The sequence below is a fragment of the Eptesicus fuscus genome, chromosome 1, assembly GCF_027574615.1.
Source record: "Eptesicus fuscus isolate TK198812 chromosome 1, DD_ASM_mEF_20220401, whole genome shotgun sequence".
Classification (NCBI taxonomy): domain Eukaryota; kingdom Metazoa; phylum Chordata; class Mammalia; order Chiroptera; family Vespertilionidae; genus Eptesicus; species Eptesicus fuscus.
In genome coordinates this window covers 89,016,243-89,088,331 of record NC_072473.1, presented here as the reverse complement: position 1 = coordinate 89,088,331, position 72,089 = coordinate 89,016,243, and the positions used below count along the sequence as shown (strand labels likewise).

At 40.6% G+C, this 72,089-nt stretch overlaps 1 protein-coding gene and 1 pseudogene across 1 annotated transcript; one reads left to right on the top strand and one right to left on the bottom strand.

Annotated features, from left to right (window-relative positions):
- Positions 1 to 20,997: 20,997 nt before the first annotated feature.
- Positions 20,998 to 49,144, bottom strand: LOC103299988 (nascent polypeptide-associated complex subunit alpha-like; annotated as a pseudogene).
- A 19,692-nt stretch (positions 49,145 to 68,836) lies between these two features.
- On the top strand, positions 68,837 to 69,915 carry LOC129147067 (peroxisomal biogenesis factor 19-like). The gene has a single exon (XM_054717220.1). The coding sequence runs from the start codon at positions 68,843 to 68,845 to the stop codon at positions 69,740 to 69,742; it is 900 nt and encodes a 299-aa protein (XP_054573195.1). The 5' UTR covers positions 68,837 to 68,842; the 3' UTR covers positions 69,743 to 69,915.
- The last annotated feature ends 2,174 nt before the right edge of the window (positions 69,916 to 72,089 follow it).

Sequence of the window (72,089 nt, the reverse complement as noted above, 5' to 3'; positions counted from 1 at the left end):
CCCAAGGGAACCCCCACCTGATCAGGGACACCCTTCAGGGCAAACCAGCTGGCCCCCACCCCTGTACCAGGTCTCTATCCTATCTAATAAAAGAGTACTATGCAGATTGATCATCACTGCAATACACAATATAGCTGCCCCCATGTGGTCAAAGATCCTGCCCCCATGTGGACACAAGATGGCCAGCAGGAGAGGGCAGTTGGGAGGCACCCGGCCTGCAAGGGAGGGCAGTTGAGAAGGACCAGGCCTGAAAGGGAGGGCAGTTGCAGGTGATCAACCCTGCAGGAGAGGGCAGTTAAGGGTAACCAGGCCGGCAGAGGAGGGAAGTTGGGGGCAAACAGGCTGGCAGCATAGTGGTTAGGGGGTGATCAGGCTGGCAGGCAGAAACGGTTAGGGGCAATCAGGAAGGCAGGCAGGCAAGCAGTTGGTAGCCAGCAGTCCTGGATTGTGAGAGGGATGTCCGACTGCCCGTTTAGGCCCGATCCCAGGGATCGGGCCTAAACGGGCAGTCGGACATCCCTTGAGGGGTCCCAAATTGAAGAGGGTACAGGCTGGGCTGAGGGACAACCCCCCTCCGTGCACGAATTTCGTGCACCGGGCCTCCTCTAGTATATATATATATATATATATATATATATATATATATTTAAAATATAACATAAAATAATTTTAAAGTATACCAATTATAACTATTATAATAATATAAAACTATCTTAATAAAAGTCCAACCCAATTAAAAACTAGGCAAAGGACTTGAATAGACATTTTCCCAAAGAAGACATGCAATGGTCAACATCACTAATCAAAGAAATGCAATAAAAACCACAATGAAATATCACCTCATGCCTATTAAAATGGCTGTCAGTTAAAATTACTTTTGTTCGAAGTCAGGAAGATGGCAGTTGGCAGGACAGAGGTAAGGGAGAGGACGTGAGGATGAAAGGAGAGTGTGTGGATGTGTGTGGCGTGTGTGTGAGTGAGTAAGGGACAGTTAAATCCGGCAGGAGCAGCAGGGGCTGGCAGACCAGGCTCTCTTGGACAAGGAGAGACTACCACCACTGTGGGCACTCCCCAGACTGCGAGACTCTGGCATGGAGCCCAAGCCATCTTGAAGGGGAGAGTGGCCTTTTCTAGGAACTCATCAGCACCACCACCCAGACAGGCCTTTGACACTGCCCGCGACCCAGCAGTCACTACAGCCAAAATCCTGCTGCCGCCCCCCGCAGACCCATGGACCCTGGGACCTCCACCTCCAAAGGTGCACCATTCCCACAGCAGTAAGTGCAACTTCCCCCCTCCCCAGTGGCAGAACTCCAGACACCACATTCGCGTGTTTCCAGCATGTAGGCATCCAGGGCACACCACTCTGTAGGCAGCCACTGGAAGCCCCTGCTGGGTGTGATTCTGTACAGACAGGGGCGCGCTGCCCTGCAGTAGAAATTCTGAATTTCCTCTTCCTGAGTAACTGCCCACGGACACCCCAGCTGCATAAAATAAGCACCAGGGCTTTTCAGAGTGCATCAGAGCTCTGCCCCAGTAAACACAACACCACAGTCGCGCATTTCCAATGGGTAGGCACCCTGAGCCCATCTATCCACAGGGTGCTTGTGGAGCTGCTGTGAGTCCTCACTGGGTGTGATCTTGGACAAACAGGGACACATTCCCTCCAGCAGTAGAAATTCTGAATTCACTTATCCTGGATACCTGCCCACAGACACCCCACCTGCGTAACTTCAGTGCTAGGGCCCCTCAGAGTGTATCAGAGCTCTGCACTGGCAAACGCACCACCATAGTCATGCATTTCCAATGGGCAGGCACCCTCAGCCCATGTATCCAGAGGGCACTTGTGGGAGCTGCTGTGAGTCCTTGCTGTGTGTGATCTTGGAAAAACAGGGATGCACTCCCCCTGGCAGTAGAAATTCTCAATTCATTCATCCTGGATACCTTCCCACAGATGCCTCAATTACATGGCTTCAGTGCCAGGGCCCTTCAGAGTGCTTCAGGGCCCCTCGCTGGCAAATGCACAGTGGGTGCCCCTGTAAGCTGCCACTGGGAACATGTGCCTATCCACCACAGGTACAGCAGCAAAAGCTGAGTCTGCCAACCCCACAACTACAGAACTCTGGACACCACAGTCAAGCCTTTCCGAGCGCAGACCTCCTGAGCCCCATCACACCAACAAAGGATTCCTGGGTGCCACTGTGAGTCCCTGCTGGGCAGACGTGATTTCAATCAAGGGTGCAAGACAGCAAAAATTGGGACACCCCCTCCATGGCTGCTGACTTCTTGATACCGCAGTTGTACCTATCCAGCTTGCAGGCCTACATCAAGAGAACACAAATAGGTCAAGTAAGGAACTACACTAGATTACCAAGCCCAGGAAACCTGAGTGATCACATCAGTAGCACCATTCCCAAAAGAACCTGGGTAGCAAAGCAATCGGACTTACAATTTACAAGTTACAGCAAAACATGGGAAGACAAAAAAGCAATCCCCAAAGGAAAGAAAAAGAGGAATCACCAGAAAGGGAGTTGAATGAAATTGAGGCTATCAGCTTATCAGATAAAGAATTCATAGTAATGGTTATAAGGATGTTTAAATGGCTGGATGACAAATACACACAACTCAATGAGAATTATAGGGAGCTGAATGAGAATGTCACCAACATAAAAAAGGACCAAGAGGAGATGAAGAATGACATAGCTGCAATAAAGAACACAATGGAAGGCTTAAACAGTAGACTAGAAGAGGCTGAGGACCACCTCAGTGAATTAGAAGACAAGGTAGGAAAAAACACACAAACACAGCAGCAACTGGAAAGAAGACTTAAAAAGCAAGAGGAGAGCCTAAGGGAGCTTTGGGACAACAAAAAATGAAACAACATACGCATAATAGGGGTACCAGAAAGAGAGGAAGAGAAGCAAGGAATAGAAAACCTGTTTGAAGAAATATTTACAGAAAACTTCCCTGATATTGGCAAGAAAAAAACTATGCAATTCCAAGAAGTACATGGAGTCCCAAACAAGATGAATCCCAAAAGACCGACACCAAGACACATCATAATTAAATGGACAAATACCAATGACAAAGTAAGAATCTTAAAGACTACCAGAGTGAGATAGAAAGTTACCTACAAGGGATCTCCTATTAGAATATCAACTGATTTCTCAGCAGGAACACACCAGGCCAGAAGGAAATGTAATGAACTATACAAAGTGATGCAAAGCAAGGGACTGAATCCAAGAATTCTATTCCCAGCAAGGCTATCATTCAAAATTGAAGGTGGAATCAGGAGTTTCACAGACAAAAAAGGGCTAAGAGAGTTTGTTACTACCAAGCCAGCAATACAGGAAATGCTAAAGGGACTTCTATAAAAAGAAGAAACAGAAAGGCAAGAAGAAACACAAACAGTAAGAACAAAAATGACAACAAACAAGTACTCATCAATAATAACATTAAATGTAAATGGATTAAATGCACCAATTAAAATACACAGGATAGCTGATTGGATAAGAAAACATGACCCATATATTTGCTGTCTGCAAGAGACCCACCTCACAACAAAGGATTCACACAGACTGAGAGTGAAGGGATAGAAAAACATTTTACAGACAAATGAAAATGAGAAAAAAGCTGGGGTTGCGATACTTATATCTGATAAAATAGACCTCAAAGTAAAGGCCATAGCAAGAGATAATGAAAGCCACTACATAATACTAAAGGGAGCAATTCAACAAGAAGATATAACTCTGGTAAACATATATACACCGAATACAGAAGCACCCAAATACATAAAACAACATCTGGAAGATATCAAGGGAGAGATCTATAGCAATATAGTCATAGGAGGGGACTTTAATACCCCACTGACACCACTGGATAAATCCTCTAAATAAAAAATCACCAAAGAAACAGCAATCCTAAATGACTCAGTAGATCAGATGGACTTAATGGACATCTTCAGAACATTTCACCCCAAAGCTACAGAATATACATTCTTCTCCAGTGCACATGGAACATTTTCAAAGATAGACCACATATTAGGACCCAGGCACAGTCCCTTCAAATTCAAGAAGACAGAAATCATAAGAAGCATCTTCTCAGACCATAATGTCATAAAAGTAGAAATCAACTATAATAAAAACAATGAAAAAAATCAAACACTTGGAGGCTTAATAGCACGCTATTAAACAATTATTGGGTTACAAAAAGATCAAAGAAGAAATTAAAAGCATCCTGGAAACAAATGACAATGACAACACAATAATCCAAAAATCTATGGAACACAATGAAAGCAGTCCTGAGAGGGAAGTTCATAGCTCTACAGGCCTACCTCAAAAAAACAACAATAAGAAAATGGTAATAAACTATCTAACATTGCAACTTAAAGAACTAGAAAGAGAGAAATAAGAAAAGCCCAGAGTAACCAGAAGGAAGGAGATAAAGATCAGAGCAGAAATCAATGAGTCCAAATGACATAGAGACCAAAAAACAATATATAAGATCAATGAAACCAAGAGCTGGTTCTCTGAAAGGATAAACAAGATTGATGAACCTATAGGCAGGCTCACCAAGAAACAAAGAGAGAGGGCCCAAATAAACAAAATCAGAAATGAAAGAGGTGATGTAACAATTGACCCCACAGATACGCAAAGGATTGTAAAAAAATACTATGAACATCTCTACTCTAAAAAATTGAACAACCTCGACAAAATGGAAACATTCCTAGAAAAATACAAGCTTCCAAAACTCAGTCAGAAAGATTCAAAAAACCTAAATAGGCCAATAACTACTAATGAAATTGAAACCGTAATCAAAAAGCATCAAGCAAACAAAAGCCCTGTCCCAGATGTCTTCACATGGGAGTTTGACTGAACATTCAAAGAAGAACTAAAACCAATCCTCCTCAGACTATTCCAAAAATTTCAAGAGGAAGAAACACTTCCAAACTCTTTCTATGAAGACAGCATTACCCTAATCCCAAGACCAGATAAAGATACCACAAAGAAAGAGAATTACAGGCCAATATCCCTCATGAACATCGATGCTAAATTCCTCAACAAAATTCTAGCAAACCAGATCCAGCATTACATTAGAAAGATCATATACCATGACCAAGTTGGATTTATTCCAGGAATTCAAGGCTGGTACAATATCCACAAATCAATAAATGTGATACATCACATAAACAAAGTGAGAGATAAAAATCACATAATCATATCAATTGATGCAGGAAAGGCATTTGACAAAATCCAACACCCTTTTCTATTAAAAACGCTCAGCAAAGTGGAAATAGAGGGATCATACCTAAACATAATAAAAGCCTTATATGACAAACCTACAGCCAACATCATTCTCAATGGGCAAAAACTAAAATCATTTCCACTAAGAACAGGACCAAGACAGGGATGCCTGCTTTCACCACTCCTGTTCAACATAGTACTGGAGGTACTAGCCACAGCAATCAGACAAGAAGAATAAATAAAGGGCATCCAAATTGAAAAAGAAGTAAAATTGTCATGATTCACAGATGACATGATACTGTACATAGAAAATCCTAAAGACTCCATCAAAAAATTATTAGACTTAATAAATGAATTTGGCAATGTAGCAGGATACAAAATTAACACAAAGAAATCTATGGCATTTCTATACACCAACAGTGAACTTACAGAAAGAGATACTAAGAAAACAATCCCATTTACCATTGCAACAAAAAAATTAAGATACCTAGGAATAAACTTAACTAAGGAGGTAACAGACCTTTACTCAGAAAACTACAGAACATTGAAAAAAGAGATAGAGGAAGACATAAATAGATGGAAGAGCATACTGTGTTCATGGATTGGTAGAATCAACATTATTATAATGTCCATACTACCCAAAGCAATCTATAGATTCAATGCACTCCCCATTAAAATACCAATGGCATATTTCATAGAACTAGAAAAAACTCTCCAATAATTCATCTGGAATAATAACAAAAAAAAGACCTCGAATAGCTGCAGCAATCCTGAGAAAGAATAACAAAGTAGAAGGGATCTCAATACCAGATATCAAGTTGTATTACAAAGCCAGTGTTCTCAAAACTGCCTGGTACTGGCATAAGAACAGACATATAGGCCAATGGAATAGAATAGAGAACACAGAAATCGACCCAAAAAACTATGCTCAATTAATATTTGACAAAGAAGGCAAAAGCATTCAATGGAGCCATGACAGTCCCTTCAATAAATGGTGTTGGGAAAATTGGACAGATACATGCAAACAAATGAAACTGGAACACCAACTTACACCATACACAAAAATAAACTCAAAATCGGTAAAGGACTGAAATGTAAGATGGGAAACCATAAAAATATTAGAGGAATCCACAGGCAGAGAAATCTCAGACATATGCTGAAACAATTTCTTCACTGATACCACTCCTAGGGCAATGGAAACTAAAGAGAAAATAAACAAATGGGACTACATCAATATAAAAAGCTTTTGCACAGCAAAAGAAACCATCAACAAAACAACAAGAATGCCCACTGCATGGGAGAACATATTTGCTAATGTTATCTCTGATAAGGGTTTAATCTCCAACATTTACAGGGAATTCATACAACTCAACGAAAGGAAGATAAACAACCCAATAAACAAATGGGCAACGGGCCTAAATAGATACTTTTCGAAAGAGGACATAAGGAAGGCCAAGAGACATATGAAAACATGCTCAAAGTCACTAATCATCAGAGACATGCAAATCAAAATGACAATGAGGTATCATCTCACACCTGTCAGAAGGTCTATCATCAACAAATAAACAAAGGACAAGTGCTGGTGAGGATGCGGAGAAAAAGGAACCCTTGTGCACTGCTGGTGGGAATGCAGACTGGTGCAGCCACTGTGGAGAACAGTATGGAGTTTCCTCAAAAAACTAAAAATGGAACTCCCATTTGACCCAGTGATTCCACTTCTAGGAATACCATATTTTCCGGCTTATAAGACAACTTTTTAACCCAGGAAAATCTTCTATACGCCCAGTTGTCTTATACGCCAGAAAATACAGTATATCCCAAGAAACTAGAAACACCAATCAGAAAGGATATATGCACCCCTAGGTTCATAGCAGCACAATTTACAATAGCTAAGAGTTGTAAACAGCATAAGTGCCATCAGCAAATGAGTGGATTAGAAAACTATGGTACATCTACACAATGGAATACTATGCTGCTTTAAAAAAGAAGGAATTCTTACCATTTGCAGCAGCATGGATAGACCTGGAGAGCTTTATGCTAAGCGAAATAAGCCAGTCAGTGAAAGAGATATACCACATGATCTCACTTATTTATAAATAATAAAGAACATTATAACCTGATGAACAAAAAGATTGATACTCTGGTTACAACTTCTAGCTCAAAAATATTTAAATAAAAGTGAAAAATACATATTTGCAGGTTATTAGCCAGACTGCACTATATTAACTAATCAGTGTGTGCCACAAATGAAAATCTTCCTTTTAAATAGTTGGTTCAAATATTTATCCCTAAAATTTATCCATAGTTGATTCCCAGTGAATGCTTCTTTTTTCAATAAAATGATATTTTGATTTGTGACAAGTACATATTTGCTCATTCAGATGACTAAAATATATTTTTTACACATATATTGTCTTGTTCACAATTCCTGGCTCATATCTCCCAGAACTCTTGCAACTTCCTAAATGTTGAGGGGATGGTCTCTTTTGTTTTATTAATGAGGAGACTTTTGGAAAGCACCTAAAAAAAATGGGGGCTGGTTGCTAAGAACCAACCATATGATTAGTGGGTAGGAACTTTCAGTCCTCCCCGCATCTCCAGGGATGGGAGAGAGGGTGGAGGTTGAATCAATAACTAATGACCAATGATTTAATCAATCATGCCTATATAATTAAGTCTCCATAAAAAACCCAAGAGGACAAAGTTCTTAAATTTTCTGATTTGGTAAACACCTAGAGATGTAGGGAGAAAGGCATGCCTGAAAAGGGCATGGAAGCTCTGTACCCTTTCCCACATATCATGCCCTATTCATCTCCTTCATCTGCCATCACCTGAATTATATCCTTTTTCAACAAACCAGTAATCTAGTAAGTAAGATGTTTCTCTGAGTTCTGTGAGCCAATCTAGCAAATTAATCGAACCAAGATGGGGGTTATGGGAACCTCTTATTTATGGCTAGTTTGTCGAACAGGTAATGACCTGGACTTGTCATTGGAATTTTGAGTTGAAGGGGGTCATTGCGACCTTCAATATATAGTCAGTTGGTCAGAATAATAGGTAAGAGCCTGGGCTTTTGGCTCATGTTGGAAATGTATGTGGGGGTGTGGGGGTGTTGGCAGTAGGAGGGCAATTTTGTAAAATTGAGTCCTTAACCTGTGGAATCTTAATGCTATCTCTGGTTGGCAGTGTCAGAATTTAGTTGAATTCTTGAACACCCCCTTGGCATCTGAGGTTTGTTGGTAGGGAGGAACACTCCCTTGTTTGAATTGAGTCTGGGAACCACAATTATTTGGTGTCAGAAGTGAGATTTGCTAAAATGACCCTGGCTCATGGAAAAGTGTTTTGGGTCTTGCAACCTCTGAGGTACAAAATGCTAATAAGAACTGTTCTGTCTACCAGCAAAAGAGACAGAAACTGTAGGTGGCCCTGTGGCAGATTCCCTGGTGGGAAGGCTCCAAGCATAGCTGGCAAGAGAGATGGGTGCTGGTGGCCCTAGGGGGCTACAAATGGATCTTGACAGGAATGGGCACTGACTCTGGACTGGGCTTTGGTTATCCAGTTATAGTTGCAAATGCTCAGAGTATTATGAAAAAGCCTGAACACAAGGTATAACACCCATTTGGATGGCTGAGCATTATTCTTCAGACTAAAGAATACACTTTACAGCTCATAATATCTACCCATGGGACGAGAGATAAAACATTCTGAATACTAGTTTGATAGAGAATTTGGATGGGCAATGAAAACATTGGTTGTCTAAAATGGGGGGAGATAAGGCATGGTCTGACTTACAGGCCTTCATGAGTGTGTGCTCACACTCAACACGAACATAAGTAGGGCCAAAAGAATGTTCCCACTAGATAGATATCTCTGTTTTTCTGGTGAATCTGGGGATATGGGGGTGGAGGAGAATGTGTTGGTATACTTTCTTTCCCACATCACTTCATTTTTTCCCCCTTTACTTCATGCATTGGTCCAGAACCAGGGCTGAAACTGCAAGGGTTGTAAACAAGGATGATTCTTAAGCAAGAAACTGTAACTATGTTTTTAACCTTTATGCCACAATTCCTAAGGGCCTGATTGGACAGAATGTGCCTTCAACCTATCTGACAAATTTGAGGCTAACAGTGAATGCAGCTCTATTGCTTGGTGGTAAAGATAGCCCACTAATTCTGCATCTGTGTAATCTTACCCCATGTGAACAGAAATGAATTAAGAGGGAGGTATTTGCTGAACTAGTATTGCTGCCTGCAGTCTAGATCAGCACAGTGGTGAACCCAAAGACCCTTTCAAAGATGGAAAAGTTTGGGTATAAATAGAAAGAAGGAAAAAGAGTAACCATGGGTAAACGGATGAATAATCCTATCTGATAAAGAGGGAATATGCTAGTTGACCCTCACGCCATTGCAAAGATTGCAGTGCTCACAGCCAATAAGGAGGGAATATGCTAATTGACTGTACCACCCTCAAATATGGTGGCTCCCACAGCCAATAAGAAGAGAATATGCTAATTGATGTCATGCCCTTAAAGATGGCGGTACCCAGTCCCCTCAGCCCCGCCAGGGCAGCAGGTGCACAGCAAGGCCTGGCCCTCCCCCAGGCAGGCCTAGCCGCTCCGCGTGCCTGCCTCCAGAGTCCCCCAGTCCTCTCAGCTCCACAACCGCCCAGGGCTGCCTGAGGCTCAGGTAACCAGGGCTGGCCGAGGCTTGAGCTGCTGGCAGTGGCAGCAGCAGAGGTGTGATGGGGCATCACTTTCCCCTGATCACCAGGTCACCTCCCACCCCTGAGGGCCCCTGGACTATGAGAGGGGGCAGGTCAGGCTGAGGGACTCACCCCCCTCCAGTGCATGAATTTTCATGCACCAGGCCTCTAATGAGTTATATAATAAGGGAAATTCAAGATTACACTAACACCTTAAAAAGAGGTTAAGAACAATAGATGATATTGTCTCATAGCTCCATTATACCAGATGCCTGAAAGGATGAAACCATGTATTGCTGAGACCATTCCTGCTTTTGGTACCTTAGAAGATCAAGTGTAAGACTCAATCTTGAGTGGCATCACCCTGGGACACATTTTCATGTGGTAAGATGATGGGCTGGGTAATTAGTGACTGATATTCTAGTAATGTGTCAGTACCTTTTGAATTTTATGATTGTTTTGCTATAAGGAATCTGTGTTCAAAGACCACAGTTATTATGATTTATTATGATTTATAAGAAATATATATTTGGTCATTTAGGTGACCAAATTTCTTATATATATTTGGTCTTCATACACAATACCTAAATTCTTGAAATTTCCTACTTGTTGAGAGTGAAAAATGTGTCTTTTGTTTCGTGAATGAGATAACCTTTTTAAAGTACCTAAGGATGGATGCTGGTTACCCCTGACCTCCAGGGAGGGGAGAGGGGATGGAGGTTGATTCAATAACCAATGGCCAATGATTTAATCAATCATGTCTATGTAATGAAGTCTCCATTAAAAACTCAAGAGGACATGGTTCTTAGAGCTTCTGGGTTGGTGAACATGTGGAGATGTAGGCAGAGTGTCATGCCTGGGGAGGGTATGAAAACTCTACACCTCTTCCCCACATCTCTTGCCCTATGCATCTTCTCCATCTGGCATCTTCTGAGTTATATTCTTCTGCAGTAAACCAGTGATCTAGTAAGTAATATTTTTCTCTGAGTTCTGTGAGCCATGCTAGCAAATTAATGGAACTCAAGGAGTGGGTTGTACAGAATCTGATTTATAGCCCGTTAGTCAGAACTACAGGTTTGGTCTGGTGCCCCTGCTCACCTGCTCCACCATCCCTCCATGGCCAATGCCTTCCATGTTCCGCACACGCCCCCTGGTGGTCAGCGCACGTCATAGCGACCGATTGTTTGGTTGTTCCACTGACCCGTCTATTAGCATATTAGCCTTTTATTATATAGGATAGAGAGTTTTGACTCAGGCCAATTAAATAGTTTTTTTTTTTTTTTGAAAACCCATCATAGATGACATTAATTGAAATTCATCCACAATCATCTATTAGGTTCTCTTCCTTTTTTTTTTTTTAAGATTTTTTAAAATTGATTTTTAGAGAGAGAGGAAGGGAGAGAAAGAAACATCATTGTGAGAGATAAACATCTATAGGCTGCCTCCTGCGTGCCCCCTACTGGGGATTGAGCTGAAAACCGCAAACTGGGCATGTACCCTGATCAGGAATGGAACCAGTAACCTTTTGGTATGCTGGATGATGCTGAACCGAGCCACACTAGCCAGGTTCTCTTATTTTTTTGACTGAGATAAAAATATTTATCAATAGAAAGACTTCTGATATGCATCACTTGGCATTTGAAATATATTTAGCATGAAGGGGAAAACCCATTTTGGGTTATCTTGTGTGTTTTCTATGTTTGTTTCATTGCATTAAATAAAAGAATAAGAGAAACCAAGATGGTGGCATAGGAAAACACCTAATTGTTGCCTACCACAACAATTTTAAAACTACAACTGAAAAACAGAGTGGACACCGTCCAGAACCACTGGAAAGCTGGCTAAGTGGAAAATCTACAACTAGAAAAAAAGAGAGGGGAACTCTGAGCCTCAGGAGCTGTGGAGATGTGGAAATCTGTGAGCGCGGAAAGGGCGGGCGGCTGAATATGCGGCTGGCTTGTTTGTGGAGCATGGAGAGGGAGGGCAGCAGACACGTGGCTAGCTTTCTCGTTAGGGAGGAAAACAAAACCTCCCGACTGCACTGATATCCAGCTCCCGCCCGGGAGAAACTGGTCTGTCTGGCAGCAGGCGAGTCTTGAGAGCAGCCTTCTCTCAGAGGTGCGCAGCCATTGTTTTGGGACACAGAGATACTGGCCCTCTTAGGGCGGGGCTGATGGGAAACCAAAGTTTGTCTGTGCCACCCTGAGACTCTGCCCCATCCAAGCTGAGCACAGCCCTCCCAGTGGCTAGATTTCTCGTTCGGGAGAAAAACAAAACCTCCCAACTGCACTGATATCCAGCTCACGCCTGGGAGAAACTGGTCTGTCTGGCAGCGGGCGAGGCTTGAAAACAGCCTTCGCTCAGAGGTGCGCAGCCATTGTTTCAGGACACGGAGAAACCGGCCCTCTTAGGGCGGGGCTGACGGGAAACCAAAGCTTGTCTGCACCGCTCTGAGACTCCACCCCATCCAAGCTGAGCACAGAAACTCTCCCAGCAGAGACACTGCTGATCCTCACAGCCAACTGGCTTGGAGATCAACTCCCCCCAGTGATACCAACAACAAGCACGGCTTAACTACAATAAGACTGCACATACAGGCCACAAAGGGGTGCAACAAGAGGGTCCAACACAGAGAACTGGGGAGGCTGAGCTACTGGGCCCTGCTAGGACACCTAACACATAAAGCAACTCCATCAACTCAGGGAAGCAGCTGAAATGTGGAGACAAAGAGGCAGGCCACAATCGAAAGAAATGGAGGAAACCAAAAGACTGGACATAGAGTTCAAAACCACAGTTATAAGGTTTTTCAAGAATTTCCTAGAAAAGGCTGATAAATTAAAAGAGAACCTCGAGGATATGAAAAGGGATCAACTAGAAATTAAGCATACACTGACTGAAATAAAAAAATATTATACAGAGACCTAAAAGCAGACTAGAGGATCGCAAGAATCAAGTCAAAGATTTGGAATACCAAGAAGCAAAAAACACTCCTCTGGAAAAGAAAAAAGCAAAATGAATCCAAAAAGTTGAAGACAGTGTAAGAAGCCTCTGTGACAACGTCAAGCATATCAACATCAGAATTATGGGGGTCCCAGAAGAAGAGAGGGAGCAAGATACCAAAAACCTATTTGAAGAAATAGTGACAGAAAACTTCCCCCACTTGGTGAAAGAAATAGACCTACAAGTCCAGGAAGCACACAGAACCCCAAACAAAAGGAACCCAAAGAGGACCACACTAAGACACATCATAATTAAAATTCCAAGAGCAAAAGACAAAGAGAGAATATTAAAAGCAGCAAGAGAAAAACAGTTAATTACCTACAAGGGAGCATCCATATGATTGTCAGCTGATTTCTGAACAGAAACTATGCAGGCCAGACGGGAATGGCAAGAAATATTCAAAGTGATGAATAGCAAGAACCTACAACCAAGACTACTCTACCCAGCAAAGCTATCATTCAGAATTGAAGGGCAGATAAAGAGCTTCACAGATAAGAAAAAGCTAAAGGAGTTCATCACCGCCAAACCAGAATTATATGAAATGCTGAAAGGTATTCTTTAAGAAGAGTAAGAAAAATAAAAAGATAAAAACTATGAACAACTAATACGTAACTATCAACAAGTGAATCTAAAAACCAAGGAAATAAAAAATCTGATTAACAGTATTAACTGGTGAATATAATAGAATCAGGGGTATAGAAAGGGAGTGGACTGACAATTCTTGGGGGAAAAGGGGAGTGGGGGATGCAGGAAAAGACTGAACAAAAAGCGTACACCTATGGAAGAGGACAGCGGAGGGGGGGCGGGGAGGTAAGGGGAGAGGGTGGGGTAGGAACATGGTGGAGGGGAACTATGGGGGGAAAAAGAGGAACAATTGTAATAATCTGAACAATAAACATTTATTAATAAAAAATAAAAAATAAATAAAACAGGGACTCAAAAAAAAAGAATAGCCAATAAACTGTAATGAAAAATGAAAAAAAGAGAATAATATGAGCCTAAGAAGAACATCAATCAATAAAATAGAATATGCTTGCTTTCAAATTACAAAACTTGAGGTTTATTTTGTTCTTTATAAAACCTGAGTTCTCAGTTTAGAAGAGTACTATAACTTTCATTTACAAATAAACAAAAGATAGAATTTGCTTGGCTGTCCCACCTTTTGACAGAGCCAGTTTGATGATCAGTGAATTAACATAATCAGAAACACATGTATTTAATTATCCTCTGCTGGCTCCAGGTTTGGGAAACAAGGTTCTTAAATGCTACTGGGAAATGGACTCAGCTCTGTGTCACTACTGAGTGTTGCTACTTTCATGTTGCTACTTTCTATTCCTATTCCAAAAAGCATTCTGCTACTGAAACCCATTCCTCCAGAACTGGTTATCTTTTAAGGCATTACTTTGCAAGAACTTTGCATCTATGAGAACTGTGAAATTTTATCTAAAAAATTAGGGTGATGGGGAACTAACAACATGGATTGTCAGCTTTTAAAGAATCAACTATTATTCCCGTCCTTTCTTTAGAGAAAAGGTATTATAACAATTAACTGGAAAAAAGTATTAAAGACATGATTTCAGACAAAACATAGTCTTTCAAATTAAATGCATTTAACTGTATGAAAAATTCAATATATATACCTCTGTTTAGAGTATTATGGCAGGTTAGGCACTTAGATAAATTCTCCTGTTGAAAACAAGGAAATCCTGCACAAAATATATTATAAAAATTCACGAAAGTTCATCAGTATTTAGCAAAGAAATATTTTAGCCTAAAAAGTTAGTCAGAACCTAGAAAGGTAACCAGAGTGGCGGGTAGCATTCATCCTGTTTTTCTAAAACAAAGGAAACTGAAGGATGGGTCATCTTCATTTCTCAGTGCTTTTTGTTTTATATTCTATTTCATCTAATATTAATCTAGCCATAACCTACTAAATTTGTGTAAAATTTATCTTGTATATGTTGCTTCCATCTTTTTATTTTTACCCCTTTTAGATAGTTTTACACGTGTTTCTTGTAAATAGCATAGCATTGAAAATTTTCACTTCTCCCAATCTGACAATTTTGCCATTTAATTGGAATATTTAGATCATTTACATTTATTGAGATTACTGATATGGTTGAATTTATATCTATAATTTTCTTTTGTGCTATAAACTTGCTTGGAAGTGTTACTATTATAGTGAAAATAATAATATGCATTTTATATAATCTTCATGGATTCTTGAGTCAACAAGTAGCCCGTTTAATGATATTTCATATTGTTTAATCACTATTGTCCAAAGAAGAATGGTAGACATTTGTAGTAAAAATAAAAAGAATTGGGTACATTCTATCCACTAGAGTAGGAAAAACAAATGCAAAGGGAAAAGCCAAGCATTACTGAGGGGATGAGCTTTCTTTCAAGGAAACCTTAGTACCAGCTATGGTTCATAGCACAATGTGTTAATATGCTATAGTTTTTTTATGAGTGGCCTGTTCTGCCTTTTATTGCTCTATTATGTCTCTTAGCATGAATGGTTTATTTAATTGTTGATAGCAAAGGCACTTATGTTATTTGTTCTAAAAATGCCAGTAGTTCTTAGCAAGGAAAACAGTAATAAAACTTCTTTTTCCTGGTTTGGATTAACATTTCATATTCTTTTTTCTCTTTTTGAACACAATGTTTCTACTCTCTTATACAGGGTGTTCCCAAAAAATGTATACACACTTTAACAGCTGATAGCTCAATTTTGAAAATGAAATGTATTTTAATAAACACTGCCTTTATATTTATAATTATTCAAAGAGTTTTTATACAGTTTATGGGGCACCCAATATTAGTGAGCATATAGTTATATGAATTTGAGATTATGGCTTCCATAAATAATGATGTGGGATGTAAAAATTGACATTTTAAATCTTTTTAATGAGTATCATTTTTCTATTTTTCTTTGAAATTAATTGAATTTAAAGTATATCAGGAAATGATTAGGTAAATCATTCTTTATACCTCTTTTCTACCTCTAATATAGCCAGCTAATCAATAAGCTGAGCGGTACCTACATGCTAATGTGTTTCAAAAACACTAGATCTAATGCACTATATAATGAATATAGACAATCATTCTGTATTACAATCATCAAACTTGCTGAGACTAGATCTTAATTATTCCAGTTACTAAAAAGAAATAATTATGTGATGTGCTAATCATCACTACAGTGGCAATAATATTATATATAAGTGTATCAAATCAATATGTTGTATACTTTAACTTTACACAATTTATATGTCAAATATATTGAAATATTAAAGAAAGAACACTTATAACATAGATATTTCTAATAACCCTTCTTGCATGCCATGCTGAGAATGTTATACCAGTAAATGGAGATGATACCCATCCTGCAAAGCATGTAGAGCAGTATTTAAAAACACCTGTAATAAAAATGTTTCTAAGAACACACAAAAAACCTGTCTGCAGAAATAACTCTTGTATGTGCTTGAAATTCTACTATTAACAGTTCCTTCTAGTTAAATATAATGCTTTTCTTGTGATCATTTTGAAAAATGAAATGATCCACTCAGAGGACAGGACACTTGTGGTCTCTGACACCTGTAGGTTTATTGGGCCTCTTTTCCATGTAAGTGATAGGAGATACCTAAGCATGTGAACACATTAAGTAATTGAGGGGCTGATGGAGGAAGGATACATGATGAGAAGTTTTGGGGCACTGAAGAGAGGCTCTATGTACTACATAAAGGTTATGGAGGATGAAAAGGGTCTGCCCACTAAAATGGCCCTTTAAATTCAGTGGAAGCTTAGTGAAATTGGTTAGATTCTAATATAATAGAATTGAGCAAGGAGATAGATAGGGTATCAGTAAGGGGTTAAAGGGAAAGGTGTAAGTTTAGAGCTTATTTGGGAGTCTGTTGAATGGAAGTGTCAGATAGCCTCACAAAATTCTTCTGTAGTGTTTCTTAGTGAGAAAATGCCTAAATGCCAACTTCACATTCATATACCTGTTCTTTTTATAGTGTTAAGTACAGGGACAACTAATTTAAAAATAAAGGCCTGACTGTGTTTTTCTAGAGGTGAGAAAAGTTCTTAAAATATTATGGTGAATCATGAAATTTCTTGGTTTGAATTCTGTTAAGAATGATGGTTACATATAACTTCTGTGGAATGTTTTATAAGTAAGTACAAGACAGGTTGACATCTAAAAAAACGTTATTGTAACTGAAGTAGTATTGCTAAGGTACACTAATAAAATCATTACAATAAATGGATTTAAAAAATCTAACTTACAAACTTGAAATCAAAATAGATACTGGAATGAACTGTTGGCTTGAATGACCGGGAGTTAGGGCTGGGTGGTAAAAGGGACTATTTTTTGTGTCAAGACAGAGTGCATGCAAAATTCACACAAGCACAGAAGAGGTCCTGCCTTAGCAATGTGTAACTGTTCCCTCATAGCAATGATTAGCTGCAGCTGAAGTAGGCATGTGGCTTTGTGAACAGCCATTTTCAGATTAAGGTGGGATTTCATCCTGCAAGAGCATTTAACTAGAGTCTTGTAAAGGAGCATCATTTTGTTTTTCTTTAAAATTGCAAGAAACCTACTATTTAAATGGCCTAAGTGAGTTGGACTGTGTTATGACAAATAATTTAGATGTTTAATTTATGGTAGCCAAGTATGATGGCATTGCTGAAAAAAAAGAGAAAATTGTGAGAAACATGCAAAACTCTTCCACTTCCCCTTACTAAGATCCCTATGATCTGACTGACAGTTCTAGCCCCACAGAAGGCAAAGTTCCTGTATCCTTCTTAGTCACAGCTGGAAGCAGGTACTACATTCAGAAGAGATAATTGAAGGGAATGAATGAAAGACCTTATTACAACTGTGTGGGCAGAGTTAATAGAAACAAGGGGTGACCAAAGAGCTGCCACTCCTAGTAATTAAAGGGTGTGGGGAGGGAATCCCTGCTGAAACTCTGCAAGAGCCCTAATTGTACAAGAGGGCCACCTGATAGCTGTGGCCTATGCTAGAGGAACACAACCATTGCTAACCCCTTGCTAAGCAGGAAGAGAGCCAAATCTCTTGCTGGGGCCTCCCATTAGCAATACTCAACAGAAGTCAGAGAGCAAGGGGGTTCATTTGATGGAATCCATAAAAGTCAGCCTGTTGGCAAAGATTAAGATAGAGAGGACTAGAGAGTCCATAATGCTGGATGGGCAAGTGGAAAATCATCTTGTGTTTCACACTTGTGAAGGAGTGGAGAGGGCATCTTTTTTTATGCCATTTATAACTAGGAGGTATTTTCTCCTCATTTCCAGGAATGGATGTTTGGCTGAGCCCCCAAGAAAACACCATGGGCAAATAATGTTCTCTGTCTTAAAGGGTTCAGCTGAGAAGGTAATGAAAATTATAGAGAGGTAGAGACCTGGAGGTCATGGTGCATCATGGGTGAGAATGTCAACATGCTAATTAGAAGGAATGACTTTGAGCCACTGTTTGTATATTTTGTCCTGTATAGAATATTAAGATATCACTATCTGTAGGGGGACGAGTATAGTAACTCTCACACAATTTAGGAAGGGCATATTTATCCTAAAGAAATAACTCACTGGAGGAAGTAAAAGGCAGAAAGGGAAAAGACAGTAATTTTAATCTCTTTTTCCTTTCTTCTCCCTCACACATTTTTCTTACTGTCCATCCTTCCTTTTATTGACTACATCTATTCAATAATATCATTAAGCCCAAACAAATATTGTATTATCCTATCATAAAACATTTATGCATAAGAAACTTGAGTTCTACTACTGAGGCAAATGTTTCTGACCTGGAAAAAATGTGTGGGTGTGTGTGTAAATAACACAGGTGTTTTTTTTAAATATATATTTTATTGATTTTTTACAGAGAGGAAGGGAGAAGGATAGAGAGTTAGAAACATTGATGAAAGAGAAACACCAATCAGCTGCTTCCTGCACACCTCCTACTGGGGATGTGCACGCAACCATGGTACATGCCCTTTATCGGAATCGAACCTGGGACCTTTCAGTCCGCAGGCCAACACTCTATCCACTGAGCCAAACCAGTTAGGAAAACACAGGTTTTATTGGTTAACAATTCACATACTAACAGTTCATCCACTTAAAGTATACAATTAAATGGTTTTCAGTATATTCACATAGTTATGCAACCATCACCACATTTTCATTAGTATTCTATTCTATATTTTGTTTATTTATTCATTAGTTAATAGACATTTGAGTTGTTTCCACTTTTTGGCTATTATGAATAGCGGTGTTATGAACATTCCTGTACAAATTTTTGCATGGACATATGTCTTTATTTCTCTTGGGTGTAGACATAGTAGGAGAGTTGCTGGGTAATATGGTAACTCTCTATTTACCTTTTTGAGAGAGTGTCAAACTGTTTTCTATAGATGTTGTACCATATAAGGCTTCCAATTTCTTCATATTCTAACCAACATTTATTGTTGTCTGTCCTTTAGATTTAAGCCATTTTGGTGGATGTGAAGTGGTATCTCATTGTGGTTTTGATTTATATTTCCCTGATGGCTACTAATGTTGATAATCTTGGCACTGGCTGAGTGGCTCAGTTGGTTGGAATGTCATCCCATACACTGAAAGGTCACAAGTTTGATTCCTGGTCAGGGCATATACACAGATTGTGGGTTTGGTCCCAGTTGGGGTGTGAACAAAAGGCAAACCAATCTTTCTCTCTCTCCTTTTTCTCCTTCTCCTTCTTCTCCTCCTCCTCCTCCTCCTCCTGCTCCTCCTCCTCCTCCTCCTCTTCCTTCTCCTTCCTCTCTCTCAAATCAATGAACATGTCCTTGGGTGAGGGTGAAAACAAAACAAAACAAAATAAAAGTAACCTTGATAATCTTTTCATGTAATTGTTGGCCATTTGTATATCTTTTTGAAGAAATATTCAAATATCTTTCCCATTTAAAAAAATCTTTATTGTTGAAAGTATTACATAGGTCCTCCTCACCCCCTCCATTAACCTCTTCCAGCCTGCTCCCGTCCCTCCCAGGCCCTCACCACCCCATTGTCTGTGTCCATAGGTTATGCATATATGCATACAAGTTCGTTGATTGATCTCTTCCCATTCACCCTCCCCTGCCTTCCCTCGGAGGTTCAACAGTCTGTTCATGCTTCTATATCTCTGGGTCTATTTTTGATTATCAGTTTATTTGGTTCATTATATTCCACATATGAGTGACATCATGTGATACTTACCTTTCTCTGACTGACTTGTTTCACTTAGCATAATACTCTCCAGGTCCATCCATGCTGTTGCAAATGGTAAGAGTTCTTTTTTATTGCCTCATAGTATTCCATTGTATAAATGTACCACAGCTTTTTTATCCACTCATCTGCTGATGGGCACTTTGGCTGTTTCCAAATCTTAGCTATTGTAAGTTGCATTGCTATGAGCATAGGGTTGCATATATTATTTCTGATGAGTGTTTTGGGTTTCTTAGGATATATTCATATAAGTGGGATCATTGGGTCAAATGGGAGTTTCATTTTTAATTTTTTGAGGAAACTCCACATTGTTTTCCATAATGGCTACACCAGTCTGTATTCTCACCAGCAGTGCACTAGGTTCCCTTTTCTCTATAACCTCACCAACACTTGTCATTTGTTGATTTTCTGATGATAGCCATTCTAACAGGTGTGAGGTGATATCTCATTGTTGTTTTGATTTGCATCTCTCAGATGATTAGTGACTTTGAGCATTTTCTCATATGTCTCTTGGCCTTCTGTATGTCCACTTTGCAGAAGTGTCTATTTAAGTCTGCTGATTTTATAGTTGATTTGTTTGTTATTTTGTTGTTGAGTTGTATAAGCTCTTTATAAATTTTGGATATTAACCACTTATTGTATGTATCATTGGCAAATATGTTCTCCTATTCAGTGGGCTGTCTTTTCAACTTTTTTAAGAAGCTGTAACTGTATTAATGATAGAAATAGTACAAATTTCAATCCAAGCTGCAGTAATTCTTTTGAAACACCAAAAAAGGTCCTCATTTTTAGATGGTTACATTGTTAATTCCATAATAGCATTTACAATATCATGTTGTTCTACAGGGCTTGAACCACCTTTTCTCTTAACACATTTGCTTGTGACATGACCAATTCCCACTATGTCCTTAACTTCCATACCTGTTTCATCAACCTCTTCCTCTTCACTCTCTTCTTATACAGTTGGGGTCTGTGTGTTTTCTTGAAGGTTTGAGATAGCTTCACCTTGAACTTTGAATTTCTTAGCAGCTACTGTCTGTGCTTGCAGAGATAAATTCTGAATCTTGGCTTCCCCCAAAACTATGTAGGTATCTGAAACTGGGCTCTTGTAGACATCTGGTTTTGTGATGACAAAAAGGATATTCTTAGATTTCCTGATAATGGCCATAGTAACCTCTGTAACCTGTCAAAGACCCAGTTTGGACATAGCCTTATGTGCCTTCTTTACACTCGACTATGTTTTGTTTTACTGACTGGTTCTTCATTGATATCAGCTGCTGCTGTTAGGAATTTTGTTCCTTGAGCTCTGGTATTCAACACTGTCAGATTCTGTTTCATACCCTATCTCAGCCTGGGTTTGTGGCAATTCCTGCTATGTAGTAAGGATGGTTTTTGTGGCTTCACAGGGAGTTTTGTGCAAGGAACACGGAACCAAGATGGCAGCAGCTGCCTTTTTATTTCCTTTGCAGTGAAAAAACTTTTTAGTTTATTTTTCTTTTGTTTCCCTTGCCCAAGGAGATATATCAGAAAAAATATCACTACAAGCAATGTCCAAGATTTTACTGCCTCTTTTCTTCTGGGATATTTATAGTTTTGAGTCTAACAAAATATTTAATCCATTTTGTGTTTATTCTTGTGCATGGTGCAAGAAGGTGGTCTAGTTTCATTTTATGGCACGTATCTGTCCAATTTTACCAACCTCATTTAATGAGTAGATTGTCTTTACCCCTATGAAATTCTGCCTCCTTTGTCAAGTATCAAATGTCTATAAAGGTGAGGTTCTATTTCTGGGCTCTCTATTCTATTCCAATGATTTATATGTCTGTTTTTATGCCAGTGCATTGCTGTTTTGATTATTTTCCTTGTAGTAGTTCAATATCAGGTAATGTGATTTTTCCAACTTTGTTTTTCTTTCTCAAGATCACTGTTCCTACTGTTCTTTTTTTGTGGTGTAGGTTTGTATAAATTTTTGGACTATTTGTTCTAGTTCTGTGAAATGCATGACTGGTATCTTCATAGGAATCACATTGAATCTATAGATTGCATTGGGTAGTATGGACATTTAAAAAAATCTTTAAAATTTTTTTTTATTGTTTAAAGTATTACATATAGTAGTACATATATCTCCTTTTTCCCCCATTGACTGTTCCCCAGCCTCCCCTACCCCCTGTTGCATGCCCTCATCCCACCCCCGCAGTGTCTTGTGTCAATTGGTTGTGCTTATATGCATGCATACAAGTCCTTCCATTGATCTCTTTCCCCCACTCCCTAGCACTCCCCAGCTTTCCCGTTGTATTTGACAGTCTGTTTGATGATTTACTGCCTCTGTATTTATCTTTTTGTTCATCAGGTTATAATGTTCTTTATTTTCCATAAATGAGTGAGATCATGTGGTATTTTTCTTTCATTGCCTGGCTTATTTCACTTAGCATAATGCTCTCCAGATCCATCCATGCTGTTGCAAATGGTAAGAATTCCTTCTTTTTTATAGCAGCGTAGTATTCCATTATGTAGATGTACCATAGTTTTCTAATCCACTCATCTGCTGATGGGCATATGGGCTGTTTCCAAATCTTAGCTATGTAAATTGTGCTGCTATGAACATAGGGGTCCATATGTCCTTTCTGATTGGTGTTTCTAGTTTCTTGGGATATATATCTAGAAGTGGTATTACTGGGTCAAATGGGAGTTCCATTTTTAGTTTTTAGAGGAAACTCCATACTTTTCTTTACAGTGGCTGCACCAGTCTGCATTCCCAACAGCAGTAAAGGAGGGTTCCTTTTTCTCCACATCCTCGCCAGCACTTGTCATTTGTTGTTTATTGATGATATCCATTCTGACAGGTGTGAGATGGTACCGCATTGTTGTCTTGATTTGCATCTCTTGGATATTTAGTGACTTTGAGCATATCTTCATATGTCTCTTGGCCTTTATTATGTTGAGGCATGATCACCCTTTTCCCATTTTGCTGAGAGTTTTTTTTAAAAATGGGTGTTGGGAAGGGCAGAGCTGCTGTGACTAGGAGCCGAGTCTCACCACCACTCAGACTGGCCTTACACAAAAACCAAGACTCTACAGCCACTCTGGAAAAAGACTTGCTACCACAGCTGCAGACTCACAGCTGCAGACACTGATTCCACCCATCCCAGCCTCAGGCTCCTGTGAGTCCCAGAGTGCATTCCCCTCTCAACTACCTGCTGTGGTGGCACAGGTCCCACACATCTCAAATGAGCCATTGACTTTGGTGTATGTGGCTCCCGCCGGACCATGATAGCCACATCTCCAAGGGACCCAACCTGGTCCCTGGCTGTTGAGGTATGTAACACTCCTGCCAAGCTGCCACCACAGCTCAGGCCCCACACACGTTGGCGCCTGGACCCTTCAGTGACAACAAAAATGGGGAGACAAAAAAGCAACCCCCAATGGAAAGAAAAGGAGGAATTGGGGGAGAAAAGGAACTAAATGAAACAGAGGCATAAAATACGTCATAAAAATAATTCAGAATAATGGTTATATAGTTCATAAACTGGATGGACAAGAAAAATCAACAACCTATGTAAGAAACAAGAAGAAATCAAAAGTGATTTAGCTACCATAAAACACATGATGGAAGGTTTTAACAGCAGACTAAGAGAAGTGGAGGACCGAATTAGTGAGCTAGAAGATAGGGCAGAGAAACAAGCCCAAACTGAATAGTAATTGGACAAAAAAATAGAAAGCAGGAGGAGAGCCTAAGGGAGCTTTGGGACAACATGAAATGAAGTAACATACATATAATAGGGGAGCCAGAAGGACAAGAAGACCAGCAAGGATTGGAGAATCTATATGAAGAAATAATGACAGAAAACTTCCCTAATATGGGGAAGAAAATGTCACACAAGCACAGAGAATCCCAAACAAGATGAACCCAAAAAGACCCACCCAAGACACTTTGTAATTACAATGGCAAATGTTAACAATAAAGAGAGAATCTTAACGTCTGTAAGAGAGAGGCAGAGTTACCTATAAAGGATCTCCCATTATATTGTCAAATAATTTCTCAACAGAAACACGTCAGGACAGAAGGGAATGGAATGAAGTATACAAAGTGATGCAAATCAAAGGACTGAATCCAAGAATATTCTACCCATCAAGACTATCAATCAAAATTGAAGGGGAAATCAGGAGCTTCGTAGACAAAAAAAAAAAAAAGGCTCAGGAAATGTATCACAACCAAACCAGCAATGCAAGAAATACTAAAAGGAATGCTGTAAAAAGAAGAAACAGAAGGGGAGGAAGGAACACAGGCTTAAAGCACAGAAATGGCTACAAACAAGTACCTATCAATAATAACATTAAACATGAATGGATTAAATGCTACAATAAAAAGACAGTGAATGACTAAATGGATAAGAAAACATGACCTATATATATGCTGTCTACAGGAGACCCACCTCAGAAAAAGGTACTCACACAGACTGAAAGTGAAGGGATGGAAAATATCTATCAGGCAAATAGAAATGAAAAAAAAAAAAGCTGGGGTAGCAATGCTTATATCTGACAAAATAGACCTCAAAGTGAAGACCATAACAAGAGACAAGAAAGACCACTTCATAATTCTAAAGGGATCGATACAACAAGAGGATATAACTCTGGTAAATATATATGCACCCAATGCAAGAGCACCCAAATACATTAAAAAAACTTCTGGAAGATATCAGGGGAGAGATTGAAAGTAACACAATCATAGTAGGAGACTTTAATACCCCATTAACATCACTGGATAAATTCTCTAGACAAAAAAATTAACAAAGAAATATCAATCCTAAATGACTCACTAGATCAGATGGACTTAATCAACATCTTTAGAGCATTTCACCCCAAAACTACAGAATATACATTCTCAAGCACACATGGGGCATTTTCAAAGATAGATCACATATTGTAACACAGGCAAAGTCTCTCCAAATTAAAGCAGACTGAAATCATATCAAGCATCTTCTCAGATCACAATGGCATAAAATTAGAAATCAATTACAGGAAAAACAATCATGAAAATTCAAACTCTTGGAGGCTGAATAGCACAATATCAAACAATGAGTGGGTTACCAAAGAGATCAAAGAAGAAATAAATAACATCCTGGAAACAAATGACAATGAAAACACAACAATTAAAAATCTTTGGGACACAGTTGAAAGCAATCCTGAGAGGGAAATTTATAGCTTTACATTCCTACCTAAAAAAACAAACAAACAAAAAAAAAACAAAACAAAAAAACAACAACAAGAAAAACTGGTAAGAAACCATCTAACTCTGCAAATTCAAGAATTAGAAAGAGAACAACAAGAAAAGCCCAGAGTGAGCAGAAGGAAGGAAATAATAAAGATCAGAGTGGAAATAAATGAAATAGAGACCAACAAACAAACAAACAATACAAAAAATCAATGAAACCAAGAGCTGGTTCTTTGAAAGGATAAACAAGATTGATGAACCTCTAGCCAGGCTCACCAAGAAGCAAAGAAAGATGACCCAAATAAACCAAATCAGAAATGAAAAAGGTGAAATAAAAACAGACCCCACAGAAATATGAAGAATCGTAAAAAAATACTATGAGTGACTGTCCTCCAACAAACTGTTCAACCTAGAAGAAATTGACATATTCCTAGAAAAATGTGACCTTCCAAAATTAAACCAGAAGGAATAAAAAATCTGAATAGGCTGATAACTATGGAGGAAATTGAAGCTGTAATAAAAAAATCTTCCAATAAACAAAAGCCCTGAACCAGATGGCTTTACAGAGGAGTTTTATCAAACATTCAAAAGAGAAATACAACCTATCTTCTTCAGACTATCCCAAAAAATTCAAGAGGAAGGAACACTACCAAGCTCTTTCTACAAAGCCTGTATTACCCTAATCCCAAAACTAGATAAAGACAATACAAAGAAAGAGAATTACAGGCCAATATCCCTCATGAACATAGATGCCAAAATTATCAACAAAATTCTAGCAAATCGAATCCAGCATTACATTATAAAGATCATACACCATGACCAAGTGGGATTTATTCCAGGGATGCAAAGATGGTACCATACCCACAAATCAATAAATGTGATACATACATAAACAAACTGAGAGATAAAAACCATATAATCATATCAATTGATGCAAAAAAAGAATTTGACAAAATCCAACTCCCTTTCTTGATAAAAACTCTCAGCAAGGTGGAAATAGAAGGATAACATAACAAAAGCCATATATGACAAACCAACAGCCAACATTATACTCAATGGGCAAAAACTAAAACCATTTCCCGTAAGAACTGGAGCAAGACAGGGATGCCCACTCTCACTACTCCTGTTCAACATAGTATTGAAAGTACTACCCATTGTGATCAGACAAGAAGAAGAAATAAAAGGTATACAAATTGGAAGAGAAGTAAAACTGTCCTTATTTGCAGATGACCTGATATTGTACATAGAAAACCCCAAAGACTCCATAAAAAAATCTACTGAAATTAATAAATGAATTTGGCAATGGCGCATTACATAAAATTAGCACCCAGAAGTCTGTGACTTTTCTGTACACCAATAATGAACTCACAGAAAGAGAAATTAAAAAAGCAATCCAATTCACCACTACAACAAAAAAATTAAGATACCTGGGAATTAACTTAACCAAGGAGACAAAGAACCTGTACTTAGAAAATTTCAGGACACTAAAAAAAGAGATATAGGAAGACATGAACAATTGGAAGAATATACCATGTTCATAGATTGGTAGAATCAACATCATTAAAATGTCCATAGTAACCAAAGCAATCTATAAATTCAATGCAATCCCCATTAAAATACCAATGGCATACTTCGAAGAACTAGAAAAAATTCTCCAAAAATTCACCTGGAATAAGAAAAAAGACCCCGAATAGCTGCAGAAATTTTGAGAAAGAAGAACAATGTTAGAGGGATCACAATACCAGGTATCAAGCTATACTACGAAGCCACTGTTCTCAGAATGGCCTGGTACTGGCACAAGAACAGACATATAAACCAGGGGAACTGAACAGAGAACCCAGAAATCAACAAAAGCCAGTATGCTCAATTAATATTTGACAAAGGAGTCAAGAGTATAAAATGGAGACAAGACAGTCTCTTCAATAAATGGTGTTGGTAAAACTGGACAGATACTTGCAAAAAAATGAAACTAGACCACTAACTTAGACCATACAAAAAAAAAAACAAACTCAAAATGGATAAAGGACTTAAACGTAAGATGGGAAACCATAAAAATCTTAGAAGAAGCCATAAGTACCCAAATAACAGACATTTGTTATAGCAATATCTTTACTGATTCAGCTCCTAGAGCAATGGAAACTAAAGAGAAAATAAAGAAATGGGACTACATCAAAATAAAAAGCTTCTGCACAGCAAAAGAAACCATCAACAAAACAACAAGAAAGCCCACTGCATGGGAGAACATATTTGCCAATGTTATCTCCAATAAGGGTTTAATCTGTAAAATTTATAGGGAACTCATACAACTTAACAAAAGGAAGACAAAAAATCCAATCAAAAAATGGGCAAAGGGCCTAAATAGACACTTTTCAAAAGGGGACATTCCGAAAGCAAAGAGACATTTGAAAACATGCTCAAAGTCACTAATTTTCTGAGAGATGCTAATCAAAACAACAATGAGGTACCATCTTACACCTGTCAGAATGACTATCATCAACAAACCAACAAACAACAAATGCTCGAGAGGATGCAGAGCATAAGGAACCCTCTTGCTTTGCTTGTGGGAATGCAGGCTGGTGCAGTCACTGTGGAAAACAGTATGGTGTTTCCTCAAAAAATTAAAAATGGAACTGCCATTTGACCCAGTAATACCAATTCTAGGAATATATCCCAAGAAAACAGAAACAACAATAAGAAAGGATATATGCACCCTTATGTTCATAGCAGCACAATTTACAATAGCTAAGATTTGGAAATAGCCTAAATGTCCATCAGCAGATGAATGGATTAGAAAACTGTGGTACATCTACACAATGGAATACTAAGCTGCTGTAAGAAAGAAGGAATTCTTACCATTTGCAACAGCATGGATGAAACTGGAGAGCATTATGCTAAGTGAAATAAGCCAGTCAATGAAAGATAAATACCACATGATCTAACTCGTTTATGGAATATAAAGAACATTATAAACTGTTGAACAAAATAGAGGTAAAGAAGCATCGAACAGACTGTCAAACTATAGGGGGAAGCTATGGGAGGGTTGAGTGGGGGGTGGGGGGTGTTAAAAGATCAACCGAAGGACTTGTATGCATGCATATAAGCACAACCAATAGACACAAGACACTGGGGGGTGAGGGCAAGTACTGGGTGGTAGGGGAAGCCAGTGGGTGGTCAATGGGGAAAAAATAGGAGACATGTACACTACTATTTGTAATAACTTAAACAATAAATTAAAACAAACAAACAAAAAAGCAAAAAACCAAACCAAAAAAAGGATTGAAATAATATCAAGCATCTTCTCAGACTACAATGCCATTATATTAGAAATGAACTACAATAAAAACAATCAGAAAAAGTTAAACACTTGGAGGCTGAATAGCATGATATTAAACAACGATTGGGTTATCAAAGAAGAAATTTAAAACATCCTGGAAATGACTGAAAATGAAAACACAGCAATCCAAAATCTACAGGACACAGTGAAAACAGTCCTGAGAAGGAAGTGCATAGCATAACATGTCTACCTCAGAAAAGAAGAAAACAACTTAAAGAATTAGAAAGAGAGCACCAAGAAAATCTGAGAGTGAGCAGAAGGAAGGAGATAATAAAGGTCAGAGTAGAAATAAATGACATAGAGACTAAAAAACAAAACAAACAAACAAAAAAACCCAACAATACAAAAGATCAATGAAACCAAGAGTTGGTTCTTTGAAAGGATAAACAAGAGTAATGAATCTGTAGCCAGGCTCACCAAGAAGCAAAGAGAGAGGACTCAAGAAAAAAATCAGAAATGAAAGAGACGAAATAACAACAGAACCCACAGAAATACAAAGGATTGTTAAACTATATACATATACTATGGACAACTCTATTCCATCAAACTAAACAATCTAGAGGAAATGGACATATTCTTAGAAAAATATGACCTTCCAAAACTCAACCAAAAAATAAAAAAATCTCAACAGGTCAAAAGCTAAGGAGGAAATTTAAGTAGTCATCCAAAATAATACAGCAAACAAAGCCTGGGGCCAGATGGCTTCACAGGGGAGTTTTACCAAATATTCAAAGAAGAACTAAAACCTATCCTCCTCAGAGTATTTCAAAAAATTCAAGAGGAAGGCATAATTCCAAGCTCTTTCTATGAAGCCAGCATTACCCTAATCCCAAAACTAGATAAAGACACTACAAAGAAAGAGAATTACAGGGCAATATCCCTGATGAACATAGATGCTAAAATCCTCAACAAAATTCTAGCAATTCGGATCCAGCATTACATTAGAAAGATCATACACCATAACCAAGTGGGATTTAATCCAGGGATGCAAGGCTGGTGCAATAACTGCAAATCAATCAATGTGACACATCACATAAACAAATTGAGAAACAAAATCACCTAATCATATCAATTGACGATAAAAAGGCATTTGACAAAATCCAAAATCCTTTCCTGATAAACATTCTCAATAAAGTGGAAATAGAAGGATCATACCTCAACAGAATAAAAGCCTTATATGACAAACCTACAGCCAACATCATACTCAATGGAAAAAAACTAAAACCATTTCCACTAAGAACAGGAACCAGACAGGGATGCCCACTTTCACCACTCCTGTTTGACATTTTACTAGGAAATGCTAGCCATAGCAATCAGACAAGAAGAAATAAAAGGCATCCAAATTGGAAAAGAAGTAAAATTGTCATTATTTTCTGATGACATGATATTGTACATAGAAAACCCTAAAGACTCCATGAAAATACTACTAGAATTAATAAATGAATTCAGCAATGTAGCAGGATATAAAATTAACACCCATAAATCTATGCATTTTTATACACCCATAGTGAACTCACAGAAAAAGAAACTAAAAAAAAAAAATTCCATTTACCATTGCAACAAAAACTAAGATACCTAGGAATAAATTTAACCAAGGAGGTAAAGGACCTGTACTCAGAAAATTACAGGTCACTGAAAAAAGAGATAGAGGAAGACATAAAGAAATGTACGAATATACCGTGTTCAAGGATTGGTAGAATCAACATCATTAAAATGTCCATACTACCCAAAACAATCTATAGATTCAATGCAATCCTCATTAAAATGCCAATGGTATACTTCAAAGATGTAAAACAAACTCTCCAAAAATTCATCTGGAATAAAAAAAAAGTCCCAAATAGCTGCAGCAATCTTGAGAAAGAAGAACAAAGTTGGAGGGATCACAATACGAGATATCAAACAATACTATGAAGCCACTGTTCTCAACACTGTTTGTTACTGGCACAAGATCAGACATATAGACCAATGGAACAGAACAGAGAACCCAGATATCAATCCAAGCCATTATGCTCAATTAATATTTGACAAAGGAGTCAAGAGAATACAATGGAGTCAAGTATCTTCAATAAATCTTGTTGGGAAAATTGGACAGATGGTCAAGTATCTTCAATAAATCTTGTTGGGAAAATTGGACAGATACATGCAAAAAAAATGAAACTAGACAACCAACTTACACCATACACAAAATAAACTCAAAATGGATAAAGGTCTTAAACATAAGATGGGAAACCATAAAAATACTAGAGGAATCCATAGGCAGCAAAATCTCAGATATATGCCGAAGCAATTTCTTCACTGATATAGTTCCTAGAGCAATGGAAACTAAGGCGAAAATAAACAAATGGGACTACATCAAAATAAAAAGCTTCCGCACAGCAAAAGAAACCATCAACAAAACAACAAGAAAGCCCATTACATGGGAGAACATATTTGCCAATGTTATCTCCAATAAGGGTTTAATCTGTAAAATTTATAGGGAACTCATACAACTTAACAAAAGGAAGATAAATAATCCAATCAAAAAATGGGCAAAGGACCTAAATAGACATTTTTTGAAAGAAGACATACAGAAGGCCGAGAGACATATGAAAATATGCTCAAAGGTACTAATCATTTGAGAGATGCAAATCAAAACAACAATGAGGTATCATCTCACAACTGTCAGAATGTCTATCATTAACAAATCAATAAACTACAAGTAATGGAGAGGATGTGGAGAAAAAGTAACCCTTTTGCATTGCTGGTGGGAATGCAGACTGGTGCAGCCACTGTGGAAAACAATATGGCGTTTCCTCAAAAATTAAAAATGGAACTTCCATTGGACCCAGTAATCCCACTTCTAGGAATCTATCCCAAGAAAACAGAAACACCAATCAGAAAGGTTATATGCACCCATATGTTCATAGCAGCACAATTTACAATAGCTAATATTTAGAAACATCCTAAGTGCCCATCAGCAGATGAGTGGATTAGAAAATTGTGGTACATCTACACAATGGAATACTATGCTGCTGTAAAAAATGAAGGAATTCTTACCATTTGCAAGATCTTGGATGAAACTGGAGAGCATTATGCTAAGCAAAATAAGCCAGTCAGTTAAAGATAAATATCACATGATCTTCCTCATTTGTGGAATATAATTAACAACACAAACTGATGAACAAAAATTGAATCAGAGTCATAGAAGCATTGAACAGACTGTCCAAACTATGAGTGGTGGTATGGTGTGAGGTGTTTAGATATCACCCAAAGGACATGCGTGCATGCATATGAGTATAACCAATGGACACAGACACAGGGGTGAGGGCATGTGCCAGGGGTTGGTTGGGCAGAGGTCATTGGGGGAAACAGGAGACTTATGTAATATTTTAAACAATAAAGAGTTTAAATTAAAAAATACGTGTTGTATTTTGTCAAATGCTTTTGCTGTTTCTATTGATATGACCATGTGTTTTTTGTTTTTCCATTTATTTATGTGATGTATAACATTTATTGATTTGTAAATATAGTACCAGCTTTGTATCCCTGGAATAAATCCCACTTGGTCATGGTGTATGATCTTTTTAATATATTGCTGGAACCAATTTGCTAATATTTTGTTGAGGATTTTAACATCTATGTTCATTGGCCTACAATTTTCTTTCTTTTTTAGTGTCTTTATCTGGTTTTGAAATTAAGATGATGTTGGCCTCATAAAATAAGCTTGGGAGTCTTCACTCTGCTTGAATTTTTTAGAATAGTTTGAGAAAGATAGGTGCTAGCTCTTCTTTGAAAGTTTGATATAATTTCCATGTGAAGCCATCCAGTCCAGGACTTGGTTTGTTGAAAGTATGTTCATTACTGCTTTAATTTCATTGATTGTAATCTGTCTATTTAGATTTTCTCATGATTCCTGATTTACTTTTAAAAGATAGTCTGTTTCTAAAAATTCATCCATTTCATCCAGATTGTCCAATTTGTTGACATAATATTCATAATATTTTCTTATATTTCTTTGAATTTCTTTGGTGTCAGTTGTTACTTCTTTTTTATTTCTTTGGCATCTTTCCTTTCCTTTCCTTTCCTTTCCTTTCCTTTCCTTTCCTTTCCTTTCCTTTCCTTTCCTTCCCTTCCCTTCCCTTCCCTTCCCTTTCCCTTTCCCTTTCCCTTCCCCTTCCCCTTCCCCTTCCCCTTCCCCTTCCCCTTCCCCTTCCCCTTCCCCTTCCCCTTCCCCTTCCCCTTCCCCTTCCCCTTCCCCTTTCCCTTTCCCTTTCCCTTTCCCTTTCCCTTTCCCTTTCCCTTTCCCTTTCCCTTTCCCTTTCCCTTTCCCTTTCCTCTTCTCTTCTCTTCTCTTTTCTTTTCTTTTCTTTTCTTTTCTTTTCTTTTCTTTTCTTTTCTTTTCTTTTCTTTTCTTTTCTTTTTAACTTCTTGATGAATGTGGTTAATGGTTTGCCAGTCTTGTTTATCTTTTCAAAGAACCAGCTATTGGAGTCATTTATATTTTATACTGTTTTTTATATACTCTATTTTGTTTATTTCTGATCCTATCTTTATCATTTCCCTTCTTCTACTCACTTTGTGCTTTCTTTGTTGTTCTATTTCTAGTTCACTTAAGTGTAAAATTAGACTGTTTATCTGACATTTTTCTTGTTTCTTGAGGTAGTCTTGTAATGCTTTTATTTTCTCTCTTAGGACTGCTTTTTCTGTGTCCCATAGATTTTGGATGTTGCATTTTCATTTTCATTTGTTTTTAGGTATCTTTTGAGTTCTTCCGTCCTTGATCTCATTTTTAACCATTCGTTGTAACATATTAGTTAGCCTCGATATCTTTGTGTGTTTTTCAGGTTTTATTTAAACATTGTGATTGATTTATAGTTTCATATCATTATGATCAGAGAAGATGCTTGATATGATTTCAATATTCTTAAATTTATTGAGACTTGTTTTGTGTCCTAACATGTGGTCTATCCTAGAAAATTTTTCATGTTTACTTGAAAAGATTGCATATTCTTCTGCTTTGGGGTGAATACTCTGAAGATGTTAAATTCATTTGATCTAATGTGCCAAGTAATGCCCTTCTTTGTTGATTTTCTATCTGGAAGACCTATCCAATTATGTTAATGAGGTGTTAAAATTCCTGCTATGACTGTATTACTGTTGACCTCTCCCTTTATGTCCATCAAGATTTGCTTTATATATTTAGGTGCTCCTGTGTTGGGTTCCTAAAAGTTTACAAGGTTTATATCCTCTTGTTGGATTTCTCCCTTTATCATTATGTAGTGTACTTCTTTGTCTCTTATTATAGGCTTTGTTTTAAGATTTATTTTGTTATAATAAAGTGTTGCTACACTAGCTTTTCTTTCTATTTCAATTTGCATGAAATATCTTTGTCAACCCCTTTACTTTTTGTTTGTGTATATCTTTTGTTCTGAAGTGGTTCTCTTATAGACAGCATATGTACCAGGTCTTGTTTTCTCTTCCATTGAACTACTCTATATCTTTTTATTGGAGCATTTAAGACATTTACATTTAAAGTGATTATTGATAGGTGCACATTTATTGCCATTTTATTCTTTTAACTATGTTCCTCTGTTGTTGTTTTTCCTCCTCCTTTTCTTCCTCCTCCTCCACTTCATCCTCCTCTTCCTCCTTCTGGAAGGCTGTTTATTATTTCTCATAATACTGGTTTGGTGGTAACAGACTCCTCTAGTCCCCCCCCCCCACCCCCGGGAAGCTCTTTATTTCTCCTTAAATTTTAAATGATAGCTTTGGTGGGCAAAGTTGTCTTGGTTGTAGGTCCTTGATTTTCAACATTTTGAATATTTCATGCCAATCCCTTCTGGCCTGAAGTGTTTCTATTGAGAAATCAGCTGACAGTTTTATGGGAGCTCCCTTATATATAACTAACTGTTTTTCTCTTGTATCTTTTATGATTTTCTCTTTGTCTTTAACCTTTGCATTTAAATTGTGGTATGACTTAGTGTAGACCTTTTCAGTTTTATCTTGTTTGGGACTCTATGTGCTTCTTGGACTTGTGTGTCTTATTTATTCACCAGATTAAGGAAGTTTTCTGTCATTATTTCTTCAAATAGGTTCTGATTACTTGCTCTCTCTCTTTTCCTTTTGGTATCCCTATGATGCAAATGTTGGTATGCTTCATGTTGACCCAAAGGTCCCTTAAACTATCCTCATTTTTAAAATTCTTTTTTTCTTTTTATGGCTCTGGTTGGGTGTTTTCTGCAACCTTGTTTTCCAAATCACGGATTTGATCCTTTGTTTCATCCACCTTACTATTTATTCCTTCTAGTGCATTCTTCATTTCAGATATTTTATTCTTAATTTCTGACTCCTTTTTATGGATTATCTGTCCTTTTTTATGCTGTTGTATTCCTTATTAAGTTCCGTTGTAGTTCTCACTAAGTTCCTTTAGCATTTTTTAAATCATTTTTTGAACTCCATATTTCATAAATTTCTTGCCTCATTTCATTTAGCTCTTTTTCTGGAGAGTTATCTTGTTTATTCACTTGGTGCGTATTTCTCTGTCTCCCTTTTTGGCTGCCTCTTTGTGTTTGTTTTTATGTACTAGGTAGATCTTCTATGAGTCCCAGTCTCAGGAGGGTGGCCTTACATACATAGTAAGTGTCCTGTGGGTCCCAATGGAACATTATCCTTGATCACGTGTGCTGGGTGCTCCACAAATATCCCTTTTGTGAGCTATATGGGTCTTCCTATTGTAATTGATTTTTTATTGCTACTGGCCCATTTGTGTGTGGCCTCAGGTGCTGACTGTGAAGGCCAACCCTGACCACAGTGTATGACCTATTGTATAGGTGCTGACCATATGAAGCATAATTCGCTCAGCCATGTCTGGTGCCTGCCAAGATCTCCCTTTGTATATGCCACTTTGTGAAGTGAATTGTATCCTGCTCTGATGTTGTATGAAGTTGGTTGCTAGGTGTGTTGGTTTTGGGGTGTCTTGGGAGGGACTCTGTTGCAGGCTAATGTCAGGTGCTGCCTGGGACTGGCCCTGGGCAACTGTTTAGAGCTACAGAGAAATCCATAGTTTGTGGCTGCCTCTGCTGGGCCTGGAAAGTATGCATGGAGAGAACCAAGCTCTTACCAGCACCAGGCCAGGGGTAGATCAGCAAAAGTCCCAAGGCACCCCAAATTCTGCCCGCCTTCTGGCTACCTGCTAGACTTAGTCACTGAAAGAGCCTCTAGCAGTGTTCAAGTTGCATGAGGTAGATTCTCAGTGAATCACCGGGTAGGGGCATGTAGTGTTCACTGGATTGATACAGGTTTAAAGTTGGTGCCAGTTCTCGGTCTGAGGCCAGTCAGCAGATGTCCCACAGCACCTCAAGTCTAGATGCCACTTGCTGGATCCTTGCACACTTTTGTGTTGGGGTGGGCGTCTCAAGAAGTTGTCAGGATGTGGTCAGCAGACTTTATCAGGCCCAAACTGACCTAATTTTAGTTGTGTTAAGAGAGGGTTCTGCACTAATTGGGTATGTGAGGAAAAAATGGTCCCTGTTCTAGAGCCACACAATTCAGTCTGTTATAGATTCTACCAGGAGGTGTATCTCAGCAGGGTAGGTCCACTGGGAGTTTGGAGGATAGGGCTAGTGGATTTCCTGTGAAGGGGATGTGCCTGTCAGACTTGGGGGAAGATGGGGGCAGAGGCCTCTGCCTCGGAGCCACACAATTCAGTCTGTCCCAGACTCTGCCCAGACCTCAAGTTCATGGGAAAGTGGGGGGAATAGCCCCTGCCTCAAAGAAACACAACTCAGTCACTGACACCCCCTAAATCTGCCTAGATACTTCTGCCCACACAGCTGACTCCTCAGCAGTACAAGCTCTGCAGGGTGGGGTGACAGGGAGTCCAGAGGGTAGAGCTGTTGCCTTCCCCTAGGCTGTTGCTGTATGGATGGGAATGTTCCACCCAAGAAAGATTGCAACTTTGGTGTGAGAGTGATTCAGCATAGGGATCCTGCTGGCTGTCCCTTCAGTTCTCTCCCCAGAGCCACACACCCTAGTCTCTCCTTATGTGACTCTAGCCTGGTCTGCCCTCCTTCTCCCAGAACCTAAGGTGAATCTCTGAGAACCATATTTTGTGCATTGGCCCTTTAATTGTGCACCTGTGTCTCTAGCAGTCTCCTATATCTTTCTCGTGGACAGAATCCATGCTGATTTTTGCAGCCAGATGTTATGTGGGCACCTCTTCCCAGCTCTAGTGCTCTGAATTGTGGAGCCTGGCTTGGGGTTGAGGGCCATGCTTCTCAAAGGGAACCTTTGTAGGAGAGATATCTCTCTAGAATCTCAACCACTGCCCATGACAGTGGGGCCAACCCTTTTTGCTTCTCCAACTTTCCTACCAGTTTTGATGCAGCTTCTTCTGTAAATCATTCATTATAAGACTTCTCTTCAGTTAGTCTTCAGTTGGTTATTCAGATTGATTGCTCTATATTTTAGTTGTAATTCCAGTTTGGTCCTGGGAGGAGGTGAGTGTAACTTTTAAAATTGGAAAAAATCGAATTTGTCTTTTCTCTTTCATTGTTTATGCTATTGGTGTCATAAATAAGGAAATGTTGCCATATGCAAGGTCATGAATATTTACTCTTATGATTTTTCTAAGACTTTTATAGTTTTGGCTTTTATATTTAGATCTGATTTATTTTTAAATTTTGTATGTGATAAAAAAGGAAGGGAAAACCATTTGTACCAGCATGGTATGCAGTACTCTAACAACATGATAGTAAAGGGTGACATTCAGTGTCCAAACTAATGTTTCTTGGAAGATAAAGCAATCAGGGAGACCAACAAGATTAACTTAATGGTATGAAAGAGTTAATATACTTGTACCTAGGCAATCAATAGCTATTCAGGCATAGATGCCATGACTGTAGAAGTTTACCTGTGATGCAGGCAGATGCAGATGGTCTGTTCAGTTTTTGGTGAGATATGCAAATTTCTTATGCTGTTTTTAAGTGGAAAATCATAACTCAGTTGGGGAAGAAACAGTGAAACTCTTGGCTTCTTTTTGTGAAGGGGACTTAAGATATCTCTAGACAGGATATAGGCTTCAAAACCTATATGCTTCCCTGCTGAAAAGGAGGCATCCTTTTTTTTTTTTTTTTTTTTTTGCATCCCTTCCTTCAAAGACAGTGAATATATTTGAAAATGAAAAGACATTTGGAAAGAGTAGGAGATAATAAGCATACAATGGTGTGGCTCAGTGGTTGAGCATCAATCTATGAACCAGGTGGTCACAGTTCCATTTCCAGTCTGGGCACATGCCCTGGTTGTGGGCTCAATCCCCAGTGTAGAGCGTGCAGGAGGCAGCCTATCAATGGGTCTCTTTCATCATTGATGTTTCTATCTCTCTCTCTCTCTTTCTCCCTTCCTCTCTGAAATCAATAAAAATATATTTTAAAAAACATACAATGTTTACATTATTTTCCCCCTGAGAATTCTCCTAATTTTCCTCCTTTCCTCATTTCATGGAGACTTTTTTTTCTAAAAGTCAAGAAAACCGTTTTCTTCAATGGTGTAACAGAATCCCCAAATCCCACTCCTGGCCCTGCTTGGCCATTGGAAGTTTCAGTGTACTATCTCCTCAAGTTCAAGACAAGTGGTTTGCAATTGCTAGGTTAGGATGAAAACCATGTCCACTAGATACCGTATAGGTTGCTAGGCTAATAATGTCATCAATGCTAGGGTAACTTCTCTTAAAGCTGGAATAATCACACATTCTGCTGTTTAAAATTTGATTTCATGATTTTAGTATTATTTATCTGAAAAAAATCAAGATGGAACTAATTTGAATTTTCAAAAACCTTAAATCAGATGTTATTCTTTATTGTGCTTGTTTACATTTTTCTTGCATAATTAATATAGCACATTATGGTCTCAATTAACATTATTTTCTACAACTTAGTCTATTTGGCTAGGTGACATTTTCTTGATGCTATTGCCAAAAACTCTAGTGGGTATATGTTTTAATTTGGTGTTTCATGTGCACAATAAAATATTCTTCTCTAATTTACAACCAAAAGATGAAGGCCATTCTGAAATATAATATTTTCAGCCATAGCTGGCGCAGCCTCAGTGCTATACACCTTTAAGTGCAATTAGCTAGGCTTTTAAAATCTAAGTTGCTTGTGGCTAAATGATGGTCTCACATGTTTCTGCCTGTGTGGCTTGGGTGGGTGGAGATAGAAAACAAAATCAATCTCTTTCTCTGTATTTCATAAAAAAGCTGCACAAGATGGTATTTCTCTACTAAATGTGAAAGTCTTCTGTTCAGGCATTCACATTTATCAGAGTTGATAATTTAATTTTCTGCATTCATGTGTCTAATGTGAAAGATGATTAGAAATGATTTCATAACGAGAAAATGCTGAAGATTTATCATTAGCATTTGGTGAAATGGTGGTTTACATATTTCAATTGATCATCCTTTTGGGGCCACATATTCCAAGGTCAGAGAAAAAAATATTCCATAAACAGTTACCAACACATTTTTTTAAAATTAAGATTTTGATAAGTTTTTATTGAGCTTGTTAAATCTGCTCAACTAGACAATCCTTTGATTTGGTGATCCAAGCAAATTCATACCTTTAGCAAATGTATCCTTATTTTCCTCATAAATATAATGAACTGTCAGTTGTCTCAGCAGTGACTCACTTGAGGACCACCTTATATGATATCCTGTTCTTATTAGAGAGGATACCCAGGACACTGGTAATGCAAACTTTTATTTCATATACAACAGGTATTTAGTTTCTCAGCAGTACATTTTGCCCGGAGTAATTTATCAGTTCATTTCCAACCCCCTCCAAGCAATGCATATGAAAATGATTAATGATTATACCTTTATTTTTATTTCTTTTGAAACTGCCAGCCTTGACTATTTACAGAAGATCATTATATTTTTATAGATCTTAAGCACATCTGCTGAATCAGCAAAGCAAAGAGCTATAGCAATTTCACTGATTATAGCTGCATCTTTTAGATATTGCAAACAAAGATTACCAAATCACTTGGGAGAGGGGGGAGAGGAAGACTGTGTATGTTTTAAAGAAGGGTAAATACAGTGGAAGGTTTTTAAAATATTGATGTTATAAGCTGTAATAAAGTGGAGCTTCAAGGAAGCCCCACCTCCCTAAAAGTCCCCCAAATGCAGTACTTATCCAAATGAAATTTTGCTATTTTAACTTTAAAACCCGAAGCCAAGAGTTGGAAGAAATATAAGTACACTTTCTCCCCCAGGGATGCCATCTCCTTTCTTATATATTGTTTCCCTGGTGGCATTAGTTTCCCATGTACAGCTTGTAGGTCTGTTTCATTGAAGCTCTGATGATCATATCCTTTCTCAATGAGTCCTCCTATTCTACTCATTAAATAACTGGTTTTGTTCTGAGAAGCCTCAGCATTATCTGTCTTTTTTTTTTTTAATCCTCACCCGAGGATATGTTTAGAGAGAGGAATGGAAGGTGGGAGGGATAGAGGGAGGGGGAGATCAGTTGCCTCCCATTCCCACCCCTACCAGAGATCAAATCCACAACCTAGGTATGTGCTGTGACAGAGAATTGAACCTGCAATCTTTGGGTATGTGAGGACACTGTGACCAACAACCATCTGGCTAGAGATCATCTGCCTTTTTGCATGGAGATACCAAAGACTTTAAGTTGACTTTTTAAACATTTTTTTCACATTAAAAATAATCATATTCACCCCAGTTTGGGGTTGAACACTTCTTGAGATTATATATTCTTATCACATAGGCTACTATTAAGCTCTTATTGAATGTGGCTGTTTTAGCAGATAGGATTTGATTTGACTTCTCATAGACACAAATACAAAACATAATTAGCTAGATAGCCTGAGATTCAACTCCTCAGGTTACCCTTTAAATTTGGGCTGAGAAAAAAGTACAGCAGTTCCTGAATAACGTTGTTTTGTTCAATATTATTTCATTATAATGCTGATGAAGTGGCACAGGAATGTAACTCTTGTTTATATCAATTCCTTTATGGTAAATTTTATTTCATTATACATCATTTTACTTAAAGCCCCAGAACCTACCTACAGCATTAAGTGAGGACTTATTGTATGTGCTCTGGTATAGCAGAGGGAATGAATACCTGCTTTGGTTCTCTTCTCATGGAATCTTCCTCTTAGATAGGATTCCTCTGTAGGCTTATATTGGAATCAGTTCCAGTAGATGATTTCTCTGGTCCTTTGTAAACTTAACCTTGGATTTCAGGGACATGGCTGGTAATAGGATAAGGGCGACTAGCCCTGGAAGCCAGACAAGTGGGTGGAGTGTGACATACTAGTATATCTAAGTATAGACGGTTGAAGGGTGGAAAATAGTAAGTCACTTATGGAAGGTACTGGGGAACTAGGTAGGCAGCCATCTTGTAGAGTCTGAGGTGTGTGAAGAGTGGTGTTGGGGGCTAGTGAGCAGTTCTCAAAGACCAAAGGTTATCTGTTCTCTGCTGTGTCCTTCTATCCTTGTAAGATGCAGCCTGTCTTGGGACTACAAGGTTTCATAGCATGAATTCAGTCAGAGACTCATATTATCAACTCTGTTCCAGAATGAAGCACTGACAAATAACAAATGCTAGAATTTTCTCTAGGTGTCATGTCATGCCATTATGAATACTGCACCTGACTGTATAGAAATATATCTCCCCATACCATCCTGCTTCATTTTCAACATTAATGCTGACATTCTTAGAATTTTCTGCTCTCCTCCCTGCCCATGGAAACAAATTAGCTAATGGGGTGCTGATCCAAATCGAGCTGGCATTTTAAGATTCACCAACAACATGGAATGCTTCTTATCCACCAGCTCCTGATGAATATAAAATTAAAACCATGGAACAGCCCAAATCTGTTTTGTCAACTGAGGTGGGTTCAAGGGGGCTTGAGAATCATTTTTCAGCTTCTCTTGTTTTGATTGCCCCTTCATACAAGAAATTCTACTTTCAGAAAAGCATTTTTTGATTAAGTATGTTATATAAACAGAAAATGTGTGAGAGAAATGGTCTTGGCACCAGTAAGAAAGCCTTGACTAAACGTGGTTACCTAGTGTTCAAAGCCTAGTGTTCAGTACTTCACTAAGCCTTCAGCCTCTGGAGTTTTTGCTCCTGCCTCTCCTTCATACACCTTGTCTCATTCTCCAAATTTACTCACATTCTACTTATGGTTTACTAGAGGCCTAGTGCATGAAAATTCATGCACTGGAGGGAGGAGTCCCTCAGCCCAGCCTGCCCCCTCTCACAGTCCAAGACCCCTCAGGGGCAGGAGGTGACCCGGTGATCAGGGGAAGGCGATGCCCCATCACAACTCTGCTGCTGCCACTGCTGGCAGCACAAGCCTCGGCCAGCCCTGGTTACCTGAGCCTGCTGCCATCCGAGGCTTGCATGCTCCTTGGGCCAGCCCTGGGCGGCTGGGGATCTGAGGGGACAGGGCACTGCCATCTTGTGGCTGTGGATGCCACCATCTTTGAGGGTGTGGCAGTAAATTAGCATATTCCCTCCTTATTGGCTATAGGCGCCACCATCTTTGAGGGCAGGGCAGTCAATTAGTATACTTCCTCCTTATTGGCTGTGGGTGCCACCATCTTTGAGGGCAGGGCCATCAATTAGCATATTCCCTCCTTATTGACTGTGGGTGCCGCCAGCTATGCAGATGGGGCAGTCAATTAGCATATTCCCACTTCATTAGATAGGATAATGCACCTCTGCTGTGAAATGCAGTGATCCCTCTAGCTACAACAAGGACCCTCCTCATTGCCTTTACAATACTCATCTTCACCATAACACTCGTGATGACTCTTACCCATATTTAATTTCCTTTCATGTTCTAGTTGTCTCATTTGAGTATACTTCAAGTTCTTGGTAATAATGTAGCTTCATCAAGGCTGGGAGACTATAATAAATCTTTTTTTGTGGCCTCCAAGTACTTGAGAATACTGTGAAGACTAAAGGGGGTTAAAATGAGTCAGAGAGTATGATGGGGATAGATATTTGCCAAAGAAAAGGGATCTGAGATGGGAAATGTTTACTCTTTATGGCAACTGACAAGTCATCACTTGTTAATCTAACAAAAATCTTTTTGTCCACTTTCAGTATTTTCTTTCTGATGTCAAGCTTTTCCCAAGGAAGTCTAACTCTCCTGGCATAGTGTTTTAGTTCCTGCTATCTTGAAACCACTTGCAGTTAGGATGACAAAGCAATCCAGGTGGCCACATGCTACATAGTTCATTTCTTATATCCATTTCAAAACATTCTCCTTTCAAATCTCTGGGAATGCATATATTCTATTTATGTACTGAATATGGATGTTTCTTCCCTAAAGAAACGTGATATTCCAGAAAGCTGTTTTATGAAGGTTGTTTGAATATAGAATTTCAGTGGGATAGCTTCTGAAAATGAAGACCAGACTAGCTATTTCTGAATTCTGTTTAGATGTGATTATATTTAATACTTCTTAAAGAACAATAGAAAAGTGACACTAAGTGAAATGGTTTGTTTTTTATCTTTCTGGCAGCTCTGAATTTCTGAGACTATAAATGAGATTATGAGTCTTGCTGATTTGAATTACTAAATACACTGCACTGAGTGGCCAGATTATTATGATCTCTGAATGCATAATAATCTGTCCACTCAGTATAAATATATATGAGGCCTGGCGTATGAATTTGTGCATGGGTGGGGTCCGGCCAGCCTGGCCAGGGGGAGGGGACATGGGCGGTTGTCCGGCCTGCCTGCTGGTCGAACTCCTGTCGAGGGGACAATTTACATATCAGCCTTTTATTATATAGGATATACACTGAGTGGCCAGATTATTATGCATTCAGAGATCATAATAATCTAATCTGGCCACTCAGTGTATTTATTCATTTCATCTTGATGTCTTGATGCTAATTACCTTTTTTTTTTTTTAGTTTAGCTCATCACTATTTTTTCCTGGATTAGTAAAGCAATTTCCTCTTAGGTCTCCCTTTCTACCTACAGTCTTCCCTCTAAATCACAACTACCAGGGAGCCACCAGAATGATATTTCTAAAACACAACTCTATGTCGCCCTGCTTAAAATATATCCATACCTCTTTTTTACCTATAGGATAGAGTAGAAAAGCTCCATAATCTGGCCCTGTTTTCTATCCAGATCTGCAGCCTGCCATTCCTCAACTTACTCTTTATACTCTAGTACTACCAAACTGCTTACAACATAGTCTTCTTCTCTGTGCTTTACAGGATCTTCCCCTCTATCTAAAACACTTTTATTTCTTATGTTTTATCATTTATGATTCATCTCACATGCTATTCCTTCTTGGCTACTTCCCTGATCTTTGCCTGTCTTTAGGTGCCTATCCTGTGGGATCTCTTGGTACTTACCATCATTTGACTTTGTAATTCTTGAGGAGTTTCATTGGTCTCCTCATCTGAGGCAATGTAGCATAATTCTTAAATGCACAGTCTCTGGAGCCAAACTGGCTCAGTCTAAATCTTGGCTTCACAACCACTGACTAGACATAATACTCCACACCCTATCCCGTCTCATTTTCACCATGAAATCTGATCTTCCTTAGATGTAGGCAAGTTGCTTGACTTCCATATTCCTCAACTTTCTCACTTGTAAAATGGGAATAATAGTGGCTTTCTCATAGGGTTGTTGTGATGAAAAAGGTAATTAATACATGTGCAGTGTTTTAGAATGTTTCCTGGGACCTTGTAAAGACTTAAACATTAACTATAATTATTAATTGTACACCCAGAATCTAGCACTGTACCTAGCACACAGTAGGGGTGTAGTAGGGGCTTATTTGATATAAAGCATTTTTTAAAATTGAGGTTAAATCCACATAACATAAACATAACCTTTTTGAAGCATAAAACTCAGTTTAGTATATTCACAATGTTGCATTACCAGTACTTTTTGCCAGTTCCACAACATTTTCATCACCCTTAAAGGAAATTGCATACCCATATACTCATTAAGCAGTTTCTGTCCAGTTCCCCTCCTACCAGCTATCATGCAAGTAAAGTTTGTGATGCATTTCCTACAGGGGATATTATAAAAATGTGATGTAGCTAGACCACAATACAAATAGAGTTTAACTTCATAAATACCACAATAATAAAAGATTGACCCTTGGGATTTTGGTTCACACACCCCTGGATGATCAGGTCTCACGAAAGGATTTTCTAAGGCCAACAGCCTGGCGCCAAGTGTTCTGCCTTTTTCTTTGAATAATACAAGATATCTTTGAAGGGGCACAAAAGTAACATTTTCCCTTCAATCGGGGACTTTAGAAAAAAGGCATTCCACATTGTATAAGACGTGCTTAATGCAGTCTGGCATTTTGAAGGCCACCATCTGAAGTATGTAATGATAAGAGAGAAGACTCTAGAGCAGGTGCTGTTGACAGCAGCATTCCTGTGTGCCATCCCTGGCTCAGTGACTCCAGAATGACATTGGGTCCCTGTTGAAAGAGCCATTCAGGCGATCTGCTGCCCACCAGCTAAGTCCATGCATATTCATAATTGAGAACAAAACTGCCTTTAAAAAGGTCTTTTTGACATTTATTAGGACTCAGTTATAGCTTTTGATTTCTCACTGTTTTCATTGCCAGCAGCTGCCACATTTTTGATCCTTTCAAGTCCTGTTCCACTCATATATGGAGACCATTTCCTGCCTAGTCAGTGCATGCGTGTGTGTGTGTGTGTGTGTGTGTTTATGACCTCTGTGGCAATTAAACTCTATTCCAGTTTTAGGCTTACCTAGTATATTGATAATATGATTACCCCCATCTGACATTCTAGAACTCAGACTGTAAAGATCTAGCTGTTACCTCGACTTTGACCTTTTAGAACCCCAAACCTTGATATACACTGAGTGGCCAGATTATTATGATCTCTGAATGCATAATAATCTGGCCACTCAGTGAGTATATATACATATACATATATACATACATACATATATATATATATATATATATATATATATATATATATACACACACACACACACACACACACACATCCTACCTAATAATAGACAAATATGCAAATTGACCATACCTCCGACACATCCACAAGCCACGCCCACAAGTCATGCCCACCATCCAATCAGAGCGAGCATGCAAATTAACCCAAACCAAGATGGCTACAGCCACAGAGAGCAAGGTTTCCTAGGTAAGAGAGGAAGCCAAGCTTTCCATCTGCCCTTGCCAGGCCTAAGCCTCCACTCAAGCTACAAAGTTTCAATTATAGAAGGTAAACAAATTCAAACAAATGGCAGCAGAATGGAGCTTGAGAGAGCAGGCCAGGGTTGCCGCCGGCAACAGGGAAGCAAAACTTTCCGAACACCCTGGCCGGGCCCACCCGCTTAAAGCAACAAAGTTTCAATTATAACCCCAACACAAATGTCTGCCAGCCTCCGAGGGAGCCCCAGGCTTGGCTCCGCTCCAGGCTGCAAAGTTTCAATTGTAGAAGGAAAATAAATTCCAGATACCAGCACCTCCGTTTGGGTTGCCAGCGGGCATGGCCAGCCTGCAAACCACCACAGGCCCCTCGCTCAGGCTGCCCAAGCCTGAAGGGAACCCCACCCTGATCCAGGACACCCTTCAGGGCAAACCAGCTGGCCCCAACCCCTGTACCAGCCCTCTATCCTATCTAATAAAAGAGTAATGTGCAGATTGATCACCACTGCAACACACAATATAGCTGCCCCCATGTGGTCAAAGATCCTGCCCCCATGTGGACACAAGATGGCCACCACAAGATGGCCAACAGGAGAGGGCAGTTGGGAGGCATCCGGCCTGCAAGGGAGGGCAGTTGAGAAGGACCAGGCCTACAAAGGAGGGCAGTTGGAGGTGATCAACCCTGCAGGAGAGAGCAGTTAGGGGTGACCAGGTAGGCAGAGGAGGGAAGTTGGGGGTAAACAGGCTGGCAGCAGAGTGGTTAGGGGGTGATCACGCTGGCAGGCAGAAGCGGTTAGGGGCAATCAGGAAGGCAGGCAGGCAAGCAGTTGGGAGCCAGCAGTCCTGGATTGTGAGAGAGATCTCCGACTGTCCATTTAGGCTCGATCCCACTGGTGGGATCGGGCCTAAACGGGCAGATGGACATCCCTTGAGGGGTTCCATATTGGCGAGGGTATAGTCTGGGCTGAGGGACAACCCCCCTCCGTGCACGAATTTCGTACACCGGGCCTCTAGTATACATATATATATACACATATATATGCACACATATATACATATATATATATATGTGTGTGTGTGTGTATACACACACACATATATATATGTGTGTGTATATATATATGTGTGTATATATATATATAGATTTTTAAATGACACTACCTTTAACACAGAATAATATATATATATGTGTGTGAGTGTATATATATATATATATATATATATATATATATATATATATATGTATATACCTGGCCAGGGGGAGGGGACATGGGCAGTTGGCAGGCCTGCCTACTGGTTGAACTCCTGGTCGAGGGGACAATTTGCATATTAGCCTTTTATTATATAGGATATACACTGAGTGGCCAGATTATTATGCATTCAGAGATCATAATAATCTGGCCACTCAGTGTACTTGTGTTGATTTAGGCCATCACAGGGGATTTATCTCTTAGCTTTTTGTTTCTAGCCTCAGAGTCCTGCTGTCTGGCCTTTTCCTCATTCTTAGAAGTTTGACTTTAGCACTGCCTGTATTCTTATGTTAGAACATATTTTAGATTTACCTCAAACAAGAGATATTGTAACATTCACAAATAAAAAAAAGTATTTTCTTTAATTAATTTAAGTAGTTAAGTAGGTTATACAGATCTGATTATATGTACACACACACACACACACACACACACACACACACACACCCTATCTAATAAAGATGTAATATGCAAATTGACCATCACTCTGTGACAAAGATGGCATCGCCCACAGCCAATAAAGAGGGAATATGCAAATCGACACAACAAAGATGGCGGTGGCCAGGCCAGGATGCTTGAGTCATCACCATGGTGACGACGCAGGCATTCTGCCCCACCCTGGCGCTCTGGGCCTCTGGGCAGTGCGTGCGTGCAGGCACCAAGCAGCTGGGGTGGGGTGGGACACCTACTATGGGGGGGCGGCGGGGGGTGGAGGGAGATACAGGAGGGCAGCAGGTCTGGAGCGAAGGCAGAAAGTGACTCCGGCTGGAGCGAAGGCAGAAGACGGCGGCCAGAGTGAAGGCCCAGGTCCCGGGTGCCAGAGGGAAGCTGGTGCTGGCAGCCAGGGGAAGGAAGGCCTATTCTTGCACAAATCTTCATGCATCGAGCCTTTAATCTTCATGCATCGAGGGGAAAATCAAAGAAATTTATTCTGTGTTAAAGGTAGTGTCATTTAAAAATCTATGATCAGATTCACATTTATTTTCTAACTAGAGGCCCGGTGCATGAAATTCGTGCATGAGTGCAGTCCTTAGGCCTGGCTGGTGATTGAAACATGAGCATCTGGCATGGAAGGGCAGGTCCCAGCTGACTTCTGGGCCCTGGGCAGTATCTGGGCCCCCGGGCCAACATGCGCCTCCTTCCACCTGAGTCATGGTGCCTGAGTTCCCACACAGAAATGTAAGTGTGGCCGGACACTGCATGCTGAAGTGCAGTGAAATGATCAGATTTCATTCTAAATCCTGGGTTTCCTAGCAGCACTGCATGAAAGCCGGACACGCAGTGCGCTCTCGCCCATCTGCCTCACAGACTGGTTCCTGCATAAACCCACGGGGAGCCCGACCAGCCTGCGGTCCCAGTGGCTATGGCCTAGCTCAACCGGAAGAGGCCAAGCAGGTTTGGGGCAGGCTCCTCACAGGCACCTGGCACTGAGCATGGGGGGGGCTTCGCCAGCACACGAGCCCTGGCGTACCAGGGGAGGGTAGCAGGGGGAGTGAGAGCGATCTCGGCAGACACCCCACATTCTCACCGTACCTCTGTGCCCATCACCCCCGCCCCCAGTTAGCCAGTGAGAGGTTGCACCCCCCCCCCACCCGAGTGCCCTGGAAGGTTGGTCACCACCACCCCACCTCCAGTTCCCCATACCAGCCTGGGGCCTGGCCCTGATCAGGCAATCAGGGCCTGCTGGCCACTGGTTGCCATCTGCGGGTCGATTGGTCAGGGCTGGGCCCTTAGCCCAGTGCCCTCAGTGCCTGGGTGCTGGGCAGTGGCCCCGTCCCTCTGCCATCTGCAGGGAGATTGAGCCCCCGATTCCTCCTGCCTTGGCCTGATGCTGCCCGCTCTCCTGCTCCACCATCCTGCCATGGTCCTGCTCTCATCAAGGCCCATTAGGGCTGGCAGCACCTCCACTGCCGCCCGCTGTCAGCGCCATGTCGCTGACGCCTGTCATGTTCCGTGCCACCTCCTGGTGGTCAGCACACGTCATAGTGAGTGGTCAAACTCCTGGTTTCTCAGTTGAACTCCCAGTCAAACTCCACCTGAGGGGACAATTTGCATATTAGTCTTTTATTATATAGGATTATTATATAGGATTACTTAAGGTGATACAATTCAATCAGTACATTTTTTTAATGCCTCATTTTAGAAAGTTTTTTTCCATCTAATAAAATGGATGTATTTTGAATCAATTGGATTTTTCAGACCCTGGAAATCTACCCTTTTCTTAATTAGATAAGGAGAACAATGAAACTCCTATTGCAATGAAACTTCTAGGCAGTAAGAATTTGCCAGGCTCAGTGGTTCTCTGTTGTATAAAATACATAAAAAAAGAAAAGCCAGAGCTGCCTTTGTACAATTCAGATCTGGGCATGGTATTTACTGCTGTATGATTTATGTTTGAGAGAAAAATCACTCTTTTCTGAAGATGTACTAGAAGGATAGAAGGTACAGAGAGCAGCTGAAAGCATGCCAAGGTGCTAAGAGCTGCCAGTCAGGCACCTGTGATGGTTGCTTTCACAAGGTAGAGTCAGCCAGATTATGAATGCAGTTGTTCTCATGGGTCAGGCAGGTGCTGAATCTCCCCATGTGTGAGGTTAGATCCAAAATATCCAAAAGGGAGATGACAGAGTTTAGTGACTGCTTGAATTTGATTTCATCCTCTGCTACCTTCCAGGATGGTTGGTCATTCTATGCCCTGTGTAGGTGACCAAGCCACTCTGTGCTTCTGTTTCCTCACTTATAGAGTGGTAGATTAATAATATAATCTACCTCATAGGTAGACTACCTGGTATGACGTGATACTCAATGCATTTTCGCTAATATTACTCTCATTATTATTACCCCTGCTACTGGGAAGTAGTATATAGTGTAGTAGCTACAAACATGGGTCAGGTATTATACAAACTAAGCTTCTATGCTGGTCCTACCACTTTCTAGTTTTTTTACATAGGATGAGATGGTTAGCCTTTCTATGTCTAGTTTTCCTCATCTGTCTAATGGGGTGACTATAAGTACCTGTCTCTAGGATAGTTGGGAGAAGTAAATGAGATCATATACATAAAGCAGTTAACCTAGTGCCTGGTATATAGTGAACACTTAAGTATTAGATGCTATTTTAATTACCATCACCAGTACAATCATCATCATCTACACTAATAATAGAGAAATATGCAAATTGACCATACCTCCACGATACCACCAGCCAATCAGGAGTGAGTATTCAAATTTACCCAACAAAGATGGTGGGTTGATTTGCATATGAAGGCACAGAGCAGCCAGGAGGGATGGGACGCCTGCTATGAGAGGGAGGGTGGGGGTTGAAGGTAGCTACAGGAGCGGTGCTCAGGGCGAAGCAGAGAAGAATGAAGGCTCTGACCAGAGCGAAGAATGAAGACTCCAGCCAAGGCCAACACTGAAGGCTCTGGCCAGAGTGAAGACTCCAGCCGGAGTGAAGATGGAAGGCAGTGGCCAGCGCGAAGGCCTGGGTCCCGGGTGCTGGAGGAAAACTAGTGCCGGCAGCCTGGGGAAGGAAAGCCTATTGCACGAATCTTCGTGCAACAGGCCTCTAGTGATTAATAATATGAGTTGGACTTTGTGATGTTATCTCCGGCATAAGAACTTAGGGGTCCCAAAAGCTTCAGTCAGCCCTATGTTCTTTCTCTTAATAGAATTCTAATGCTAGAAAATGAATGGCTAGTGTCAGAGTCTACCAACATATTCAAGATAGTAGTCCTCTTACTTCCTGTCTACTCCTCAAACCGTTCCATTGCATACTTTCTTGGGTAGTTGGAAGAAGACTTTTTATTAGGACACTATAGAAAAAGAGAAACACAAAGAAATAAATAGTAAATTTCTGTTCATCCTGGATCCTAATGCCATAATTGCTTTTGTCTATACAGTTTCTGAGATTTTTATGGATGTAAATAAACAAACAAATGAAATATATAATATAATATATATGGTTAGTATTATCTCCTTAAATTTATAATTTTCATAATAGCTCCATTGAGATATAATTTACACATTATACAATTTACCTTTTTTAGTATAAAATTCAGTAGTTTTTATTATATTCACAATGTTGTCCAACATCACCACTATCTAATTACAGAATATTTTTATTATTCTCCCCAAGAAACCCAAATTCACCCTTCCCTCAACCTCTTCCAGCCCTAGACAACCACTAATCTACTTTCTGTCTCTATGAAATTGCCTATTCTGAATGCTTCATTCAGAATCATGTAATATGTGCCATTTTGTGTCTGACTTATTTCACTTAGCATACTTTCAAGGTTCATTCATGTTGTGGCATGTATTAGAACTTCATTTCTTTATATGGTTGAATATTTCATTGTCTAGTGCTTTGCAATATTTAAGTAGTTTACACCTTAACAATTCAAGGTATTCAATATCCTCAAGGTATTTATTCCTTCTCTCTTATTTCCTTAATATAAAGGGTTTTTAGGACTCCCAGTCATTGTGGGGCACGTGGGGAGGAGTGGATAGCAGAGGTTGTTCAGGACACGTTACCATCAGATGCTTAGATATTGGCTCTATATACAGTTACAAACATTAGAGACCTATCCAATAGTTTCTTTCCTATTCATAGCTAAGACAGAACAGTCATTGTCCCTCAGGCACAGACATACAAAACAATCTTGCAGCTTCCTATCTTCACACAGATGGACAATGTCTCTGGGCAAAGAGCCCAGAGAAGAGCCAGCTTACAAATGTTGCCTTGGCTTCTGCACTATTTTAATTTTGATTATAGGACATTTGTGGTCCTTCCAGAGCTCTCACTCACTGTGCATCAAGGAGCAGAATAGTGACAAATTTCTTAGCAAGGCTAACGTTTGAATTAATCCCCAAAACAAGTGACATTTGGCATTGTAGGAAAATACTATTGGTATGGGCTTTAGAGTCAGATGGGTCTGGGTTTGAATTTCTCAACTCTGTGACCATGGGTCCTTAGCCTCTCTCAGGCTCAGTTTACTCATCTGCAAAATAGCATAATAATAATACTTATTTGGTAGGGTCACGGTGAGGATGAACTGAGTTCAGCCAGCACATAGTAAGCTCTTCATAAATGGTAAAGTACATGGTTACTCCTGCTTGGGTATACTTCCCTTTAACAACAACAACAACAACAACAACAACAGCAACAACAAAATCTTACTTTGTGTAGTGATTAATAGCTTTTGACTTTGGAGTCACACCAACATAAGTTTGAATCCTGGCTATTAGCTGTGTGACCTTGTATGAACTCTAAGTTTCTATTACCTCATCAAGGAACAATTACATTTTATAGGCTTGTTGAGAGGTTTAAACTAAATGATGTTTCCAAAGCATCTCAGCACATGGTAGTGGCTTGATACACAGTAGCTATTGCTACCAGCAAGAAGGCAAATGGTACCAGGTTTACATCAGTCCACTCAGGGTCATTGCCTTCCTTTTACTAGTATATTTAGAATAAATTCTAGACTCCTCTACATGGCCTACAGACTTACATGCTCTGCCCCTGCTACTTAACTGACCTCATCTCCAGCCACTCTCCCTTGGTTCCTCTGGGACAGCCATATTGCTCTTCTTGTTATTCCTCAGCCAAACTGAGCTCTTTCTTGCTTCATGGCCTTTACATTTGCTCTTCCCTTTCTCTATGTTTCCAGATCTTTCAATTCATGGCTCCTTCTTGTCATTCAGGTTCCAGTTCAACTATTACCTTCTTAGAAAGGGCCTTCTCAAACACCCAATATAGTTTCCCCATCTCCTAGTCACTCTGTTTTATTACCCTATTTTATTTTTGTAGCATTTATTGCTATGTAAATTTATTTTCTTTGACTTCACATTTATTGTCAATTTCCCCCACTGGAATATAAGCCCCATGAGGGCAACCACTTTATCTGTTTGTCTCATTAGTGTATCACAGCAACTGGAATAGGACTTGGGAATAGTAGAATAAGTATTTGTTGGATGGATAGATGGGCAGAGGGATGGAGAGATATGGCAAAGATCTTCACTCTGGCTTTTGGAATTGTCATTATAGCTGGAAGTGGTATTCCCCACTCTATGGATCTGCCTGCAGATTACAGGGCTCATTAGAACGGGTAACATCTCTAACTGAAAAGAATACTAATGTACTATTCTCCTGCATAGCATTGTCTTGGGAAGCTGCACTGGACATCTAAATATAGATTTTATATATTACAACCACATGCGTGGCTCTGTGAGGTAAATTTAGTTTGTTTGTTTGTTTTTTACATTGAATACCCATATAATTTCACATGTTGTCTTCCATCTCACTTTACATGTAGATAAACATTTGGAGTGCTTTTAAAGTTTAGTTAAACAGCTCTAGGAGGCATTGGTAGTATTAGACACATTGCTTGATAACTAATAATGAGCCAGAATTAGGGAGATAGTTTGCTTATAAACCATAGAGGAGTCTGGGCTTGACAATGTTATTGTAATGGGAGGTTATTAAGAAAATAATTGAGGGTCTCTGGAAAAATAAGTGATAGCATTGTGCTATTCCTGCAGAATTAGCAAAGGCAGAATGTGCTTGACTGAGACACTTGGTTTGTTTGGTTTTCTTTTTATCGTTTTTGTTTTTTAAAAAATATTAACAGTAGGGCAGGAAGAGGTCTGAAAATAAACCAGGAGTTAGTGATCCCTGATGAGTGGGTCTCACTAAATCTATATAACCAAGTAGAGGGATTGGAACTCTCACCTCAGTCTCCGTCATCTCTTGGTCAAGAATTCTCATGGTTCAAGCTTCTTACAGTCTTTTCAAAGCCTTTAAAATTAATATGATGACAAACTAGAAGAGGGAAGCACCAAAGTAGAGGGGAGATCATCTGGTAGTGTTCCCAAGTCTTGATCATAGGGCTGATTCATCAAGATCTACATTTTTAAATAAGCTCTACAGGTGTTCCTGGTGCAGATGTTTCTGAACTATCTTTGAGAAACACTCATTTAGTGTCTTTCACCTAATGAAGTTTTAAAATTTTACGGTAGTATAACCCAAACTTTACACCTCTCATAATTTCTCTCTTCCTCTTCTGTCTTTCAACTGCAGAGGATCGATTAGATGGTTACCTATTATTTGCCACTGGGCAAAAGAAAGCCTCTTATTGGATACTAGAGGCTTGGTGCATGAATTTGTGCACATGTGGTTGCCAGGGGGTTGGGGGGCCGAGATGCAGTTGGCCCTTCAAGCAGGCGATGGGACACCCTTGCTGGCCTGGGATCCAGATCCATCCTGCTGACATTCACGCTGGTTGTCGGGAGCCTCCTGGCCGCTTTTATCTTGTTTCTTCCTTGCGGAGCGTCTAGGGAGGGGAAGTGACTGTGGTGCCCTAGGCTGACTTCCAGGAGGCCAGTGGTACTGTCAGGATCGGGCTGACAGCACCAGTCCATTAGTGCCTGGCTCATTCTCCGGAGATTGGACCTGCAGGACTACTGAGGGAGTGACAGGCTGGCGCCGGGCTGGTGGGCTCCCGGGATTGGTCGGTCAGCTGAGTGGTGCTCCTGCTGTGAGAGCACACTGACCACCAGGGGACAGCTCCTGCATTGAGTGTTTGCCCCCTGGTGGTCAGTGCACATCATAGTGGCTGGTTGACTGGTTGTTCTGGTTGTTTGGCTGTAATGATCTCTTAGGCTTTTATATACACTGAGTGGCCAGATTATTATGATCTCTGAATGCATAATAATCTGGCCACTCAGTGTACTTCTCTTGAGTACCTCATTTATTTAATATCAAAGATACTATAAATCATGCACCTGATCAGTTTTCCCCTTTGCACTGGCTGATAGAAAGCTCAGGGCAAATAGGTGGTTGATCTCCAGCAAAAGTCTAGAATACTTTTGGTACCCAATTGAGATACAAATACACTGAGTGACCAGATTATTATGCGTTCAGAGATCATAATAATCTGGCCACTCAGTGTATATAGACTAGTGGCCCACTGCACAAAACTCATACACATTAAAAGGGGATTAATTAGAGAAAATATTTTAATATTTCTATTTGTCCTTTCTCTATAATAGAAGTGTCAGAGATGAAAGAAAATTAGTAAAATATATATGAAAATCTTCCTCCTGTCAGAGTCTGGGGCGTGCCACAGAACCCAGAGTCAAGTCGCTGCCCACCTGCAGTGCCTCAAAATCACACAAGACCCAGACCCAGCCGGTCCCACCCCCATTAGGTGAGATCCAGACCCAGCACTGCTGGGCAGGGAGCGCAGCCCCAGGTCCCCTGGCCCAGCACCAGGTGGGGAGCACAGCTTCAGGGCCCCCGTCAAGCCCCGCAGGGTGGGGGAAGCAGCCTTAGGTTCCCTGGCCCAGTACTGGGCAGGAAGCGCAGCCTCAGGTCTCCTGGTGCACACCAGGTGAGGGGCGCAGCCTCAGGTCCCCAGCGCACCCTCAGGTCCCCCAGCCTGGCACCTGGGAAGGGTGAAACCTGAGGTCCCTCGGCCTGGCACCAGGGCAGGTGGTGCATCTAAGGTCCCCTGGACCAGCACCTGGGTAGGAAGCATGCCTTGAGGTCCCCCATCAAGCCCCACTGGGTGGGGGTCGCACCTTGAGGCCCTGTCAAGCCCCACTGGGTGGGGGACGTGGACTGAGGTCTCCCATCAAGTCCCGCCGGACGGGAGGCATAGTCTGAGATCCCCCATTAAGCCCTGAGACCCCCCCATCAAGGGCAGGAGGTGCAGCCTCAGGTCTCCTGGCCCAGGGTGGAGGGAGCAGCCGGAGGTTCCCCGGCCAACACCAAGGTAGGGGGGCACACCTTGAGGTCTCACGTGAAACCCCGCCAGGCAGGGGTTGCGGCCTGAGGTGCCCTGGCCCAGCGCCGAGGCAGGGGCATGGCCTTAGGTCCCCTGGCCTGGCACTGGGGCGGGGGTGCAGCCTGAGGTCCCCTGGCCTGGCAACAGGGTGGGGGCATGGACTGAGGTCCCCTGGCACAACGCCAGGGTGGGGGGCGCCGACTGAGGTTCCCCAGCCCTGGCTGGGGTGGGGGTGCACATTGAGGTCCCTGTCAAGTCTCACCAGGTGGGGGACGTGGCCTGAGATCTCCTGTCAAGCCCTGCTGGGTGGGGGACATGGCCTGAGGTCCTCCATCAAGCCCTTCCAGGGAGGAGGCGTAGTCTGAGATCCTCCATCAAGCCCCGCTGGGTGGGAGGCACAGCCTCAGGTCCCCTGGCTGGACACCGGGAGGGGGGTGCAGCCTCAGGGCCCCTGTCAAGTCCCACTGGGTAGGGGGGCGCAGCCCCAGGTACCCCAGCCTGGGCTGGGGTGGGGGGTGCACCTTGAGGTCCTCATCAAGCTGGGCAGGGGATGTGGCCTGAGGTCCTCCATCAAGCCCTGCCGGGCGGGTGGCATAGTCTGAAATCCTCCGTCAAGCCCTGCCGGCAGGGGCGCGCAGCCTCAGGGCCCCCAGCCGGGCACCAGGAGGTGAGTGCAGCCTCAGGGCCCCTGTCAAACCCCGCCTGGTGGGGGGGTGCAGCCTCAGGTCCCCTGTCAAGCCCCGCTGGGTGGGGGGCACAGCCTCAGGTCCCCTGGTGCCAGGGTGGGGGGTGTGGCCTGAGGTCCCTCAGCCCAGGGCGGGGGGAGCAGCCTGAGGTCCCCCGGCCCAGCACCGGGGTGGGGGGTGCACCTTGATGTCCTTTGTCAAGCCCTGTTGGGTGGGGAGTGCGACCTCAGGTCCTCTGGCCTAGCACCGGGGTGGGTGGCATGGCATGAGGTCCCCTGTCATGCCCTGCTAGGCAGGGTCATGGCCTGAAGTCCCCTGTCAAGGCCCACCAGGCAGGGGGCACAGCCTCAGGTCCCTGCTGATTGCTCATTAAGGCTCATTATTGGAACTTGGCCTCCACTGTGGGCACAGCCATCTTGTGTTATGGAAACCCCACCACCACTGTGGGTGCTGCCATCTTTGTGATGGTATGACGGTCAATTTGCCTATTTCCTCTTTATTAGATAGGATTACACATGTGCAGTGTCTATTTTATTCCAATTTGCATATTCCCTCTTTATTAGATAGGATTACACTTGTGCAATTGTCTATTTGGTGTCCTTTGATTCCTATTCTCCCATCATACAATGCATACCAAAATTTCTTCCCAACTATCCTATCTAATAAGAGCGTAATATGCAAATTAACCATCACTCCTCTACACCCACCAGCCACGCCCACCAGCCAATCAGGAGCGAGTATTCAAATTAACCCAACCAAGATGGCTGCAGCCACGGAGCCAGCAGGAGGCTTGGGTTTCCCTGGTAATGGAGGAAGCCAAGCTTTCCGCACACCCTGGCTGGCCCAGGCCTCCACTCAAGGCTACAAAGTTTCAATTATAGAAGATAAATAAATCCCAAATACCAGGGCCTCTGCTTGGGTCACAGGGGGGCATGGCTGGCCTGAAAACCACCACAGGACCCTCGCCCAGGCTGCACCACATCCCAAGGGAACCCCCACCCTGATCTGGGACACCCTTCAGGGCAAACCAGTTGGCCTCCACCCATGCACCAGGCCTCTATCCTATCTAATAAAAGAGTAATATGCAAATTGACCATCACAACAACACACAAGATGGCTGCCCCCATGTGGTCAAGGATGGCTGCCCCCATGTGGACACAAGATGGCTGCCACAAGATGGCCAGCAGGAGAGGGCAGCTGGGAGGGACCAGGCCTGCAAGGGAGGGCAGTTGTGGGCGATCAAGCCTGTAGGGGAGGGCAGTTAGGGGTGACCAGGCCAGCAGAGGAGGGAAGTTGGGGGTGATCAGGCTGACAGAGGAGGGAAGTTTGGCAAACAGGCTGGCAGGGGAGCAGTTAGGCATCAATCAGGCTGGCAGGGAGTGGTTAGGGGGTGATCAGGCTGGCAGGCAGAAGTGGTTAGGCGCAATCAGGAAGGCAGGCAGGCAAGCAGTTGGGAGCCAGCAGTCCTGGATTGTGAGAGGGATGTCCGACTGCCTGTTTAGGCCCGATCCTGGTAGGACATCCCTCGAGGGGTCCCAGATTGGAGAGGGTGCAGGCTGGGCTGAGGGACAACTCCCCCCCCCCCCCGTGCATGAATTTCATGCACCAGGCCTCTATTAGTAGATAAAAGGTTATAATTTACTTTTCTCACCAACCAGTGGCTCAATGTAGGTGGTAGGCTCTGAATGTTTGTGTTTCTACCAAATTCATGTGCTGAAATCTAATAACCAAGGTGATATTAGAAGATGAGTCCATTGGGATTAGTGATCTTATAAAGTAGACCTCACAGAGCTCCCCAGATCTTCTGCCATGTGAAGAGCAATGAGAAATCTGTGGCCCAGAAGAGGGCCCTCCTTTGAACATGCTGGTACCCTTATCTAAGACATCCAGCCCCCAGAACTGTGACAACAATTTTTCTGTTGTGTATAAGCCACTCAGCCTGTGGCATTTTGTTATAGCAGTCTGAATAGACTGACAGTAGGTGTCCTAGTTATTGGTTTACATAGTTTAAGGCTCTCATAACAACTGAAACTCAAATGAAGAAACTCAGGCACTAAACTTCGGTGCAAACTTCAGAGTCCTTTCTTGAAGTCTGAATGCATGCAGCACTAATCTCTATCCCAGCATCAGTGCCTCCCATATCCTGCCTCATAGCAACAGGGGAGCTGGCACCTGTTAGAGAAGTGGATAGAGGAAGGCTACAGAGAGTTGGCTGAATTTGAACTGAGCCAGGCAGGACACCTTCAGATACAGTTGGAGAGAAAAGTGCAGTCTAGAGCCTCTTTCCAACAATAAATGCATATTTTAACGATTTGGGGTCAGAAGAGGAAGAAATGTGTTAAAATGCAGATTCCAGGGCCCTGCACTCAGTTGTTTATTTCATAGGTCTTGGGAAGCACTTATCTTAATTTTAACAAGTCCCCACCCAAGTGATTTTGATACAGTTGTTTCATGGGGCACACTTACAGAAACACTGGGCTAGTCCAATCATAGCTTTGTACTGATGTGGAAATTGAGGCTCAGAGAGGAGAGTGACCTGTTGGTTGAAAGTAATCATCCTGGGAATGCTCTAAAATTTTCTTCCCTATGAGGTGGGCTCCAAGCCATGCTCTTTAAAGTCTCTCCTAATTTGTACTTGGCTGTAAATTTAATACCCATTTTATGATACTTGAAAGAGCTGCATAATTTCATGGCTTGGTCATTAACTACTGGCATTAGAGAAATGACTATTACTGGTACTTAATATATCTTCCCCAGTTTCTTAATGACTGTGAAGCCTATAGTGTAAGAGCTACTCTGTTTGTATAGCACATATGCTGAAAGCGAACACCTCTTCTCTTGTGGTGAAATTGACAGGCAGTAGTTTTATTCTTCCTTCAGGCATTCTAGCTGTCCTCCCTCCTCTTGCCCTAGCTGTTTTGACCATATAAAAAAGAATGGTACCTTTACCCCAAGTCTCTCCCACTGTTCCTTAGATCCCCATTAATCGCCCTGTACCCTCAAACTCTAACTTTCTGATTAACTAATTCTTGGAAGGCAGGCTGCAGAAATAGCACACCAGTTAGGGCTCTAAAGAATTACTTTAGGAACTAAAATAAGGGAAAGTGATTAATTCGTATACTAATAGGAACTTCTCTTCCCACCGTCATATTTAGAGGGGAAGTGTGTGGGAGGTGGTGGTGGTGGAATGAGGCATCTTGCTTTTTCATCACCCTTGGTAAGCTACTTTAATTCCTGCATCTTTCCCCTATGTTTAATAAAGGATCAGAATATGGCAATCAGAGGGAAAATGCATTATAATTTAGATTTATAATATTGTGTTGTCTCCTGGTTCCTTGAGTTCAGAATGCTCAAACTAGATACGCAACAGAACATTATTAGTAAAGGGATGAAATGTGCAGATTCCATTTACAATTTCTATTCCCCATAAATATAAGATTTGGGACTGATGCACCATTTGTCCAGAATAAGAAAGTTAAGGCAGCTAAAACATCATAGCTCCTTTAATTTAATCTTTTTTCTGTCCTGGCTAAGACAAAGTGTGTTCTGTTTAAGCATCTCTTGGGAGTTTGGTAGAGGGTGGGAGATGAGTGAATACATGAATAGATTTAGTGATTTTTGGTATGTGAAGCGTCTTGTCAATTGTTTTGTATAAACAATGTCGAAGATCCACAAGACTTGGTTCTGCTTCCAGTTATTCTCATTGCTTTCTTGCATGCTGACTTGCCATAACCTTCAAGGGAACTACTTCCATAAATAGATAATGGAAACCAGCATGGGGATGCAAATGGGGAGAAATTTTCAGCATATAGATTGATTTAAAAACACTCATTTAGATTTCATAGAATAATTATTAAGATGATTGAGATAAATGGCATGCCATGTTAGTAATTGAATATTGCATAAACAAGATACAGTGGCTATGATTATGGTTCTATAAATACCTTACTAGGTGCATTAAGAGAAGTCAGTGAGGAATAAAATATTTTACCAAAGGTCAATATTTTAAGAAAACTAGAAGATGGCCTGGACTGTAAATAACTCCCACTTTGATTCTCTCTAGAATATATGTAGTAAATAGAATTATGGTCTTTGTGGTGCCTCCTTTTTTTCCAATTGGTATAAAGAGGTCTATCAGCTAACAACATGTTCTGGACATTTACTTCGTGTATTGGCCTATATTAGGTTCTATAACATATTTTATGGTACTGAAAGTTAACTGTTATAGTAAACATTTATTACATGCCTTCAACAAAAAGTTACGGTCTTGATATTAAATGATATAGAAATTTCATCACCTTATTTAGGTTACTAGAATATTAGAAAATATAGTGCAATAATAACTTTTATGAAAATTTCAGTCATATGGTATATGGGAGCCTTTATAACCTTTAAATATGTCTGAGATGAGCAGCTATGGTGTAGGGTAAAACATCTGCAATTGGAGTCAAAACCATGCTCTGCTTGTTACTAGTTGTGTGACTTTGCACAATGTACTTCATTTCTCTGGTTATCAATTTTCTCACCTGCAAAATGGTGATAACGATGACACCTCCCTCATTGAGCTCATGTTGGGGATGGAAAAAATCAAATAGGAAACATGAAAGCATCTGTCTTATTGCAGCACCCCAGTTACTGTTTGCTTTCCTTCTACGAATACTGTACAAACCAGTTTACAAATAAGTAACTGAATTCATTGATTGATAATTTAGAGGCAGGCACTAACCTTAGTCAAATTTTACCTGTTTGAATCCACCATTACTTTTTCCATGTAGCCACAATGGTATTAAGAGTGTAAACATTAATATCAAGCTTCCAAGTTGTGGCTTGCTGTTTACTTAACTGTGGCATTTAGGTCAGGTTATATAACCTTTCTGTGCTTCAGTTTTCTCATCTGTGATTTGGAATAATCCCATACCTGCCCCATACGAGTGTCATGAAGATTAAATCATGCAAGCAACATGCTTAGCACAGCACCTGTCCAAATGAAACCACTCAGCGTTAGCTATTGTTCTTGCTTTGAAATAAGAGACAAATACCATGTTCATGCAGATGATTTACAACTGGAATAGCCACGTTTGGAGAGATAATGGTGTGGGCAGTGGAGCTTCTGATGTGTTTGTCTTCTTTCCTACTCATTATCCAGTTCCCTAATAGTATTTGATACCTGAAAGCATCATTATAACAAAATTATAAAGCCTATTAATTCATTCAAAAAATAAATGGTCATGGATACCTACTAAGTTCTACAAAGTGTGCTGGGTATCAGATATAAGACTACAATCATCATGATTATTACTCTCATAGAGTTTGTAATTTAGATCATTTGTACTCTCCTATGCTTGGTGTTAGGGAAACATTCACTATGACATTGAGATGTTTGTAATCTTGTTGAACTACCTTAAATACTATCTGGAGCAAGTCAAAATTTAATTGAAAAAATAATAATACAGTTTAGCTGGGTTGATCAGGTATAGGTATATGAAAATAAATGATACAGTATGGTGTGGCTATGTACCATGGGAGTGACACATTATGCTAGAAGAGTTCCAAGGAAAAAAATGATCAATGAGGGGGATTTATGACCTAATTGATTCCAGAATGATGGGGGCAGGGCTGGTGACTCGAATATGGGCCAAATTTTCTGGTGCAAGCAGAACTAAGATGTCAGGGAACAAATGGATTATAAATAATGAGTATAGGCAAGGAGATGGAAATGTGTGTGGCGAGTTCAGGGAGCACAGATTATTTTCACCAAAAGAGAGATTTTATATATATATAGCGCTACAGGTAGCTGGTATTACATATGTGAGGAACCTTATTTTGGAATAATTTGAATATCAGGCAAATTTAGACTGCCATTGAAGTTGTTGAAGCAGGGAGATAATATGTACAAAGTGATGTTTTTGGAAGCTGGATTTGTGTGTATATGCTGAGTTGTTTGGGTACATATTTAAGTAGTTATCTATAATGAACAGTTTTAATACTATTCAGCCAAGGGGATGAGGACTAGGGTAGTAATAGTTGTGACTGAAAAAGTGGCTCAGCACTCCACCTTTTCAAATTTAGTCTAAGGAATTAATTATACAGCAGTGTCAAGATGTGTGTACAGATATATTTGTCCCAGCATCTTAAACATACTTTAAATGAGTAAAACATTACAAATGTGGTTGAAATATCATATTTTAATCTGTCCTCTCCAATATCCCATTTTTCTCTTGTCCTACTCTGTGCTATCATGATTTGATGTCAATTGTCTCCATGCATATTTTACATTTTTGCTGGTACCATCAATGCATCTACAAATAATATCAAATGCAATCTGCAAGTTTTTAACTTTCTATATATGGTATCATACTATACATATCCTTCTCAAACATCATTTTTGAAATTTATCTAGCCAATATATGAAGCTCTAGTTGAATAGTTCTCAAACTTCAGCATCCATCAGAATCACCTGGAGGGCTTATGAAACCACACCTTGCTGCCACCTAATCCAAGAGTTTCCAATTCAGTAAGTCTGGGTTGGGTCCCAGGAATTGACATTGCTGACCAATTTCTGGAATCACATGGTGAGAGCTACTGCTCTAGTTATTTCAATTTACCGAAAGAATAATATTTTATTGTTCGAATGTACTATAAGCTACTTACCTATGAGTTTCTTTCAAAAATTACTGTATAAAAAATATAGTAGTTAACACTGCTGTATACTTCTGTCTCTTTGTGCCCTTGTGTGCGTTTTTATAGTACATACTAGAGGCCTGGTGCACAAAAGTTGTGCACGGGGGGGAGGGTCCCTCAGCCCAGCCTGCACCCTCTTGCAATCCAGGACCCCTCGGGGGATGTCTGAGTGCTGGTTTAAGCCTGATCCTACAGGGATCCCTGTGGGATCGAGCATAAACCAGCACTCGGACATTCTTCTCACAATCCAGGACCACTGGCTCCTAACTGCTCGCCTGCCTGCCTGCCTGACTGACTGCCCCTAACCACTTGACTGCCTGCCTGATTGCCCCTAACCACCTCTGCCTGCCTGCCTGATTGTCCCTAACCACTCGCCTGCCTGCCTGATCACCCCTGACCATTCTACCTGCCTGCCTGATTGCCTCTAACTGCCTCTGCCTTGGGCCCTGCCACTGCAGCTTCATCCGGAAGGACATCCGGAAGGTCGTTCAGCTGTCTGGTCTAATTAGAATATTACGCTTTTATTATTGTAGATACCTATTAGATATTGCTGGATGGTAAGGAATACACATCCTTAACTTTGAGATTTTACCAAATTAATTTTTTTAATATATTTTATTAATTTTTTTACAGAGAGGAAGAGAGAGGGATAGAGAGTTAGAAACATCGATGAGAGAGAAACATCGACCAGCTGCCTCCTGCACATCCCCTACTGGGGACGTGCCCGCAACCAAGGTACATGCCCTTGACCGGAATCGAACCCGGGACCTTTGAGTCCGCAGGCCGACGCTCTATCCACTGAGCCAAACCGGTTTTGGCATTACCAAATTAATTTTTAAGCTCGTCATACCTACTTATACTCCTCCCACCCTACAATACACACATCCATGTGTCAGATTTCCAGTTGATCCTCTTCCTAGCAAAAACTTGGTAAGGTCCAACTTTTAAATTTTGGGAATCTGATCCATATTCCTTTGTTGTTTTAATTTACATTTCCTTATTTATAGGGAGGTTGAGTGTCTTTTTATATGTTTTATTGGCCCTTTGGGTTTATATACATTTAGCAGCATTTTGGATCAGTGATGTCCAATATAAATACAATGTGATCCACATATGTAATTTAAAATTTTCTAGTAGTCACATTAAGTAAAGTAAAAAGAAATAGGTGAATTTAACTTTAATCATATATTTAACCCAGTATATCCAAAATTTTATCATTTTAACATTTAATGCATATAAAATTATAAATGAGATATTTTTCATTATGTTTTCATACTATACCTTTAAAAAATCTGGTGAGTATTTCCCATTAATACTCAACCTGAGGCATTTTCAACGGGCAGGCACTCTGAGCACATCTATTCACAGGGTGCTTGTGGGAGCTCCTGTGAGTCCTGGCTGGGTGTGATCTTGGACAAACAGGGATGCACTCCCCCTGGCAGTAGAAATTCTGAATTCACTCATCCTGGATACCTGCCCACAGATGACTCAATTACGAGGCTTCAGTGCCAGGGCCCATCAGAGTACTTCAGCGCCCCTCACTGGAAAACGCACCACAGGTGCCCCTATGATCCTCAACTGGGAGCGTGTGCATATCCACCACAGGTGCAGCAGCAAAAGCTGAGTCTGCCCACCCCACAACTATAGAACTCTGGACACCACAGTCACGCCTTTCCAGAACGCAGGCCTCCTGAGACCCATCACCCCAACAGATGGTTCCTGGTTGCCACTGTGAGTCCCCACTGGACACACACAATTTTAATCAAGGGCGCAAGACAGAAAAAATTGGGACACCCCCCTCCATGGCTGCTGACTTCTAGAAACCGCAGTTGGACCTTTCCAGCTCACAGGCCTACATCAAGAGAACCCAAATAGCTCAAGTAGGAAGCTATACTAGATTATCAAGCCCAGGAGACCTGAGAGATCACACCAGTAGCACCATCCCAAAAAGAACCTGAGTATCAAACCAATCGGACCTATAATTAAAATATTACAGCCAAACATGGGAAGACAAAAAAGCAATCCCCAAAGGAAAGAAAAAGAGGAATCACCAGAAAGGGAGTTAAATGAAATTGAGGCTAGACACATATCAGAGAAAGAATTCAGAGTAATGGTTATAAGGATGTTTAAATGGATGGATGAAAAATACACACAACTCAATGACAAATACACACAATTCAATGAGAACTATAAGGAGCTGAATGAGAATGTCACAAACATGAAAAGGAACCAAGAGGAGATGAAGAACGACATAACTGCAACAAAGAACACAATGGAAGGCTTAAACAGTAGACTAGAAGAGGCTGAGGAACGCATCAGTGAATTAGAAGTCAAGGTAGGAAAAAACACAAACACAACAGCAACTGGAAAGAAGACTTAAAAAGCAAGAGGAGAGCCTAAGGGAGTGTTGGGACAACAAAAAACAAAACAACATTCGCATAATAGGCGTACCAGAAGGAGAGGAAGAGAAGCAAGGAACAGAAAACCTGTTTGAAGAAATAATGACAGAAAACTTCTCTGATATTGGCAAGAAAAAAACTATGCAAGTCCAAGAAGTACATAGAGTCCCAAACAAGTTGAACTCCAAAAGACCGACACCAAGACACATCATAATTAAATAGGCAAAGAAAAACAACAAAGTAATAATCTTAAAGGCTGCCAGAGAGAGACAGAAAGTTACCTACAAGGGATCTCCTATTAGAATATCAACTGATTTCTCAACAGAAATACATCAGGCCAGAAGGGAATAAATGAAATATACAAAGTGATGCAAAGCAAGGGACAGAATCCAAGCATACTATACCCAGAAAAACTATCATTCAAAATTGAAGGTGGAATCAGGAGCATCACAGACAAAAAGGACTAAGGGAGTTTATTACTACCAAACCAGCAATGCAAGAAATGCTAAAGGGTCTGATGTAAAAAGAAGAAATAGGAAGCAAAGAAGGAACAGAGGGGTAAAGTATAAAAATGGTGACAAACAAGTACCAATTAATAATAACTTTAAATGTAAAAGGATTGAAGGCCCCAATCAAGAGACATGGGTAAGTGATTGGATAAGAAAACGACCCATATATCTGCTGTCTACATGAAAACCACCTCAGAAAAAAAGATGCACACAGACTGATGGGGAAGGGATGGAAAAAGGTTTTTCAGGCGAATGGAAATGAAAAAAAGCTGCGGTAGCAATGATTATATCTGACAAATTAGATCTCAAAGTGAAGAACATAACCAGATATAAGGAAGGCCACTTCATAATACTAAAGGGAGCAATCCAACAAAAGGAAATAATTCTGGAAAACATATACGCAACCAATATAGAAGCACTGAAATACATAAAAAGCTTCTGGAGAATATCAAGAGAGAGATTGACAGCAATACAATCATAGTAGGGGACTTTAATACTCCACTATCACCATTGGATAAATCCTCTAAACAAAAAATCAGCAAATAAACATCAATCCTAAATGACTCACTAGACCAGATGGAATTGAAATCTTCAGAACATTTCACCCCAAAGCCACAGAATATACATTCTTCTCAAGTGCACATGGGTCATTTTCAAAGATAGACAATATATTGGGACACAGGCAAAGTCTCTTCAAATTCGAGAAGATAGAAATCATATCAAGCATCTTCTCAGATCACAATGGCATAAAACTGGAAATCAACTACAATAAAAATAATCCAAAAATTCAAACACATGGAGACTAAATAGCATGCATGCTATTAAACAATGACTGGGTTACCAGAGAGATCAAGGAAGAAATAAAAAAAAAACATCATGGCAACAAACGACAATGAAAATTCAACAATCCAAAATCTATGGGACACAGCAAAAGCAGTCTTGAGAGGGAAGTTCATAGCTCTACAAGCCTACTGCAAAAAAACAAGAAACAATGGCAGTAAATTACCTAACCCTACAACTCAAAGAGTTAGAAAAAGAGCAACAAGAGAAGCCAAGTGTAAGCAGAAGGAAGGAAATAATAAAGATCAGAGTGGAGATAAACAAAATAGAGATCAAAAAAACAATACAAAAGATCAACCAAACCAAGAGCTGGTTCTTTGAAAGGATAAACAGATTGATGAACCTCTCACCAGGCTCACCAAGAAGCAAAGAGAGAGGACCCAAATAAACAAAATCAGAAATGAAAGAGGAGAAATAACAACAGACCCCACAGAAATACAAAGTATTGTTTAAAAAATACTATGATCAACTCTATTATAACAAACTGGACAACCTGGAAGAAATGGACATATTCCTAGAAAAATACAACTTTCCAAAACACAATCAGGAAGAATCTAAACATCTCAATAGGCCAATAACTATGGAAGAAATTGAAGCATTAATCAAAAAGCTTCCAGCAAACAAAAGCCCAGAGTCAGACAGCATCATAGGGGAGTTTTACCAAACATTCAAGGAAGAACTTAAACCTATCCTCCTCAGACTACTCCAAAAAATTCAGGAGGAAGGAACACTTCCAAGCTCATTCTATGAAGCCAGCATCACCCTCATACCAAAGCCAGATAAAGATAGCACAAGGAAAGAGAATTACAGGCCAATATCCCTCATGAACATAGATGCCAAAATCCTCAACAAAATTCTAGCAAATTGAATCCAGCAGTCCATCAGAAAGATCATACAGCACGACCAAGTAGGATTTATCCCAGGGATGCAAGGACGGCACAATATCCGCAAGTCAATAAATGTGATACATCACATAAACAAATTGAGAGGTAAAAAACACATAGTCATATCATTTGATGCAGAAGAAGCATTTGACAAAATCCAACACCCGTTTTTGATAAAAACTCTCAGCAAGGTGGGAATAGAAGGATCATACCTCAGTATAATAAAAGCCATATATGATAAACCCATAGCCAACATCATACTCAATGGGCAAAAACTAAAACCATTTCCCCTAAGAATAGGAACAAGACAGGAATGCCCACTCTCACCACTCCTGTTCAACAGAGTACTGGAAGTTTTAGCCATTGCAATTAGACAATAAGAAGAAATAAAAGGCATCCAAATTGGAAAAGAGGAAGTAAATCTGTCATTATTTGCAGGTGATATTATATTTTACATTAAAAACCCTAAACACTCTATCTAAAACTATTACACTTAATAAACGAATTCTGCAATGTAGCAGGGTACAAAATTAACACCAAGAAATCTATGGCAGTTCTATACACCAATAGTGAACTCACAGAAAGAGAGATTAAAAAAGCAATCCCATTTACCATCGCACCAAAAAAATTAAGATACCTAGGAATAAACTTAACTAACGGGGGAAATATCTATATGCAGAAAACTACAGGACACTGAAAAAAAGACATAGAGGAAGACGTAAACAGATGGAAGAACATGCCATGTTCATGGATTTGTAGAATCAACATCATTTAAATGTCCATACTACCCAAAGCAATCTATAGATTCAATGCACTCCCCATTAAAATACCAATGGCAGCCCCCTACGGTGCAGAGGAGGCAGCAAGATGGCCGCCGCGGAGGGGGACTGTGGGGTCGGGGCTGACGTGGACCAGGAATTGGAAGAGCTTCTGGAAAGTGCTCTTGATGATTTCTATAAGGCCAGACCCTCCCCAGCACCCCCTCCTGCCACCACGGCCCCTGATGCTTCAGGGCCCCAGAAGAGATCGCCAGGAGACACTGCCAAAGATGCCCTCTTTGCCTCCCAAGAGAAGTTTTTCCAGGAACTGTTCGACAGTGAGCTGGCTTCCCAAGCCACTGCAGAGTTCGAGAAGGCAATGAAGGAGTTGGCTGAGGAAGAGCCCCACCTGGTGGAGCAGTTCCAAAAGCTCTCAGAGGCTGTGGGAAGAGTGGGTAGTGATGTAACTTCCCAACAAGAATTCACTTCTTGCCTAAAGGAGACACTAAGTGGACTGGCTAAAAATGCCACTGATCTGCAGAACTCAGGCATGTCAGAAGAGGAGCTGACCAAGGCCATGGAAGGACTGGGCATGGATGAAGGGGATGGTGAAGGGAACATCCTCCCCATCATGCAGAGCATCATGCAGAACCTACTGTCCAAGGATGTGCTGTACCCATCACTGAAGGAGATCACAGAAAAGTATCCAGAATGGTTGCAGAGTCACCGGGAATCTCTACCTCCAGAACAGTTTGGAAAATATCAGGAACAGCACAGTGTCATGGGCAAGATATGTGAGCAGTTTGAAGCAGAGACCCCCACAGACAGTGAGACCACTCATAAGGCTCGTTTTGAAACAGTGCTGGACCTTATGCAGCAGCTACAGGATTTGGGCCATCCTACAAAAGAGCTGGCTGGGGAGATGCCTCCTGGCCTCAACTTTGACGTGGATGCCCTCAGTCTATCAGGCCCACCAGATGCCAATGGCGAACAGTGTCTGATCATGTGAAACACAACACGTTTCCTCCCTAATTGCCAGCCATGGGGAACGTCTGGAGAACCACTGGGAGCTGAGGCAGGAGTGTTGTCGCGGGAGTGGTCTGCCCGCTGCCCTCTGTCATCCCATCCAAGATGGTGCCATACCAACTGAGGCTTCTCCCCTGACTTTCTAGGAATAAGGCCTGTTCTACTGTTCTGCAGGCCATTTCTGTGAGCCCTTTTGTGGCTTCTGCTGCTAGCAAAGGCCCAGCTACCTACTGGTGAAGGAAGGCATCCCTTGTTATATTTGGCCACATTGATGTTCACCTTTGTACCCACGGTCTTTGTGCCTTGTCTCCACTCCCCTTTCTTGGACCTGGGGAGCAGGGACAGAATCTTGGTACTCTATTTCAGTAGTTCTCTTAGGCAGGGCCTTTGGAAATGAATGGGGAGAAACTTAGCCTGGGCTGGAGCTATAGGTCTGTCACCATGCCCTCTTGCCTTCAGGCAGACCTTTCTGAATTCTCTAAAGGGAAAGGAAGTGGAGGCTTTTGCCTCTATTCACAGTAGGGTTGGAAAAGAAGCCTTGGGATTCTCCTATCTCCAGGTGCTGAGTCCTCAACTCTCTGTTCCGGCAACTCAAGTGGCTACCCTGTTTCTTTCTATAATGCTATGTGGTCAGGGTGAACCAGCCGTGACCTTCCTTTGCCTCTCCTTTTATCTCCCCTCTTTCAAAAATACCTGTTTATTTCAACCATTCTCCGAGCCCAAACTGTGACAAAGAAGGGCCCATCCTGTTTCCCCTCATCTAGTCCATCTGCCATTCTCACTGGTCCCCCTTCTCTCCCTGGCAAACACATGTAATTGTAATGTCAGGTCTAGGGAGTGAATGACTGTTCTTCCCCAGATACATTTTGGCTTATTTGAAACAACTCCTTTGATTCAGGAAGTGGTTCGGGAAAGGGTGGGATGCAGCCTGGGTCCTTTTTCCAGACTAATAAATATTTTAAGTGAAAAAAAAAGAAAAAAATACCAATGGCATATTTCACAGACCTAGAAAGAACTCTCCAAAAATTCTTCTGGAATAAAAAAAGACCCCGAATAGCCACAGCAATCCCAAGAAAGAAGAACAAAGTAGGAGGAATCTCAACACCAGATTTCAAGCTGTATTACAAAGCCACTGTTCTTAAAACAGCCTGGTACTGGTACAATAACAGACATATAGACCAATGGAATAGAATAGAGAACCCAGAAATAGACCCAAACCACTATGCTCAATTAATATTTGACAAAGGAGACATGAACATACAATGGAGTCAAGACAGTCCCTTCAATAAATGGTGTTGGGAAAATTGGACAGATACATGCAAACAAATGAAAATAGACCACCAACTTACATCATACACAAAAATAAACTAAAAATTGATAAAGGACTTAAACAGAAGACAGGAAACCATAAAAATTCTAGAGGAATCCACAGGCAGAGAAATCTTGGACATATGTCGAAGCAATTTGTTCACTGATACTGCTCCTAGGGCAATGGAAACTAAAGAGAAAATAAACAAATGGGACCATATTAAAATAAAAAGCTTTTGCACAGCAAAAGAAACCATCAACAAAACAAGAAATCCCACTGCATGGGAGAACATATTTGCAAATGTTATCACTGACATTTAATCTAAACGTTTAATCTCCAACATCTACAGGGAGCTTATAAAACTTAATAAAAGGGAGATAAATGACCCCCTCAAAAATGGACAACGGACCTAAATAGAATATTTTTGAAGGAAGACAGAAGGAAGGCCAAGAGACATATGAAAACATGCTCAACGTCACTAATTTTGGGAGAGATGCAAATCAAAACAACAATGCGCTACCATCTCACACCTGTCAGAATGGCAATCATCAACAGATCAACTAATGAAAAGTGCTGGGGAGGATGCTGAGAAAAAGGAACCCTCATGCACTGCTGGTGGGAATTCAGACTGGTGCAGTCACTGTGGAGAACAGTATGGAATTTCCTCAAAAAACTAAAAATGGAACTCCCATTTGACCCAGTAATCCCACTTCTAGGAATATATCCCAAGAAACTAGAAACACCAATCAGAAAGGGTATATGCACCCCTATGTTCATAGCAGCACAATTCACCATAGCTAAGATTTGGAAACAGCCTAACAGTCCATCAGCAGATGAGTGGATTAGAAAACTATGGTACATCTACACAATGGAATACTACGCTGTGGTAACAAAGAAGGAATTCTTACCATTTGCAGCAGCATGGATGGACCTGGAGAGCATTATGTTAAGTGACATAAGCCAGACAATGAAAGATAAATATCACATGATCTCACTCATTTGTGGAAAATAAAGAACATTA

What these genes read in the sequence shown, in the direction of transcription:
- LOC129147067 (XM_054717220.1), top strand. Translation starts at nt 68,843, where the DNA reads ATGGCCGCCGCGGAGGGGGACTGTGGGGTCGGGGCTGACGTGGACCAG.